This window comes from Apium graveolens, chromosome 2 (assembly GCF_009905375.1).
Source record: "Apium graveolens cultivar Ventura chromosome 2, ASM990537v1, whole genome shotgun sequence".
In the NCBI taxonomy this organism is placed as follows: domain Eukaryota; kingdom Viridiplantae; phylum Streptophyta; class Magnoliopsida; order Apiales; family Apiaceae; genus Apium; species Apium graveolens.
Genome location: NC_133648.1, coordinates 5,975,726 through 6,047,814, shown reverse-complemented (window position 1 = coordinate 6,047,814; position 72,089 = coordinate 5,975,726). Strand labels below are relative to the sequence as shown.

Genomic DNA, 72,089 nt, shown 5'->3' with positions numbered 1-72,089 from the left:
ATCGGTCGATACGAACAAACTAAGAAACACTCTCCCTTGATAGTGGCCTTATTTATCACTTTGCTCTAAATAATGATCCATTATCATTTTTGAAAATTAAGGCCCTATATATCATCTCATAACGGACAATCGTGTTACGTTTTTGTTTTTTTTAAAAAATCTAAAACGTGACTTCATGTCACGTTATCATTGTTTTTTTTTATTTTTAAAAGGTGCTAAAACGTTACTTAAAACTGTGTTTTGCTTCCTAACAGTACATCATGTAGTGTTTTGACTCCAAAACACCACTTTATCTAACGTTTTACCCATATAACTTTTTTAATAAAAATCATTTTAACCTAAAATAAAAAAATTTAATTTCCTAAAATACTAAAAAAAAAATTTAATTATTTTTAAAACCCAAAAGGAAATTGGTGAACCCTAAAATATTAAAAATTATTAAAATTAAGTTAAACTTTTAAATTTAAAATTTACATTTTTGGTTCCTAGGATTTAGGGCCCTAGATTAAATTAGGGTTTCCTAAATCCTAAATCGGTATAATCTTTATTAATTTTTTTAGTATTTCTAGAACCCAAAAGGAAATTGGTGAACCCTAAATGTTAAAAATTGTTAAATTATGGTATCATTTATAAATTCTAAAAATATTAAATGAGAATAAATATTAAAAAAAGTAACATTAAATGATATTTTTGGACCCCTGAATAATATACCAAAACAAGAAAACAAAATAAAAAAAATAGGAAACACATAAATGGGACTTGAAGTCACATTGCCCATTAAAAAATAAAAAAAATAAAAGACAAAACGTTACACGATGTGACGTTTTGTACTATTTTCTAAACCGTACACAATAGCCCGTTTTGAATGGGCATTTTGGACCTTAATTATACTCTCTCTCCTACCTATCTCTCTCTTGTCTCTTGCTCTCTTCCCTGTGCCCTGTTCTTTTTGCTTGGCACAACACCCCACCCAACCTCTCATTGCCAAACAAACTCGCTTAAACCATTGCTAGCCCAAACCTGCTTAAATCATCTATCCTATTACAATTACATACACACATGTATGTATACATGATCTTGAGAATTTTTTTTGTGAAACTTGTAGCCGGAAAGTTTTCCACTCGTCGGAAATATTATAAGTATGGTTATTTACCGATTTAGTGTGTATGTATGTATAGATCGGGTGATGGTGTACTTCATATATTTTTTGTAAATTTTTCTTGGCTAGTTTATGATTGCCGGAATTTGGTTTTTGCCGGATTTTATTTAATTTTTGACGGAATTGTTAGCTTGGTGATGTTAAGACCCGAGTTTTGTGGTAATTGTATATAAATGGTATGAGATGCATTCTAGAAGCTTTTGAACCATTGTTGAACAGCATGAGCTCGCCGGAAGCTTTCGAAGGAGGCCGGAGTTTTGGCCGGAATCTTCAACGTACTCCATTTTTTAACATCGTTTTTGATTAAAAAATTAAAATAAAATCGTAAATTCATAAAAATTAGGAAATTAAATAATTTTGAATCGAAATTTAAAATAACTTTGATTATATATTAAATTGCATAATTTAGGCGTAATCGAAATTCGTCACAGTAGTTGTGATAAGGAAAATCGGTGTGACCGGAAATGGTTAAAACTTATGACTGAATTTAGTCAATTTATATTATGACTCACTTTTGTTCCTTAGGTGGAAAAAAAATTTAAATGAAATTTCAAAGTGAAATTTTCACGCAAAATTAATTTTCAGGCAAAATTTCAAAATTTTTGGGAAATGAGTTGCGACGATTGTTGGTCATATTTAGACATATCAAATGCGACCATATCTAGTCATAAATATTTTGTTATTGCGACCGTAATTCTATTTTCGACGGTCTTAAAAGTGATCGGAGAGTTTCGGTCATTTTTATGTTAAAAACAACGGAAAATGGTCATTTTTAGTATAAAAGTGATCGGAATAGTGCGGTCGCTTTTAGCGGTTTTTGTTGTAGTGGTATTCAATCAAGTTTTTAGATGATTTATAATAATTCATTGATTTTGAATGATTGTTGCAAAATTGATTTTGCTGATTTTAATTGTACGCGAATTTTAGCGGAGTTGTTGAATAAATCTCGTAGAGTATTGCTAATTTGAGTAATGTTTTCTACAAATCCATCAAAATCTCTCGAATTTTGCTAAGATTTCTGGAAACATAAAATACACTAGTAAATCCATCAAAATCTGCAATTTTATAAAATACAAAAAAGTGCATGGAGTTTTAAATACCACCAGATTTTAATGGATTTTTTAAAATAAAAGTTCAATACTACATGATTTTAATAACTGAATACCCCAAATTTTTTTAAAAAAAATTCAATACCTATTGGATGCCATCAGATTTTAAAGGATTTTTTAAATCCAAATTGAATATCGTAGAATTTTTAAAATTAAAAAAAAAACTTTTAAAATCCCAATTAAATACAGTCTCGTAAATTCGACCCCGTTAACGCGGAAGGAGACCTGATGGAGGCTGCTACTCGCTTGCAATCGTGTGTGTTATATAAGCATATCTAACCGGTGCTCTAAAACACTTGGATCATTTAAACGAATGAGCTTAGTATTTGCTGAACCTGATTCTCATAGAAGGGGGCAAAAACCCTAGATAATTAGCGAGGACTCTACAGTGTTAACAATGGCTGGTGAAAAAAAGCACAAGAGAAAAATTAAAACCGTGAATGACGGACCAACAAAATCACGCCGTGTCGACACTGAACAAGGGTTTGAGTTTGAGTCTGCATGGAGTAATTTACAGCTTCTTCTATCTCTTCAGAACGAACAGATTGATGCTCCAACGTCAGTGAATTAACATTATCAAACTCATTTGTTTTTTTTTACTTACAATTTTCACTTTATTATTAGGTTACTAAATTTTAATTAGCAAAAATTAAAATATGAATGCAGAAAGATTGAACTTGCATATAATTATGTCAAGTTGAGAGTTACTCAAACGGAAAGTAAGGAAGAGGCTGTTGGAATTTCACGACTAGTAGTTTCCGTAAACAAATGGATTCAATCATTGTTGATTTTTTCCGCAAAGGCTGAGGAGGAGTTTTGTTTAGATTATAGATGCTGGGAAATCTTCAGGTTTTGCTTGGCCGAGTCTTTAAAGCACAAGGTTTTGCTGAGCTTCAAAAGGGACTTATTACAGGTTATTCAGTGCGTTGCAAGCGATGTTTTGTTCCGCCTCACGGGTGATATTCAAGTCGAACATTTGGAATTCTACAATGTTGTACTTTATTGTGTTTCTTGTATTTTCATGTCCCATGGAGGGATTTCAAATAAAGATATGAATTTATGGGTTTCTACAGTTAAGCTGGTCCTCACTCTGGTTTGGAGAATTCTCGAAGACAAAGTTGATGATTGTCAGATTGGTGTTTTTGTCTTGCACTTGTCATGCGTAGTGATTGAGCCATTTATCAATTATTTGAAGGTTCACCCTACCGGGAAGGAGGGTTTTAATAAAATCTTAGAGAATCTTCTCGAGATTTTATTGTACATGCTAGATGTCTTACATCCATATTCGAGTGATCATGGACGGAAAGGTAATTTATGGAAGTTAATTAAAGAAGTTTTGTCCCAAGGGTTGTTCCACCCCATTCACATTGATGGATTTATGAGTGTACAAAGCCTGAACAAGTATATGATGTCTTCCGATTATCAAAAAAATTGGAATTCAAATATTGTTGTTGAAAGTTATCACAAACGCTTCTTTAATAAAGTGGATAAGATTGTGACTGGGAAAAATGCATTGGCATTAAATGATAATATTGGGGAGCTTGGGGAGCTTTTTCGTTCGTATGTTGACTGTATAAAAAAGCAAAAGGAATCAAGTGTAGTTGGAGGTAGAGGTTCTGGGCAGTTGCAAGAGAGATCTAATGGTCAAATTGCCAAAGTCTCTTCTAGAAATGGCAGCGCAGGTATAGCGGGGAGTCATACTGCAAGTGGTTTAAATTCAGACACTAGGAAAGTACTGTGCAATTTCTTTGTACGGTTGATGGAACCTCTTCTTGAAGAGATTCATACTAATCTTCAAGATGAATGGGAAGTTGGTCCTATTCTATCATCTGCTCATTGCACCATTAGATCAATCAATAAATTACTTGTTAGCTTTATACATGAAGATGTATATCTACGCATAGAGGATACCTCCGATGGAGCCTTTCTTAATTTCCTTAAAGTGGTTTATGGCACTATCAAGGCCTTGTCTGCCAGAATTGAACACATATTTCCATCACTGATCGATTCAGATGAGAGGATATATAAAGAGGTTATAGTCCTAATTGTTAAGGAACTTATTTCTACCTTAAAGTGCTTATTAGAAATTGAATGGTAGGTTTTTGGAGATGATTTGGAAAGCTTGGGGCCTCTGGACTCGTGTTAATGGATACGCAAGGACTCTTGTTAGTGGATGAGCCAGAACAGTACTTGTTAATTCCAGAGATGATTCAACTTGGAATCCAGCTTGTTAGCCTATTTAGTGAACTTCGGCAGGTTAGTTGTTAACTTTATGTATTTTCTTTTAATTTATTACTTTTTTAAAATCTAAATGGATATTAGGCAAAAGAAATATATCAGTTTGGCCGAGTTTACTATTAGCACGTGTCAAGTGTTGAAGCCTAGAATATATGACTGAAACAAGTATCAAATTGCATCTTGTAGAATCCTTAATCCGACAATCTCTGCATGTGGACATGCAGAAATTGTTTAAGTTATGAAAATTTGTGTGTTTGTTGTACTGGTGACACTTTGTTGTATTACATCCAGCTAGTTCACCAATGTATTCATTTTTATGGACTCACTATCTTATGGTGTATGTTAGAACATGGAAATGAGTTAAATTATCTGGCGTAGATGAGAAAAATGTAACCTGGTATATAGAAAATTTAGTATTATAAGGTTTTTTTAGTTGTAAACTTTCTCTCTCTCTCTCTATGTATATTAATGTTCTTCCTCGCTGTTATTTTTCTTCAGTGTGGAAGAGGGTTGGGGGGTGGGGAGGGGTTCTGTAATGCCGATTGAATCCACTAGGAGACATCAAATAAAGAGGTTGAACAGTATTATGACCTTTAATTGAGTTTTAAAGGATATCTACAACATGGGAATCTACCAAGTTCTTGAAATTTAAACCTTGAATACCCAGAACAATGTAGTGAAGCAGATAAGGAATTTTTTAATAGATTTACCTGGAATTTACCCTTGAAAGACAGTAATAATTTGTGCAGTCAAACTATAGGTTCCATTTGTAAGTTGGCCCACCTCCCAACAATCTCACTTGCGATTGAATTCAGCAAGTGACATCAGATAAAGAGGTTGAACATATCTACGACCTTACAAATTAATTGAGGTTTTAAAGGGAATCTACCAATATTTTTTAAATTTAAACCCTGAATACCCAATGCTAATTAAGCAGATAAGGAATATTTAAATAGATTACCTGGAATTTAATTTAGAAAGACAGTAAAAAGTTGTGCAGTCTGTTGGAAACGTGATAAACTTTACACACAAAATATATAAATTGTACACTAAAGATAAATACTCAAACTTTTATTACTTATTTCACTCGATATATAAAGCTACAGCTTTTTGAACACAAGGTTGCTCCTTCCTTTCTTTCTAATGAGCTACAACTCCTTATAACAAATATATATTTTTCTCACTTCTGTGTGTCTTTAAAATCTTGCTGGGTGTCCTATTTATAGGCTATGTTGTACGTGTTATTGCTTATGTCAATTTTCTAGCTGCTATTAATACATACGCGTATAGCCACCTTATTTTTAGGGCTTCATTCATTTTCCACATGACCAGCTAGTTGTTGCCTTCTCTGTTTAGATGTGCAGCCTACCTTAACTTTAGAATACAAACATATAAGTCTTCACTTCTTTAATTTCCAGCCTATACACGTAAGTTGCATGTAGTCTTCTATTTAGCTTCCCAGACTGCCACGTTCCTATTTCATTTATCAGTACACGCTTTTGACCACCACCCTGTATGAAAGATAATAACATATATCAGCCTACCATATTTCCTGGGTTGACTGCTCTTATTTTCTTTCTCATGTTACTGCATTTATAAACCCAGCTGTAATTATTACTGCTTGAGAGTTTGAATTCTAACACTCCCCCTCAAACTCGACTTTGCATTCCGAGCTTCTCTTTCATTTTGAGAAATACATCCGGCTTCAATGGCTTCGTAAAAATATCAGCTAAATTATCTTCTGTCTTGCAGTGTACCAGCTCCACAATTCTCTCATTCACTTGTTCTCGAATAAAATGATATTTAATGTTGATGTGCTTGCTTCTACTGTGGGACACCGAATTTTTCGCGAGGGAAATAGCGGATTTATTATCCACGTAAATTTTAACTGGACCTTCCTCTACAAGATTTAACTCGCCCAATATGTAGCCTAGCCACATAGTCTGACATGCGCATACTGTTGCTGCCATGTATTCCGCCTCACATGTTGAGAGGGCAACTGTCTGCTGCTTTTTTGATGACCACAAAAATATTGCTGAACCGATATGAAAAACATATCCCGATGTGCTTTTCCCGTCATCCAAATTACCGCCATAATCACTGTCTGAGTAGCCAACTAATTTGGAATCTTGAGAATGCGTGTACAATAAACCATGATCAAGAGTACCTTTAATGTATCTCAAAATTCTTTTAGCTGCTATGAAGTGATCTTGCTTCGGCTTCTCCATGTACCTACTAACCAGTCCAACTGCATACATGATATCTAGACGAGTGAAAGTTAGGTACCTCAGACTTCCAACTAAACTTTTGAACAATGTCGGATTTACCGACTCCCTTGTTGAATTAATTCTCAGCTTTATGCTTCCTTCTGCTGGCGTGCTCACCGGCTTGCATTCCTCCATTCTGAATTTCTTTAAAATCTGCTCTGCATATTTTTTCTGTGACATAAAGATCCCATCTTTTCTTTGCTTTACTTCAACTCCAAGAAAGTACGACATTTGACCAATATTTGTCATCTCAAATTCATTAGTCATAACTTTCTTAAAATCATTGAACATACCAGGATTATTTTCGGTAAAGATCATGTCATCCACGTACAAGCACACGATCATAATATCTCCCCCTGAGTTTATTTTTGTGTAAAGTGCATGCTCGTACAGACTTTTCACAAAACCATTCTTCTGAAAATATTCATCAACCCTTCTGTTCCATGCTCGCAGAGCTTGCTTCAACTCATACAGTGCTTTCTTTAGCCGATAGACTTTACCTTCCTTGCCTTTCTGAACATATCCCGGTGGTTGCTCGATGTAGACTTCTTCTTCAAGATAACCATTCAAGAATGCTGACTTGACATCCATCTGATAAATCTTCCACTGATTCTGAGCTGCAATTGCTGTAAGAAGTCTAATGGTATCAACTCTTGCAACTGGAGCAAATACCTCATCATAGTCAATGCCATATCTTTGCTTGTAGCCTTTAGCCACTAGCCTTGCCTTGTGCTTTTCAACTTCACCATCCTGATTGGTCTTTGTCTTGTAGACCCATTTGACACCAATTGCTTTGTGTCCTTCTGGAAGATCTGTGAGATCCCAAGTATCATTTTTCTTGATAGCACCAATTTCTTCATCCATGCCTTTGTTCCATTTGCTTTCTTCAGAAGCTTCCTCAAATGTAACTGGATCACATTCAACCATTAAAAAGAACAATGAATAATCAAAGGTATTTTGTACCAGACTTGTTGCTTCATAAATGTCATCCAGACTTCGCATTTTTCTCGGTGCTCCCCCTGAACTGCTGCTTCCTCCCGTTGATGGTGTCGATGCAGGAGTTTGTTGATTCGGACTTTGTGGAGGAGTTGGATCATCATCTCCACCATCTTCAATGTTGGATTCATCAGCATCATCATCATCATCCTGAAAAAATAAATCAGCAACTTTTCTTTCTTCCTCGCTCCATTTCCAGTAATCTGATTCATCGAACTCAACATCTTGAGAAATGATTAATTTCTTCGTCAGGGGATTATAGAGTCTGTACGCTTTGCTCCTTTTATCATATCCGGTAAAAATGCACTTCTCGCCTTTATCATCCAGCTTCTTTCTTTTCTGATCGGGAACATGAGCATATGCAATACACCCAAAAATTCCGAGATGTCCAACTGTTGATTTGCTACCACTCCATGCTTCATTTGGAGTTTTATTTCTGACACTTTTTGTTGGACAGCGATTTAACAAATAAACTGTACATAGAACAGCTTCAGCCCAAAAAGTTCTTGGCAAGTGCTTTGCTTTCACCATACTCCTTGCCATGTCAAGAATTGTGCGATTCTTCCTTTCTGCAACACCATTCTGTTGAGGAGTATATGCCGTTGTCAATTGATGATTGATGTCATGTGCTCTACAGAAGCTTCTGAACAAGTTTGAAGTATACTCGCCGCCTCTGTCTGATCTGAGTGTCTTTAAATAATGACCACTTTGCTTTTCTGCCAGTGCTTTGAACTCCTTGAATTTATCAAGAGCCTCTGACTTTTCTTTGATGATATACACCCAACTTTTCCTGCTAAAATCATCGATAAATGTTAGGTAATATCTATTACCTCCAAGCGATGAGATATCAAATAGACCAGCAATATCTGTGTGAACAATCTCCAATGGCCTCCTGGCTCTCCATGATTTTCCAATGGGAAAACTTTGTCGATGTTGCTTCCCCTTTACACATGCTTCACACAAATTTTCTGGTTTATTGATTTTTGGCAAGCCGTCCACCATCTTTGTCTTTGACAATAATTTCAGGCCAGAAAATCCAAGATGACCATATCTCAAATGCCACAACCACGAGTCATTTTTAATGACCGACTTTAAGCACTTCTGCACATTCGTTTGCATATCAAGCGTAAACAAACGATTCTTTGACATCTCCACATTTGCAATCAATTCCCGAGCTTGATTTATGATAATGAGGGAATTGTCCTGCATCTGTATATTATATCCTTTCTCCACAAGTTGGCCAAGACTGATAATATTATTTTTCAATGCAGGAATATAATAAACATCATTTATATATTTCTTTTCACCTTTCCTTGACATGATCGTGACGGTACCTTTTCCTTTCACCGGAATCTTTGACGAGTCACCAAAAGTAACTTCTCCGCTGATGGTCTCGTCTATCTCCGTAAATAATCTTTATGACCAGTCATGTGATTGCTGGCCCCTGAGTCAAGTTACCAAACATTCTTCTTGCTCTCCTCGTCTCCTTTATAAGTGAGGAACATAGCAGTGCCAACGTCTTTATCTTCTTTTGCTGCAGCAAAGTGACTCCTTTCTTCCACCTTTGGTGTTCTACACTCATAACTGAAATGGCCATATTTATTACAGTTATAGCACTGATATTGAGACTTATCACCTCGTTGTTGATATCCGCCTCGTCCTCGGCCTCTGAAATTTTGACCACGACCAGATGGCTGATACCATTCAAAATTCTGGCCTCTATTGAAGGACTGCCTTCCTCGTCCTCGTCCACCTCGGTAGCCAACTTTAAAGCCACCTCTTCCACGTGCAGAACTGCTACTTCCAGAACTGTCACCAATAGACACCTTACTTTGCAACGCCTTTTCCAAATGGCTTGCATCATCATACTGGTTCATCCGCTGCTCATGAGCTTGAAGTGAACCTACGAGCTCATCAATAGAAATTGTGGACAAGTCCTTTGATTCCTCGATAGAAGTAACAACGTAATCAAATTTCCTCGTCAACGAACGGAGTAATTTTTCCATCACCCGAACATCATCGAGACTTTCACCATTTCTTTTCATCTCGTTTGTCACGGCTTTCAAGCGCGTAACAAATTCACCAATATTTTCTGAATTCTTCATCTTTAAATTTTCAAATTCCCCGCGTAACACCTGGAGCCGCACCTTTTTGACCTTTTCGACTCCTTGGAATGATTTTTGCAGAATCTCCCACGCTTCTTTTGCCGTTATTGCATTTGAAATTTTTTCAAAGGTTGATTCGTCAACTCCTTGAATAATTTATATATAACGCCTTTTTATCTTTTTTCCGGGTCTCTTTCAAAATCATCTTCTCCGCATTTGAAAGGGCCGCTTCAGTGGTAGCATCTACGGACTCGTCATAACCACTTTCAACAATATCCCAATTATCGTATGAACCGAGTAAAACCTTCATATGGATACTCCAGTTCCCGTAATTTATTGCCGTCAATTTCGGGATTTGTGGTTGCACCATCGTCGCCATTTTTCACGAACGGAACCTTAGCTCTGATGCCACTTGTTGGAAATGTGATAAGGTTTACACACAAAATATATAAATTGTACACTAAAGATAAATACTCAAACTTTTATTACTTATTTCACTCGATATATAAAGCTACAGCTTTTTGAACACAAGGCTGCTGCCTTCCTTTCTTTCTAATGAGCTACAACTCCTTATAACAAATATATATTTTTCTCACTTCTGTGTGTCTTTAAAATCTTGCTGGGTGTCCTATTTATAGGTTATGTTGTACGTGTCATTGCTTATGTCAATTTTCTAGCTGTTATTAATACATACGCGTATAGCCACCTTATTTTTAGGGCTTCATTCATTTTCCACATGACCAGCTAGTTGTTGCCTTCTCTGTTTAGATGTGCAGCCTACCTTAACTTTAGAATACAAACATATAAGTCTTCACTTCTTTAATTTCCAGCCTATACACGTAAGTTGCATGTAGTCTTCTATTTAGCTTCCCAGACTGCCACGTTCCTATTTCATTTATCAGTACACGCTTTTGACCACCACCCTGTATGAAAGATAATAACATATATCAGCCTACCATATTTCCTGGGTTGGCTGCTCTTATTTTCTTTTTCATGTTACTGCATTTATAAACCCAGTTGTAATTATTACTACTTGAGAGTTTGAATTCTAACACAGTCAAACTATAGATTTTATTTGGAAGTTGGTTCACCTCCCAACAATCTCCCTTCTTTTGAGTACCTTTTTAAAAAAAACGTTTATTAGAATGGTAATTAAATTCTTGATCTTATATCTTATCCTTTGGAACGGTGTAGGTCCATATCGCAGTATTTGCACTGTGTTAAGCCGCGAGACGATTGTTATCTGTTGGAGATGGTCAAATGTGCTTTTTAAATGTGTGGAAACCATCATTATATTGTGAAGAACGTGCCAAAATTTTTAGGATAGTATTATGCTCACATGAGTTTAGACTTTCGATTTATAATGCTATTAAGTTCATACCGGAAGGGCAAGTGAGTGGATTTATACAAATGCTTAAAGCAGATATTTCTGCGTCTCTTGTTTGGATGGAAGGTGATTGTTTAACAAATGATAGAACTGAAGATGTAGAGCTAGATTCAGATAGTTGTAGTTTGCTTTGCTTCAAACTAAAAGCAGAAGTCCTTGGTGTGGCAAGCTTGATTTCAAAGTATAGCTAGGTAGCTAGAAGGCTAAGGAATAGCAGTGGGCTAGGTAGCAAGGTAGCTTGGGAAAGGGTTTCTTTCAGGTGCTATATTTGTAATCAAGGAAAAGACTGTAAGTTCTTTTATTAAAGTTGATATAATACATTCTCTATGCTAGTTGGCATGGGGACTTGGATGTAGGCCATAGACTAGGTGTAGGGGCCGAACCAAGTGAAAACTCTTGGTGTTCAGCATTGTTTAATTTCTTTATTACTGCATTTATATTCCAGTAATTTACTTTCTGCAGTTAAAAGAGACTGTCCCATACCCTGTCTCATTTATAAAGGGACCGTCCCATTTGCCATAGACTGTCTCATTTATCGAGCCATCGAATTTCATTTGGTATCAGAGCAGGTGCATTTAATTCTCTTTTTAGTGTTTATTTTGCTAGCGATCCATGGCTCAACCAGATAGGTATTCAAACAATTATCCACCACTGCTTCATGGTGCTGAAAACTACAATGACTGGAAGTTTCGGATGAAAATCTTTCTCCAGCGTGATGCATTTGAATGGGATGCTGTAGAAAATGGTTTCACAATTCCTATGAAAGAAGGGAAGCCAAAATCTCTCAAGGATCTCTCTCCCGAAGAAGTGAACGCAATGAATTCGAATGCTAAAGCTATGAACTCACTTCTCAATGGCATGGTAGCTACATAATTAAGAAAAGTTTCAGCATGTACTACTGCCAAGCAGATTTGGGATACGATCAAAGTCAGCCACGAAGGCACGTCTAAGGTACGTGAAGTAAAATTAAGTATGCTAATGAGTGACTATGAAGGTTTCAGGTTGGAAAGAGATGAAAGCGTGCGAGATGCTCAAGGGAGGTTTCTGACATTGATGAACTCCATCTCACTTCTGGAAAGGATCATTCCTCAATCTGAGATTAATAGGAAAATCCTCAGAGCAATGCCAAAGAAGTTTACTCCAAAGGTTACCATTCTGCAGGATTCAACACTGCTTTCGAATATGGATACTCTAACACTGTTCAGTGAATTGGAAGAATTCGAAAATCAGCTACGTAGATATGATGAAGAAGATGAAGTTCCTCGTAAGAAAACTCTTGCACTTAATGCAAATGCAGATGAGTCTCCTGATGATTCTGATGAAGAGATTGCTCTTCTAACAAAGAAGTTTCATACATTTCTTGCCAAACGGAATGCTTCCAAACGACCTATGAAGTCACAGTTTCCGAAGAAGAACTTCAAATCTAATCCGAGCAAGGAGGTTAAAGTGAATCAAAGAAAGGATACTTGTTTTGAGTGTGGAAAGAAAGGGCACTTCAAAAAGGACTGCTACAAGCTGAAGAACAAAAAGAAGGCATTAATTACTTGGAGTGATGATGAATCTGACGTGGAGATCGATTCAGACGATGAAGTTGCTCAACTTTGTTTTGCAGGACTAGAGGACAACTCCAGTGATAATGATGAGGTACATAATATTAAGTATAATTCAAATATATCTCCATCTATTTTAAATTTGCAGGTCCAGGTTAAGAAGTTGAAAGAAAAGAATGCTTATTTAAAGCAAGCTTTAAGTGAAGTTCTTAGTGAAATGGATGACCCCATGAAGGAAGAAGCCCTAGTTGCTGAGAACAGATCATTGCTTGAAAGGGTTTCAAAACTCACTGAAGAAAATCAATATCTCAAAAATGAGATTGAGATGAAGGATGTATGCCTTGAAGCCTTGAAGAAAGAGTCAATATCTGTTGATCCAGAAACCGTTAAAGAAGACAGTGCTCCTGATCCCTTGGTTCCTGAATTAAAGCAGAAAGTCGAACAGCTTGAAAAGGATTTAGCTAAATGTTTTCATGGAGAAGGAACTTTGAATGCTCTTCTTGGTGAACAAAAATCTTCTCTTGATAAAGGAGGTTTAGGATGTGAGTCAATCAAGAAACGTGCATTTTAAGGCGGTTATAAGCGAGCTCCTATGAAATATAAGATGCCTTATGAGAAATGTCGAGATTGTGGCAAAGCTGGCCACCCTACAGCTGAATCTAGATTATGTGGTATCAAGGACCACTTCTCTAACTCATCTTATAAATCGTCTACTAGATATAAATCTACTAATACTTCTGTTAATATTGTTCAGATGTGGATTAATAAATCAGATAGACATTTATATAAGATTTGTGATACTAACCAACCAGGACCCAAGGTTAAGTGGGTACCTAAGGGATAAAACAATTCTTGCAGGTTTGTTTGAAGGTCCATGTTCCGCGAAATAAATGGATCATCGACAGTGGTTGTTCACGTCACATGACAGGTGATAAATCCAAGTTTCTATCTCTAGTTGCCAAGGAATGTGGCTTAGTTACTCTTGGAGATTCAAACACCGTCAGAATTATTGGAAAAGGTACCATTGGTAATGAAAGGTTTGCTATTTCTAATGTTCGTTTAGTTGATGGTTTGAAATATAATCTCATTAGTGTAAGTCAACTTACTGATGCTGGTCATAAGGTTAAGTTCGATAAAGATGTATGTTATATTGGCACTAAGTCTAACGAGTTTGCTTTAGTTGCCAAAAGAAAAGGAAATATTTTCGTGTTAGATTTTGATGAACAGCAGGAGGAAATTTGTCTTGCTACTGTTCAAGATCAGCAGAATCTTTGGCATCGACGTCTAGGCCATGTTCACATGGATCTTCTTCGGAAGATATCTTCTCATGATCTGGTTCGAGGTCTACCAAAGCTGAAGTACAAGAAAATAGAACCTTGCACAGCATGCCAACTTGGAAAACAGGTGAAAACTTCCTTTATTGCTAAGAATAAAATATCAACTTATGTTCCTTTGCAGCTCCTTCATCTAGAACTTTTCGGTCCAGAAAGGTACGTAAGCTTGGGAGGTAAGAATTATGCCTTTGTTATAGTTGATGATTATTCTCGTTTTACTTGGGTATTAGTTTTACGAACTAAGGATGAAACTTTTGTTGAGTTTAAGGATCTTATTACTAACCTTGAGACTAAGTATTCATTTAAGCTCAAGACTATTCGTAGTGATCATGGAGGTGAATTCGAGAAGGATTTCACAACCTTCTGCAAATCAAGAGGAATCACTCATGAATTTTCAGCTCCTCGAACTCCTCAGCAGAATGGAGTAGTAGAACGCAAGAACAGAACTTTACAGGAAACTGCCAGAACTCTACTGCATGAGAGTAAGCTTTCAAGAAAATTTTGGGCTGAAGCGGTACACACTTCCTGTTATGTGTTAAATAGAGTACTTATTCGTCCTATTTTGCTTAAAACTCCGTATGAATTGCTTAAGAAAAGGACTCCTAACATTAGTTATTTTCGAGTTTTTGGTTCCAAGTGTTTTATTTTAGATACTCAAAATAATCGAGGCAAGTTCAATGCGAAATCTACGGAAGGAATCTTCTTGGGATATTCTACAACAAGCAAAGCTTATCGTGTTTATAATTCTGTCAAGAACAAAGTAGAAGAATCCATCAATATTGCGTTCAATGAATCCTCAAGGAATATATCTCAAATTGATGAAGACACTGCGGATCTATCGTCTCATTCCCAAATGAGACAGTCTCATTCTGAAAAGAGTCAGTCTCATTCTGAAAAATCAAACAGTCAAGACTCTCCAGGTCCATCTCAGTCTTCTGATAATTCTTCAGGATCTACTCAAGCTTCAGATGAATCTTCTGGCTCTCCAAAGACTCCCGATAGTGTTTCAAATGTGAATTCTGTTACTCCTCTAGATAAATCTTCACAAGCGGAAATGAGGCAGTCTCTTTTGAATGAGACAACTCCTATTCATTTCCAGGCAGATAATTCTAATGAGGAAGAAATGAGTAATATTCAACTTCCTAAGTCTTCTAGGACTGTGAAGAATCATCCACCAGATAATCTTCTTACTGATTTAGATCAAGGGATTTCCACTCGAAGCAGACTTCATAATCTATGTGCATTATGTGCTTTTGTTGCTGAATTTGAACCAAAGAATGCTCAAGAAGCAGTTGCAGACGAACATTGGTCTGTTGCAATGCAGGAGGAATTGAACCAGTTCGAGCGTTGTGATGTTTGGGAACTCGTCCCACCTCCTCAGGATGCCAAGATCATCGGTACTTGTTGGGTTTTCAAGAATAAGAAGGATGAAGATGGCAACATTATTCGAAATAAAGCTCGTTTGGTTGCTCAGGGATACAACCAACAGGAAGGAATCGATTACGACGAGACATATGCTCGAGTAGCTCGTTTAGAAGCTATTCGAATCTTAATGGCCTTTGCAGCTCACAAGAAGTTCAAGCTCTATCAGATGGACGTCAAAAGCGCATTTCTAAATGGCTATCTCAAGGAAGAAGTCTACGTGAAACAGCCTCCAGGTTTCATTCACGAGAAGTACCCTAACTATGTTTACAAGCTCAAGAAATCTGTCTATGGATTGAGACAGTCTCCTCGCTGTTGGTATGAACGTCTCAGTCAATTTCTTGTGAACAATGGTTTCATTCGTGGTACACTCGATCCAACTCTTTATTTTTCATAAACGTGATAACTTTCTTTTAGTACAAGTTTATGTTGATGATATAGTATTTGGATCTTCTAATGAATCTTTGTGTAAGTGGTTTTCTGATTGCATGCATAAGGAATTCGATATGAGTTTGATGGGTGAATTGCAGTACTTCCTAGGTTTGCAAATTAATCAGTCTAATGCAGGAATTTTTATTCACCAAGGCAAGTACATAAAGGATCTACTCAAAAGATTTGCACTTGATCATGTCTCACCTAAATCAACTCCGATGAGTACTTCAGTTAAGCTTACAAAGGATGAACAAGGTACACCTGTAGATGTCACTAAATTTCGAGGTATGATTGGTTCATTGTTATATTTAACTGCCTCACGACCTGACATTATGTATAGTGTATGCTTGTGTGCTCGTTTTCAATCTCAACCTAAAGAATCTCATTTGAATGCCGTTAAACGTATTTTTAAATATTTGAAAGGTACGAGTGACTTGGGATTATTTTATCCAAGCTCCTCTTCCTTTGACTTAATCGGTTTTTCAGATGCTGACTATGCAGGGTCACAGGTTGATAGAAAAAGCACAAGTGGTGCTTGTGAATTTTTAGGAGATTGTTTAGTTGCATGGCATAGTAAAAAGCAAACTTCAGTAGCTCTTTCTACCGCTGAAGGAGAGTACATTACAGCTGGAAGTTGCTGTGCTCAAATTTTGTGGATGCAACAAACATTGCAGGATTTTGGTATTTCTTACTCAAATATTCCTATTTATTGTGATAATACCTCTGCAATTAATATCTCTAAAAATCCTGTTATGCATTCTCGTACCAAGCATATTGATGTTCGTCACCATTTTCTACGAGATAATGTTTCTAAAGGTAATATTGAGCTTATTTATATTTCTACTGAGAAACAGCGTGCAGATATCTTCACTAAACCTTTAGCTGAAGATAGATTTTGTTTGATGCGTCGAGAACTTGGTATGTGTTCTTTGTCTGATTAATTCTTTTGTCCCTTTTATGATGTTGAGGGGGAGAAAGAGTTATATTTCGATTTTGATTATGTACTAATTTCATTTGATTCTATACTTATTGTTATATCTGTTGCATAAAGATATAATCTGCATATGTTATTTTCTTGTTACTAACATCTTGAACATAGCTTAAAGTGTTTTTAATAGGGGGAGCAATTGTTCTCTTTGTCATCATCATAAAAGGGGGAGAATGTTGATTTGCAGATTTCTGATGATGACCTAATTCAAGATGTACGTGGAGAATGCAGATTATGGGTCTTAGTTGTTGTAAGTGATAGGGTTTGGTGTAATTCTATTTGACTGGGTAAACAAGTTTATCTCCAAAACAAACTCTATCTTGATAAACCTATTTGAACTATTCTAATCTTATCATTTCTAAGGTTTATCTTTTACAACCAACTAACGGGTTGTTTTACAAAGACTTATTCAAATATTTTCAAACAAATAGATTATCCAATCTTATCTCTTCTTTGTTTTGAAAATCAAACCCGTTAGATTTGAGTGTACTTGTTTTTCAGATTCAACAAGAGAGTGCTTATTCCACATTTTACCTTTATTCTCTGAAAAACTCTTATTATTCCATTCTTTTGAATATTCTATTTAAGAAGAAGACACATCTCATATTTTCAGATTACACCTAATGATTCCATGTTCTATCTTTATAATCTGAAACACCATTCTTGTTTTATATCTCTTGAATATCCAGTCAAACAAGAAGCCTAGTTTGAGTTGTAATCAATTTGTTTATTCTTGTACTCGTGTATTCATATCAACTTTGTGCCGGGTTGTGGCAAGCTTGATTTCAAAGTATAGCAAGGTAGCTAGAAGGCTAAGGAATATCAGTGGGCTAGGTAGCAAGGTAGCTTGGGAAAGAGTTTCTTTCAGGTGCTATATTTGTAATCAAGGAAAAGACTGTAAGTTCTTTTATTAAAGTTGATATAATATATTCTCTATGCTAGTTGGCATGCGGACTTGGATGTAGGCCATAGACTAGGTGTAGGGGCCGAACCAAGTGAAAACTCTTGGTGTTCTGCATTGTTTAATTTCTTTATTACTGCATTTATATTCCAGTAATTTACTTTCTACAGTTAAAAGAGACCGTCACATACCCTGTCTCATTTGTAAAGGGAATGTCCCATTTGCATAAGATACTGTCCCATTTGCCTTGACAGTTAGAATATTATTTTATCTATCGAGCCATCAAATTTCACTTGGAAGGAGTCTACCTGAATTGTATTCGCTAATTCTAGATTCAGTTACAGCTACCACGGGAAATAGTACACTAGTTGGAGTTGCTGTAAAAGATCTGATTGGAGAAATCCGCCCTAATATGCAGTGTCTGGTTAGTGTACAGTCAAACAGTGTTTATGCCTTGCTGTCAACGTTGACAGGGAGAACTATCACTATGGAAGATGAATGCAAGCATGTTTTTATGTCCACTCCCTGGGTTGTTCTGTTCTTCTTTCGTCGGTATATGTCTTCCAAAAGCTTATATCGGGAGGCAGTAAGCCTTGTGCCCCCGGATATATCAAGAAAGATGTTGAAAAGTATGGGCGACTCTTGGCTGGTGAGAACTGGTAAAAAAGATAAAGGCTATTTCTCTTGGATTGTCCAGCCTTCGGCTTCTCTTCCTTCCACAATAAAAGCCGTTTTACGCATTTGCAATCAAGATTCCGCCGCAGATTGCCCCTCCCTGATTTATGTATTGATTACCATGACTTTCCAGAGGCTTGTTGATTTGAAGAGGCTGATTAAAATTAATAACAAAGCAGAAAGCGGGAACAACAAGTTTCCGATGTGATGCATGAAGCAGAAGAGTTGACCAATTTTCTGATGGAATACATCCCGATATTAGACGAATATCAGCTTATAGCTAATGATGTCAATGACTGTGAATTGTCTGTCCAAAGTTTACCTAATAATAATGGATGGGATTTCAGTATAAGTTCTGTGAATAGAAAGTCGTTTCCTACGGCAACCTGGTGGATCGTTTGCCAGAATCTTGATGTTTGGTGTGCCTTTCCTGCTCAGGATAAGCTGAAGGGTTTTCTTTTGCTCTTAATTCAAAGTTCTCTTCCTAGTTTAAAGAACAATTTTAGCATCTCTGGAGAGCATCTTCCCGATCATCATGGCCATATGAAGACGATTAGGCCACATCAAATTTCAGCTGAACTTGTCAGCAATGCTGCTCTATATGAAGAAAGCGTAAGTTGATTTATAGATTTGAAGGTCATGCATATACTTTTGTGTTATTGCTTATTTATATATGCAAGTAGAGGTTAAGGTAAAAACGGTTGCTAGGGGCCAAGGCCCTTCTTAAATTACCCAACTTGTGTTTTTATATGGCTTTGAAGTTAACATTATGTGATGCATAGCTTATAATATTAACCATTGCTTGTAAATTTCGACATCTCTAAACTTCTGAATGTATAAGCTCTGAGCCACACATATGTGAAAGGTGTTGTAACCCCTAAGAATATGACTAGGAATTCAGCTAATATAAGAACAGTTTAATGCTATTATAATTGCAATTCTATAAAAGTTGTACGATTATTGCAATTTTCATTTTTAAATTATATGTAATTTTCATTAATTCAAATCTTATTATAACAACAAACTCAACGTTATTATCTATCTATTGTTCAAAAAAACATAACTAATATCTTACATCAAAACTTTAGTCGCGACACGATTGATGGATAATTTAACAAAAAATTAAATCAGCATCATTAAGTAATTGCATATTAAATTTCTTATTGTTAGCTGAATTTGTGTTTTTATATAGTTTGTGATTGCATAATTTTTTTTGATAAAATATTCATTATGTATGTATAAATTTGCAATTGGTGCTAAAATAACATTCTGTAGGTATGAATCTAGGAATTACAGATGCACAAAAAACACACCGGGCCGGGCTTTATCCGGGCTTTAAAAAACCCGGTTTTTTTTTAAAACGGATCGGGCCGGGTTTTTTAAAAATCGGGTCGGGCCGGGCCGGGCTTCCTAAAAAATATAAGGCCCGTTTTAGGCCCGCGGGCCGGGCCGGATCGGGCCGAACCGGGTTTTATCCGAGCTTTTTATTTATATATTAAAAAAATATTTTAATATTTTATAACTCGAATTATGAGTAGTTTAAATACCAGAGAAAATAATATCTAGATATATTAGATTGAGTAGTTTAGACACCGAAATAAATAATTATTTTTAATATAATATATAAATAATCATATATACTTTAATTGTTTCTAATATTATGATATATTATTTTAAAAATCATAAAAAGTATTGTATATTTTCAAATTCTAAATAAAAAATCGGTTTTTTAATCGGGCTTTTCAAAAAGCCCGGGCTTTTATCCGGGCCGAACCGGGCTTTTATCCGGGTTTTTCGGATTTCGGGCCGGGCCGGATTTTCGAGAAAAAAGGAGGCCCATTTAAGGCCCGCGGGCCGGGCCGGGCTTTTTTCCGGATCGGGCTTTTCGGGCTTTTTTCCGGATCGGGCTTTTCGGGCTTTTTTCCGGATCAGATCGAATCGGATTTCGGGTTTCGGATTTTTTGAACATCTCTACTAGGAATTACAATGTATATAAAAATAATATAAATATCTGGTATATAAGAATCAAAAAACGGGTAAAGTATTACCTATAAAATTATAAGTCATATATGAATAAAAATGGTATATTTAGCGCTATAGCAAGATTAAAAAAATGGTGAAACCAAAAGTTCATAAGATCGAAAAAAGGTGAAACCAAAGTATTCCTTAAAAGATGATTTCCTTATTAATTAATAATAACATTGTTTAAAGGATTCCATTTTATTATTTTAATAATAAAAAAAAATCTACGAAAATAGAAATATCGTAATTATAATATGATTCCAATCTATATTTTGTTAAAAACAACATAGAACTCTACATGAAAGAGAACTATATGGGTGAAACCAAAATACGTCGTAACCGTACTAAGATGAAACCAAGTACCCTATTAAGAAATAATTTGGAGTTCTACGAAAATAGAATTGTAATCATATTACGGTTTGAACAATTTTATTATTTTCTAGTGGTGAAACCAAAATACAATTTTTTATAATATTCATACCATTTTATTAAAATGGAATTCTACCAACAAATTAAAAAATTCTAAATTAAAAAATTTCAATTTAAACACATGAACTATTTACTTGGTCGTGGTTTATATTTCTCGGAACCTCTTTAGTTGAGCCAATTTATGAACTTATTTATTTAAAATATATTTAAAAATAGGATTCAAACCTATAAAAATAATTAAAAATTATGGCTTATAAAAAAATTAAAAATGAGTAAAAATAATACATATACAATTATAAGTCACATAGGAATAAAAAGGGATTTAAAAAAGGGTGAAACCAAAAGTTCGTAAAATTGAAAAGAGGTGAAACCAAAATATCCCTTAAAAGATGATTTCCTTATTAATTAATAATAACACTGTTTAAAGGATTCCATTTTATTATTTTAATAAAAAATAAAAAAGAATTCTACGAAAAATAGAAATATCGTAATTATAATATGATTCCAATCTATATTTTGTTAAAAACAACATAGAACTCTACATGAAAGAAAACTATAAGGGTGAAACCAAAATACGGCGTAACCGTACTAAGATAAAACCAAGTACCCTGTTAAGAAATAATTTGGAGTTCTACGAAAATAGAATTGTAATCATATTATGGTTTGAACAATTTTATTATTTTCTAGTGGTGAAACCAAAATACAATTTTTTATAATATTCATACCATTTTATTAAAATGGAATTCTACCAACAAAATAAAAAATTCTAAATTAAAAAATTTCAATTTAAATACATGGTCTATTTAGTTGGTCGTGGTTTATATTTCTCGGAACCTATTTAGTTGAACCAATTTATGAACTTATTTATTTTAAAATATATTTAAAAATAGGATTCAAACCTATAAAAATAATAAAAAATTATGGCTTATTAAAAATTTAAAAATGAGTAAAAATAATACATATACAATTATAAGTAATATAGGAATTAAAAGGGATAAAAATAATAAACTTGGAGTTATAAAAGGTGAAACAAAAGGTTGTGAAACTAAAAAATAAGTGAATATGTTTCGTTTATTAATAAAGAAAAATGGATAAAAATAATATATATAGAATTATAAGTCAGAATCAAACCATGAATCATAATAACAAAAAAACAAAATATGATAGAACCAAAAAATAAGTGAAAACAAAGTATCATTTAAAAAATTTATTAATAAAGAAAAACGGGTAAAAATAATATATATATATATATATATATAATTACAAGTCATATATGAATAAAAAAGAATAATAATAACATGAATCATCAAATGTTGCTTCAAGTTGCATTGATGCCGTGGACAACTATTTATTGGTGGCGGAGCCAATTTCTTATTCATCTGATAAGCTGCACCGGCAAGCTTGAAGATTGCCAAAGTCTGCTGAAGCTTATATGTTGGATGCCAAAAGGGTATATAAAGACGGAATCTTTATCTGATTATACAGATTGTGTTATCAACCTTGAAAGGTACTCCTCCTATACTGCATGTAAACACATATGCAGTTTACCTATCATAAGCAAGATTATATATTATGATGTTGATTTGTTCATTCGGAATTAAATTTAGGTATTTGTGAACAAACAACTTTGTATTTTTAGGAGCATCTCAAATGGAGAAGACCCCTTAGCAATAATATCCTACTCCTACGTGGCACAATTCTTAGCAATTTATGTACTCCAATGGTATTACGTAAAATAAAACCCTTAGCAAAAAATTTAAATAAGCTCCTATGGATTGCTATATTTGGCCAATCTCTTAAAAGCTGTTGACAAAAAATATACAGACAATATTTATAGCTAATATCATTGGAGTTGTATAGCATTTTCGTTATCTATCTATATTTCAATTAATCATTATATCCGACGAATTTTGCTAATCCTATTGGAGATACTCTAATCATCTTAATTGCGCGTATGGCTCTGTTGGATGACTGATAATGTTGTTACATTCCATTTTCGTGCTAAATCAAACTGTTACTAGAACTTTGGAACCGAGTGCTGTTGGTTTTCCAACTTCAGGCTTTTCATCCCCTTTTTAACATCGTACTATTTTCTCATTCTAAATCCATCATATAGAGTTGTAAATTATCATTGTCGAAAATTGTGCAAACATATGGTATTTTAGTCATATGGGAGCCCTCTATAGGGTGTGAAGTGGTCTACGTTGCTATCTGTGTTAGCAGAAATGGTTTTTTAAACAAGACAGATGCATACTGGAGGTCTAGTTGCTTCTTTACAGTCTGAATAATATGCTAGGCTTGCAAATTTCTTTTATTCTTTATCTCAATTTACATATGTTACAGTGGCACTTTTCATCTCATCTTCCAGGCTTCTTCTGGGCAGTCTGATAAAGTTTTCTTGTGCAATACAACGCCATGAATCTCATGAGCTCTTCAGATTGTTTGTGTTATGTCGGAAGGCCCTTAATAAGCTAACAATGGTATATGAAGAGAGGATGGAACCTATTCGTGATATGCTACTTGCATTTATCATGAGAGTTCATTTCCAACTTCATGGCTTTTAATGTCACTATCGGCAGTGATTGAGCTTCAGCACATGTTTTCGGATGATTGTTTTTCCCAATCAAAAACATTGATCTTGTCTTTGATAGATCACACATCATATATGTTTCTAAGATTCAGCAGAAATCAATTTATGCATGTTATTGGCGCTCTAACCAACCTTGTGGAGCCTTGTGAAGAAATACCTGATTTATGTCTCCACACTCTAGTCAGTCTCGCTGAATCTGTTGTGGAGCAGGCACGCAAGTCACTTAGTTTCCTAAAGGAAACGCTTTCTAGTAAAAATGTGGAAAGTTGTCCAGTACAAGAAATGGAAAAAATTTCTTCCACCATTTCTTGCATCCAGGGATTTCTGTGGGGGCTAGCATCTGCTTTAGATGAAATAGATGGGAAAAGATGTAAATTGAAATTAAAGTCATCACAATTGAAATGCGATCCTTTATTGAGAATCCGTACTCACATCGACGTATATGCTGACTTGATAAGTGACTTTTTAGACACTGTGTTTCTTGAAAATGACTTTTTAGCCATATTGAATGGTAATGGTTTGTTGTTGGTGAAGGTGTCTTCTAGCAAAGGGTGTGGTAATGATGCTGACTATAATGACAAGCAACAAATTTTTGAAAATACAATGGGTCATTTAGCAATCGAGACGAATGGGCCTAGTTTTTTTGACAAGATTGAGTCTCAGCAACAAAATCTGAAGAAATCTCTGTTATTAGGGTTTTTAAGAGGTGAAAATCTTGAAGTAGCATTTTTTCTCAGACAGCTATTTATTGCCTATTCAGCAATTTTAAGGATCAATCTACATGCTAACAAGAAGAAGTTTCTTTTAAAATGCTGGAATCCAACTTATATTGCCATAGCTGAGGTTTTGTTGCTGGAGTTTGCAGATATGGTTGAGTCGCCTCATGAACTTTGTTTTGTTTGGCTGGATAGTATTGCCAAATTTCTTGAAGAGTTTGGGAAGCAGATTTACTCAGCTGAAGCCAACCCAATTAACAGTAAACCCGCCTCGACCGAAGGTGGACCCGCCTCGACCAAAGGTGGAGACACCTCGACCAAAGCTAAAACTACCTTGACCAATGATGAAGCCAAACGTGTATATGATATGCTCAATAATATGCACGTGAGGGCCCTAGGAAAATGCATTGCCTTACAGGGAAAAGGAGCCACTCTAGCATCTCATGAGACCGAGTCAAGTATCAAGACTCTGGATGAGCAAACAAAATTAAGTGAATCCTTATATGGCCGACACTCCCTAATTGAATTTAAAGCTAGGCTGCGAATGTCATTCGGAGTTTTGGTTGAGAACATTTCATGTTTTACATTTGGAATCTACAATTGTGGCAATTGGGAGAGCTATAGTTGGTTTACAGGAAGGGTCCAAGTCAAATTATAATATATGCATTGGAAATTCAGAGGGAGGCAAGATTTCCTCAACTGTGGCGGGTGGTGTTCATTGCTTGGATTTGGTTCTGGAATATGTTAAAGGTAATATCGTACTAGCTCATTAACAATCACATCCTTTGTCACTTAATGACTTCCTTAGCTATCATCTTCGTAATTTTATGTGTTCATTCATGGTGACATCTTGTTCTTGTTCAATAAGAATGATTACCTGTACCATCTAGAAAAATAAGATTGACAGGCGTACCATATGGCAAGCAGATTAAACATTTCCAGAGGCATTTTCTATTTGTTTTTTAAAATTAGGAATTTTTAAGAGTCAATATTTTATCAAATGGCGTAGATATTTGCACATGGCATATATTTCATTATTCTTAATCTTCTCGAATTTTATTGTTAAGTTCGAGTTATGGTTTTCCTGAACTGAAAATGTATATTTTGTAAGTGGGAAGCCTTCATATAAGAATATGACACAAAGTGTCCTCGCAATATATTGCCATAAGTATGGCCATACAAGGAACTGATAGACTATAGTTATGAAGACTTATCTTCAGGTTTTTAATAATTCGCAGTTCATGACTGGTTGATAAATAATAATAATGGTTCGTTACTCGATTAATTTTAGTACTTGTAGAAATAATGATAATGCGTATCTTGTTACAAGTAGAAATAATTGAAGAAGGTTCCAAGGGCTGAATTAATTGATAAGATCTGATACAATGTGAACTGCAAAGGGATCTTATTTAGCTGAATCCTTGAGATAAAAGAATCACAATGAGCCCATGTATTGCTGTAGAAATGGGCATACGTGGAAGTCCATATGTAGTAGAGACATTAGATAACTGATAGCTCCTATTTTACAACGAGGAAATAACCGAGGATAGCTCTTACCATGCTTTGTACTTACCATGACATTAGTTAAAACTGGAAATCTAATATTTCAAGCCATTGCAGAAAAGAAAGTCAGGTACACTGTTACCAGCAAACACTACTTTTATGTTGTCATCAATACGAGTATCCTGTTTACTGTATGCCTGTATCAGTTGGGCTCATTTAATTTTTTAATAAGAGTGCAACTTTCTCACTACTCATTTGCTTTGTAGGAAGCAAGCGGCTGGACGTGGTAAAAAAACACATTCAGGGAATAGTTTCTTCTCTGTTCAACATAATTCTGCATTTGCAAGGGCCGAGTTTGTTCTTAGCCAATACTATTCCTTATAGTGCAGATGACTCCTGATTCAGGATCTGTTATTCTCATGATTATTGAAGGGCTGACCCGAGTTTTTCGGAAAAATACGCTGGTTGAAGTGAATGGCTTTGTTTCACAGTCCCTGCGCATATCTGGAGGCTGTTTCCAAAATATACTTCAGCATAAAGTTTCCAAAGCTAAACCTCAATTTATGCTAATTCCAGATTCTATTGGCAGTGAGATTATAAAAAGCATGGATATTTGTGCCGTGGATCGACAATTTATTATGGAACTTTATGCTGCATGTTGCCGACTCCTTTGTACTGTTCTTAAGCATTATAAAAGGTATGGTTTCTTTCTAATTACTGGTCTCTGATAGAGTTTCTTTATCTTTATTTTTAAGCCACATATCAAAATAATCTGCTAAACAGAAATCTGTAGCCTTGTATTTATCTCCTGTTACTTAAAAAAAATAATAGTTTTCAGTTTATCCCAAACAAGTAGTCACATTAATAGTTTTCGTGTGTTAATTTCTCATTGTAGAGAGAGCCAGCGTTGCAGTGCTTTACTTGAATGTGAAGTACATGTGTTACTTTGTTGCTTGGAAATGGTAGATGTTGATCCAGCTACTACAAAAGACTATTTTACTTGGAAGGTGGAAGAAGGAATCAAGTGTGCTTATTTCCTCAGAAGAATTTACTAAGAGGTGTGTGTCTATTATTTAACATGTATTAATGGGGTACGAAATTAATTCACATTCACAAGATGTTTTGTGATTGAGGTCGATTTATGAGAAGTTGCAAATAGTTTCAAGCACATATATTCACTTTTGGTGATACTGATACATTAATGCAGCATGGATGGAAAATACTTGCAATTTTAGTTACTCCCAGTTTTCTTATCCACTTTACGTCTTGCATGCATCTTAAGGTGCATATTAAATTTTGTTTCATAACTTACTTTTATTTTTCTAATAAAAAATTAAATATTAAAATTTAAAATATTTATTAATTTGAAGGTGCATAAAAAATATAGTTTCATAACTTATTTAAAAAAAAAACTTTTTATTGATATTTAAAAAAAAATAAAAAATAATTTGTGAAGCTATATTTCATATATATGCACCTTAAAATGCATGCAAAAAGGTAAGTGGACAAGAAATCCGGGACGGAGGGAGTATATAATCTCAACTTTCTTTGAAAAGAAAATTGTGTACACGCACTTAAATAAATAAATAAATGTATATATCTGTATTTGTGGGGGGGTAATTTCTGTCTATCATGTTTTCGTTACACTCTCGTGCCTTTTTTGTTATATTTATATCAGTGTATGCATTATTACGTAATTATTTATGTTTACTGCATAAACTTAGTCATGAGAGTCATGAAATACTCATCTTTCCATTTCGCTCTGGTCATGTATTGCTTGGTTAATTCAGTCTCTTTGCCATGCTTCTGAATTTATGCGGGCATGATTCATGATTGTAACTAAAACTAGAAACACTGCATATGTAATGGAGCTGATGAAAGCAGCTACCTTTGTAAAAAATAAAATTTGCTCCGAAGATTCTACTCAATTAAGTCATTGCTAATTCTTACTTATTCTACAGGTACGACAACAGAAGGATGTTCTAGGTTGCTGTGTTTTTCAGTTATTATCCGGTTACATATTGATTTATTCAGGAGGGGGTCCCTGTAAAATGGGCATTAGAAGGTACACACCTAGCATTTTGCTACAATCTTCTTAACTCGTTACTAAATGTTCATTGAAAACATTCTCCTGCAATCTTAGTAACAAAGTTGAAATTCAGGGAAATAGATGAAGTCCTGAGACCAGGTATCTACGCTTTAATAGATGCTTGTTAAGCAGATGATCTTAAGCGCATGCATACTGTATTCGGAGGCAAGAAACCTTTGATTTAAATAATTTTAAATTTGGTTTGCTTTCAAATGGTTAGATGAACTTCTTGTTTTGTCGAGTATAACACTTATCATTTCCTTTTAATATTGATGTTGCGCAGAAGGTCCTTGCAGAAGCACTCTGGCTACTTTGCAACGTAATTACATACTCAATTTCCAGTATGAAGGGAAAGTTTGATAACAGTGTGCATTCATATCCTCAGCAGGAGGTACAACAAAGCCAGATTTTTGGTTTTTTAAAATATATTTGGCTGTTACTGTTTTTTTCCTTGTTGTGTTCATTTACATGGTAGTTGGTACTCTTTTTTTCGTGTACCTTTTAAGGGTCGATGTAGGATATTTGAAGTATAATGATACAGATTTGTTTCTCTTCAAATGTGGTGTTTATTATGTTCGTAGGACATCTCCAATGCATTACACTATTTTGGTGTGATCTCTACATCAAAGTGGTGTAAAAACTACACTATTTTCTAATTCAACTCCAACCCACTTACACTAAATTTTACACTATTTTTGTACTATATATTTTATTGTTAAACTACAAAAGTAAAGTACAGAGTAATAAAGTTGATAGGAAACAAATGGAACAAACTTGTTTTATGTTAGTAGTAAAAGGCAACGTTGGAATAAACAAAAACTCCAAAAATTTGGCGTGACAACAAATTTGGTGTAATTTGTAGTTACACCAAAATGGTATAAGATTCAGAGTTGGGTTGGAGAGGAATTTTACACCAAAATGGTGTAAAAGACTATATCAAAGTTGGGTTGGAGATGGTCGTATGAGCAGTAAAATAGTGGTGATAGAACAGCGAAAAGAGGATTTCAAGAAGTACTTAGAACTGGTTTTATTCTTCAAGCATTGTATTGTTGAGGAATTTAATAGAGTGAGCAATATGAATTCATACTAAAATACAACTACTGTGCTGCTGTGCTAGTAGAACCATCAAGCTCTAGATATTGATATACAATCTGCTTCTGTTGCGATATGTTATAAATTAGAGACACTACAATTGCAGGCCTTTTGTCATGGAGTAGCACAATCGTCTTGTTTTTTGCACAGGAAGCTCCTTGTTATTCATGTGACACCTTCAGGGGCTTGTTATGTGAATGTTCCCTTGCTACAGTTTAACGTTACTGAATGGAATTCCTCTGGAAGCTGCCTTCTAGTCAGTGACAAGGAATCATTCTTTTGTGCTTCTGTTTCTTCGCTACCAGAATCAAGTGAATATAGCTTAAATGATGATTGAGATTACTTATCTTGTTTTTAGACTATTTAGAGCATTTCCAATGATGTTAGCTATAATTGGTTGGCTAAATTGGGCCTGCAGGATAATGTGTAAAATTTGTTGAACCGGTAAGGTATTGTTTTTCAATGGTATTGGCTATAATTGTTTCCAATTATTGGATAATATGTTTAACTTTAAAGTTAAGAAGTGTTGATGAATCGTATCAATTGCCAGTTTCCAATTATTGTATTCATAGCTCAAACATCAGATTTGTAATCTATAATTCCCAACTAGAGTTTATTTTAAATCAAATTTTTGGATAACTTCTACTCGGATGCAATTCCAATACAGTATTTCATGCATATATATAAGGATTAGCACGAGTCTGGATTATAATCCTTTAAAATATTTGATTATACTTTTGTTTCGTGAAATTTCCCAAGAGATTATACTTGAAAACAAAAAAATGGAGTATAGAAGGGGGCTCAATAATGAGATTTTTTATATGCTAAATTAAATATGAAAGATTTTTTTTTTTAATTTAGTAAAAAATAGCACCTATGGCGGACCTGAAGGTCACTGTCATGTTGGACCCTTATCCATCAATTTTAAATATAATCTGGCATTATATAATAAGTTTGATATATTAATTTAATAGACTTAATTATGAAATTCAATCCACTTTCATTATTTCCCCCTTTCCTTTTTAAAACATTTCGAATGAGTTGCCTAAAATAACCGACTAAATTGTTATAGGTCCCGTTTGATATTGCTGTTGCAGACAGTTATTTCAGTTTTCTTTCTCGATTTAGTTTCTCTACTGGGGATGTAAGCTTTAGGCCAAATAGAGCAAGCAGTTTAGGGTCTTCCACACCATTATCCCATGCCTTCGACAAGCTTAACTGTACGTAATAGGTCTGTACATGGTAATGCAGAAGAGCCTCATTTAGGCAGGGGATCCGGTAACAAATTGGTTAACAGAAATGGGACTGGTCAAGGTTTAAATTAATAGATCTTCTAGACCACATTATGAAGAATCGGGGTCAGGTAACTCATGTTTAGATTCTTTAACAGCAGAAGATGATCAATAATTTGCCTACTCAAGATATTGATAAAGTAGACTTCGAATTAGGTTCTAGTCCTCTAGAAAATCATAATGGCACAGAGGGTAGTAGCACACTACTTAATGATAGGTGTAGTGGACCTAGAGAATCCATGGAATGCAATATTCAGTTTAGCAGAACTCTTAGTGTTGGAAGACTTCATGACAGAGTTCTCAGTAGATCATGCCTTCCTAATCTAAGCTTTTGTCCTTTAGAACAAGAAAGGGAAGTGAGATATGCTATTCAAGGGTTGAAGTTGGGATAGCTGATGTAGAACCTGAAGGAAACACCTATGTGCTATCGACCCCTTCTGGCTCTGCACCGTCCAATTTGTCTAGCTCATCAATCGGTATTCAAGAATACGAGGTGGAAAACTCCCAAGGAAAAGATAAGACTTATATATATACGTACACACGCGCGCGCGCTCACACACACATATATATGTGAAGATAAGACTAACCATAATCTTCTTCATCGTCATCATCAGAGTCCACTTCACCCCTAGCTCTAGCTTCAGCTTCCTCTCTGGCCCTAGCCTCAGCCATTGCCTGACACTCAGCCTTGAAATCAGTGTAAAATTTATGGAATTTGGGGTCATAGGGAAGAGCCTGGCCATCTATGAATGGCTCACCTGTGTAAAAATAGAAACAGTACCATAAATACATAATAAAAAGGGAAGAATGCCCCTAAGTACGTACATAGCGGGCTTATACGAGTAAGCTTTTCATAAACTGCGTAGTTTGGTGTCCATCTTAAAACATGACATTTTAATTCATAAAAACAAATTTTAAGAAAAACAATATCAAAGCCCATTACTCAATAACCAAGGCTACACTCTAGGAGTGTCATCTGAACTAATGGTTCCAAGATCATACAAAATTTTCTCAATAAACCTTCTAAATCTGTTGCAAGCACAAACAAGATCATCATTAATCGCTCTGTAGGTACCCATAACATGAAAAGAAAATAGCAGTATATATCACTACAACTCACATTTACAGCTGCAGCTGCTAGCAACACAAAGTTAGACAAACCTACATGCACTTTTATATATCGAGTTTAGATCAAAATGACTTTTAATAAGAAACTATCTAGGATGATTGTATCAAATCTTGTTGAAATGAATGGAGAGCTAAAAATGTATGAGTATCCAGGTGAAAGTATATGACCACTGAGTCTAAATTATAATGAGAAGGTCACCAATTTTATCTGAACTACTCGCTCCGTCCCAATTTATCTTTCTTGTTTGATTTTTTACGATCAAATTAACCCAATTTTGACCGAAAATTTCACATAGCATAATATCTAAAATACTTATAAAATTTATATCATTAAAAAATATCTTTAATCTACTTTTATATGTATATTTTAATTTTTCAAAATGATGAAAGAATGGAGAGATGGACCAAAATGTCATTTTTGAGTGTTAAATGGTCCAAAATGTTACTTTTGAAAATAATGGCCCAAAATGTCACTTCATAACGGTACTTCGTCTTACGTTTTGACGGTACATGGTGTTACGTTTTGGTACTTTAATTTTTTTAAAAAAAAATTTTAAAATGTGCAAAACGGTGGTTGAAGTAGCGTTTTGGCTCAAAACGGTACATCATATAGCGTTTCGTACCAGAACGTTACTTTATCTACCGTTTTGCGCATAAAAAAAATTCAAAATGTCAAAACGTTACGCGAAGTTCCGTTTTAGGTGTTTTGCATAAACGGTACACGATGTACCATTTTGAAGTGACATTTAGGATCATTTTTAACCCCTAGGTGACATTTAGGGCCACCACCCGAAAGAATAAGCTTTTATTTATGGATCAATTTGACCATCAAAAATCACATAGACAGATAAATTGGGACTGAGGGAGTATAATGATTCATTTAATAATATCGGTCTCTAGTATAAAGAAAAAACCTCCATAATCTTTAGTCTCCCGATTGACATAAGCATCAGGTAAAACATTGAGCACATGAGGCATATTCTTCAATCTCTCAGCTTCTTCTTCTGAGATTAGAGCACCGAAAGCATAATAGTATCGTGTAGAAACATTATATATTTTCTTCCGAGCTGTCTCCTCACTTCCGGTAAAATCCGTCATAATCTTGACATAGTGATCGATAATTTGTTGTCTGCTGCTGCCTTTAGGCTCTTTCACACTTACAAACCAGTGTTTGTAATCGGTTCCGAAGTAGTCAAGACTGAACGGAATTCCTTCCCGCGGAGGAGGTAATGCAACTGTAGATCTCAGAGAACCCGATGAAAATCCACGAACGCTCCATTTCAACACACCCACCATTCTTTTCGCCATTGTCGATTTACCCCTAATTCAAAATGCACAATTGAAAGAAAAAAAATGATAAAAATACCTTTTTTTTTTAGAGTTTGTGATAAAAATAACTTTTTTTAAAATTTTGGCCAAAATTATCGGTCTAATAGGCATTTTTCAGTTAGGTATTATTAATACGTATTTTAAAAATGATTAATTTATATAAAAAAATATTAAAAAAGAGATACGCATTCACATAATGTGTATCACCAAAATCAAACTCATTTGATTATGGTGATACGCATTTGTGACATGGTATCACTTGTTCTTCACTTGTTCTACCTTTTTGCATGTAATACTCATTTTTTAGATGCGTAATAGATTTACCCATTTCTAAAATGTGTATTAGAAGGGTATTTTTGGCCATAAACTCTAAAAAGCGATATTCTTGTTACAACTTCTAAAAAAGAGATATTTTTGTCATCACCCCAATTGAAAATATCAAATTTGAGAAATACGGTCAAAAATATCGACGAAATACGCTTTCTCACTTTGGGTATCTGAATTACACTTTTTCAGATTGGGTATATGCCCAAATACCCATTCTTAGATTAGGTATTTCAACCAAATTTTTTTGAAAAAAAAAATGAATACGCTTTCTCAATTTGGGTATATGAAATACCCGTTCTGAGATTGGGTATATAATCGAATACCCATTTTCAGATTGGGTATTTCAACTAAATTTTTTTTTTGATTTTTTTTGAAAAATATATTTTTACACAAAAAAAAAATAAGAATTTTTTTTTTGAGATACCCAATATGAGAATGAGTATTTAATTGGTAAAAATGACCTAAAAAATTGAAAATAAGTATTCTTGTCACTTAGTCCAAAAAAGTGTTATTTTTATCATTATTTCACCAATAAACGAGTATTCAAAATAGGGCAGAACAGGGAAAAAAAAACCTTTGTTTGTCTCCCTTGTTATGGAAAAACAAATCTGATATATATTTTCCTATAGAACTTAAAACCAACTCTTCTTTTATATCCAGAAATTCTGGGACTACAGCATTACATTTTAATGCCAAGGCTAATTCATTAAATATCATACTGAAGATCATAATAGAATAATGGAGTTCAATAACACGGCTTCGCATTGCAGTATAGCACCATCTTCCTAAAATGCCTCTTCAAATAATTATATTACTTAATTTGTCCTGTACAACCAAAACTAATTTCATACAAGTATCAGAATATTACTTGCAAGTTGCAACTTTGATATCTTTAACCATCTTCGGCACATCAACTTCAATGTTTTAAACTTGAATGTTTTGCAAATAAACTTCAATATTTCAACTGTTAAGAAATAGAACAATAATTTTAAATGACAATTTTTATCGATGTAAAACTTGTAACAGTGTTCGTAATCAAATTTTTTATATTTTTCAGTTCTGTAATGAAACAATAACTTTTTAAAAAAATAATTGAAAATGAGAATATGATTTAGTACAATAGATAAACTACAAAATTTTCAAGTTACATCAACTGATTTCTTATCAACTTTACAATCATCTACAAAGCAGTTTCTCTCTACATGGATGCCAAGAGGTCTCTCATTTCTGATACAGATGGTATGTTCTCGCTGGGGTATATCTTCGCAACAAGCTGAGCAAAACTATCATATTTGTCCAGAAATTCCTTCTGCAATAAATTAAACTTAGGTTAAATAGTATAAAAAATACACCGTCACATGTAATTGTCAACTCAGTCCTCGGAGGTTCCGCGAGAATACTAGAAATAACTGGTTTATTGTACTCGGACACTAAAATTATACTACAATATTTAACATGCAATTTTTATTTTATTTTGCTAAATGATATGCAAACTTTAGCTCAGCTCCCACAAAGGTGGCCAGAGAATTAAGCAAACATTACGAATACAACTCCGGAGTGAGATCAGGTGATATGTGTCTAGCTAACTATTAATAGCATGATGTAGTTATGTTCTTTGTTCAAGGACATTGTCTCCAAATGATAATTTTTTTTTTATTTATGTGCCCCACACCTCTGACCTCCCTACCCTCTTTTTGTGAAGTTATCTATAATTTCCTAATAAGAGATTCTGCTATCTATGATTTCCTGATAAGAGATTATGCTATCTATGATTTCCTAATTTTAGTTTATGCTATCTATAATTTCCTAATACTTATATTATGCTATATCTGGAGATTCATGGGGTAACATGAAAGAACAGAACAAATTTAAGAACATGTTCGCATGTTCAGCTACAAAGGATCCAAAATAGTATCAATAGAAAGACAAGTCCATGTAATGAAATGTCAATACCACAAATAAGTAGCTTCGGTGACCAGTACATGCTTTATACATGTCTGTAAAAAGGTCAATTTCGGGTAAAGCTTAATTTACCTAAAATTAAATGAAAATCGTATATATAAGTTTAAAGGAAAGAAATTTATAATAACAGGTCACTTCGGTCACTTTTTGGGTTGACCAGGTCATGTTCGGGTCACTTTCGGGTATTTTCTTGGTAATTTCTTGATTATCTTTTGAACAAATAACAAGATATAAAGTTAACTTTATTTAATGTGCAATATTGTGCATATACGACCCACGATACCTTGCACTTGTCCCATAAAGAAGGAAGCAATTCCTCCGAGGTCAAGTTCTTCTGTAACTTTTTATACATTGCCATGATAGATTTGTCAACCTGAACGAACAAATTAAAAATTTAGCAAAACATATATCAAACTAGTGGCTAGACTTTAAAAAAAGTATCTTGGTGTTGGTAAACCATTTTCATTCACTTTAAATTCTTCAAGTCACTATGAAGATTCTAATGTCAAAGTTACTTACCCCAGTTAAACTGGACTTTACGACCTTCCGCAGATCCATTTTTGACAATCCAAGTTGGAATGGAATCTGTAATTCTTAAGTTAGCACCCAACAAGCTTGTATGTAAGACATGTATAAAGTTTTTTTATAAAAAAAGGAAAGAGAAAACCCTAACGGTTAGAGGCCGCAAGTATAAAAACATTTCATTAACAGCGGGTTATCTACAGCTTTCCTCATTTTTCCTGATTATACTTTTAGTCCAGAATGTGCTCTAATCATGATTCCCATGTGTTTGAGCAATGGAGCAGGGAATCAAATTTACTAAGCCGTATACTTCAAAACCACAGTGAAACTATATCTACAAAAGCAGGAAGTATATTCTAGGTATATCTACAGACTTGCGAGTGTTTGCAATTGTAAAAGCAGGAATTGCATAAGAGATAAAATGTATTTTACATTTGGAGATATAATGATGAGTGCACCAGTAATAAAATAATTCCAAATTATGACTATAAGTCACGTGCTCAACAAAAGGTCCACAAACTAACCTCTTCTGGTGTTATGGTGTACATCAAATCCTCAATCTTCCGAGCAAATTGGAACAGGCGTTCAAAATTCTGGAAATAGAGAAATAAAACTACGAATAACATCATATGCAACTTAAGTACATTTGTTAATGTGAGAATGACAAAGAATGGGGATTCTTACATAATATATGATAACGCTGATATGACGTGTGCAAGCTTGTTCATAAGATTCACTTGCTTGGTGATAAAATTTGGCCAAAGTTGGTACAACATTAGCCAGGTCATATAAACTGCATGCAACTATTTCTGATCAGTATGTTGAAGTGAATAAAATCGATTTCACTATAAAGAAGGTTATATTGCGGCAACTCTCCACAAAACAATGCAGCATAAAATATGATAAACATGGAGTTAACGCAGATTGTGTCACCTATTTTGAAATGCAGCATAGTTCTCTAGAAGTAATATATCAGCATACTTGGGATCTGCCTGAGCAATTTTGTCCAAAGTCGCAAACATTATGCTTACCTACAAGCAAATTTTATGACTGTTTAGCTCTAACATATTTTAAATATTCTGCAAGCAGAGAAATAGCTATTTTAAATATAATAAAATTGGGAAAAACACTAGAAAGGTTGACATGTACAAGGATATAACTTTTTTACATGAACATGTTGATATAGCACTACAAATCATATTGCCTGATTATATGACAAGTCACGATAGAAGAAGGATGCCAATGGATACCACAATTCAACGAAACTTTACTCTGACTTCATGAAATGAAGCTTTATATACTAATAAAGTTCAGAAAATGGCACTCACAAATTTAGTGTAAGCCTGATCAACCAGATCCCTGGATTGTCCCTGGATGTATTGCTCCATCCGGGTTGCAAGAGTTGCAAACCTATGCAGAAGGGCGACATAACCATTAAAAATCCGCAATTAGATACTAATCATTAGATATTGTTGTTAATAACAGACAACTATGGATGTATTGAAAAGTGAAAAACTGAACTTGAAAATTAAGGTTTAATTGTTAGTAAGACTCAATAGAATGAAAATGTGTACATATAACAAAAACGAAGCATCCATCATGGTACCATAAGGCAATCCTCTAGTTATGGTCCATTAAAGTTGGGAAACAATACACAATTAAGTTGATTATACACGATGAGTATAGTTTAGAAGGCTTTTTAAAATCAAGTTAAGGAGAGCACTGGTGTTCTCCGAGCACATCTTGACCTCCTGGCAGTTTTAACCTGCCTTACGCCTCTTCTTACAGCTGATCAGACTTGAAACTTGCTTGTTAAACAGAGAAATTCCCATATTCTTCTATTTATTTTGTTAAATATTTGAAAAAACATATCCCGGGTAAAATTAAGTCACCTTGGTATATATGACAATACACCCATTTGCCGAACATTTCTCTCATTTCTTTCTATCTGGTGACAAGCTTCATCTACAAACTGCAAGGCAAAAGTAAATTTGCGTTGATGGTGAAAGAAATTTCTAACAAATAGTTTAACAAAGAAAAATAACTCACACGGGCAAACTGTGTAGAAATTCTATCTTCAAGGGCATCAAGCAAGAGTCGCACAAATCCTGCAGCATCAGCTTTCTGACCAGATATATACCGCTCCGTAATTCCATGCATAGATATGCAGCGCAGAGGATCAATCTTGTATGCCCAATCTACCACAGCATGGAAGTCTTCCTAAGACATCAAGGGGATTGGAGGAGAAGGGGGTCAAAACAAAAACAAAGAGAGATAAAGATATATCCTTAAACTATCCAAGAACTAATTTGTAACCAGGTGATGGTATGCAGCGTTTCAAACTTATGTAATTTTGGAAAGAATATTGAAGTATATACACGTAAAACAAAGATTGAAATGGAACTATGGAACTGCAATAATACTTGCTAAACTGATTAGCCGTCTAATTGGTCTAATGAGCAACAATGTGGTACCAAGTTTAAATTCAGTCAGTTAAACAAGTAACTGACACGTATATAGGGCTTAATTGGTACAGAAGTTACATTCAAGAAAATCTCTACTTCAAAATGGCAGTACACTAAGGTTCCTAAATAGGCATAATTGATTTCAAACTTAAAAAAAACAATAAAGAGGTTAAAGCCAAGTCACAGAAGGGGTACCTAATTAAGTTACACGACTTCACAGGCAAGACTTTTTACTGTCATTCATCTCAAACATTGTCTATATACACGTATTCAGGACTTTCCAGACAGATATATAGACTTAAAAAGTAAAATAGATAGTATCATTTTAGTACTTGTATTCCGTCAAGCAAATCACGAAGCGACTCATTTAGTGCTGGCAGCTCCGAAATCTTTTTACCTACAAATACAGAATCAGGGCAGAAATTACCATTATGTTAAAGAAAAACTAAAGCATAACAGGAGAATACCATTTTTGCTGTCACTATCATCAATGTCCATTATTCCTAAATCATCTTCGTTGGCATCATCATCATTAGATCCATTTTTGTGATTAGGACCACCTGGTGGCGCAAGTGCAGGAACTTCAAAACACATAAAGTGTGCAAAAAAAGAACTCTGCAATTTTACAGTTAAAATGTTAATATGGCTAGGCAAAGATCATAACTGAGAGTCTGGACTCAAGGTAGGGAGATGGATTAGTTATAACCTCATCCACCAGGAGTGGGATAAATATCGTGAGCATTTTAGCATAAGCTTCTGAAACATTGGAAGTGTCAGTGTTATTCACACTTTGACTGGAACCTGTGGAACCTTCAAGCCACACAGTGGGATTTCTTGACGCTTTAGTACTAGCACGAAGTTCATTAGCAAATTCACGGGCCTGTAAAAGATCAAAAATACAGCCTGTCGGTTAATGCTTAATACCCAAATACCCCAAAACGTTCGCACTGAATTTTTTTTCAAGTTTCCGCTTAAAAATTTCAGTTACAGTAAATGTCAAAATATAAGCAGGTTCTCTAGCTACAAATTGTGCCACAAAAATTTTGCATTAAAAAATTATCACAAATGAAACATCATAGTTCTAACTGAACTGTAAATTATGATACTGTCAGGCAAATAAAAATTCAACTTTATATTTTTGGTTTTTCTTTGTTATGTACACACTAGCAATTGGCAATAGCCGCAGTAGTGACGAATAGATTTATCCTATCACAATTGATCAAAGAAGATAAAAATTAAGTGGCCTAATAATGCTAATGGTAACATTTCAAAAGACAGTAAAGTATGATTCCAAATATACCAAGTATACAAGATTTTAAATGATTTTCCAATTTTCTTAGACTCGTACAGCAAACTAAAAACAAAGATGAAATCTTCAAAATGTTTCATATACATCTTGCACCAGGTTTTTTAGCTACAGCTTAATTAAACTGAGCCCCCTACAGCATATACATGTGAAACCTATGCAACTAAGTTATCACATTGTCCTCTTTCAAAAAGATTTTGTGGTAGACAAGGAAGGTTCACAGATGATTCATAGAAATTAGCTCCACAAAGAAGTACTGAGCATGACGCAAAACAAATCAGAGATAAAATAGGAAGCATTTGCTCAAAAGAATAATGTGCCCTGACCTCACGACGTAGAAGCAAATTAAGGGAGCTACAATAAGCCTTTCTTAATGGGCCCAGGCAGTTCTTGTCAAGGCTCTGCAATTTTAGAGATATAATGACAGTTAAAACAGTAGTATATTTATTGTTACTATCATAGATGTTTATCGACCTGACCTTTAGGTGCTGCAGAAGGCGAGCATATGTTCTGCATTTATATCTCAGATCAGCATGATCAGGTCTCTTTAATTGTCCCCGCTATTGAACAAAGAGATCTAAGTGAAACTTGAGCTCCTATTGTCAAATTTAATCAACAGCCATTTACAAAGAAAACAACATAAATACCTGAGAGAAGTAACTCTTGTCACTTATCATGAAATCAACCAAACTAGCAAAGTAGTTTCTTAAAAATTCAGATGCTCTTCGTACAAAAGTGCTTTTCAATTTTTCAAGTTCTGCCTGCTTCTCTTTAATCTGTAAAACAACAGGATTTGTATTAAAAGTATATAATTCATTTGCCATGGACCCATCTGTATCCACAGTGAAATACAAGTTTACAGGAAAAACTGAACAAAATGAAAGTACACATTTGCAACAGCTACATGCTAATAAATTACATTTTTTTACAAAGACTATAGTCCAGGTGTCTTGCTCTTATTTAGTTCTCAAGTTTTGGCGGATTAAAATTTATCACTTCTCATTTATATGGGATCAATCCTGCCTAGGTAGCTGGTGTGATTAAGTACCCACCTCAAATGAATAAAAAAATATAAGGCTCAAGTCGACATGATTATTTAGTTAATTTGGTATGGAAGATAGATGCAAAGAATACAGTCTTTTAATGATAATTCTAGTAAGGACACAAGCCATAGGTTCTTAGATTAATTAAATAAATTCTATACATAGTCACAAATATTTGTCTCGAGTATGAGTATTAATATTCAGAACCAAATACCTCAAGGTAATTCCTCAGGCCCTTTGTCACTTCTCCTACCATTAAAACTTTATTCGATTAAGTATTTTAAAATTATAAAAATACATTGCTGTATTAAACACTTACTTTAACCATGTGGATGTGGTGAAAAAGAGCATATAAACATTACATACACATTGATTTTCAAATGATAGTATATGCCAAAGCACATTTAAGGTCAATTTTCACACTGCATTGATAGATTTAGATTATTTCGGATCTTATTACTTATGCATATGCTTCTGAGAGCAACAAAGACAAGCAGCATACTTACAGCTAGCATATTTCCGTAGCAGGGATCCAAGTTAGGTACTTCAAGACCACGTATGGCACTGGTTAACCACTCACATGCCTCGATATTTTGAAGCATCCGTGCCTCATCAAATGAACCTCCTGTTAGACAGGATGCATACTGAAAAATTGAAATATATGAAAAGTAAGCATTACTTGGCTTGAGAAAAATTAAAGTCTCATTATAACCTTTGAAGAGATTGCAAGAAACAAGACCTCGGGAGGGATGCGTAATCTTTCAAGAAGCTTATCAAGTTCATCAATTAAAGATTCATTATTTACAGATTGCATTTGAAGCTTGTTATTGCGAGTTTCTATCTGCAGTATCAAAATAAATATTTAATATCAGAAGATGTAGCCCAAGAATAGCAAATAAACAACACCAAATACAGTTGTCATTAAAACGACATTCATCTAGCTTAAAGTTTAAAAAAAAAGCTTCCAGTGATAAAGAACGAAGGTAAACATAAGAACAATACGTTTTAATTAATTTAAATACAGTAAGTATAGAGATATCACAAAAGTGTATTTATCAATGTAATGGGCTATAGTACATTAGGTTATTCTATTAGGTTTTCTATTCCCTGTAGCGTATCATATAAGACTTGATTATTGGAATAAACTTCAATTTTTAGGTGTGCCAATGGATATTTTGATTTTCTAATTAAACACTTAATATCTAAATAATTGTCAGCTCTGAAGAATTGAACATTAACAATCATTTCCACAAAGCTCTGCCGCAACAGGTAAACAGTGGAAGAAACCAACTGATTACAACCATGATGAACCCACAACAGATGCAGCGATTATTTTTCCATGGATATACATTGAAATTCGGGCCCAACTTGAGTGCTGTACAAGAATCCAAAAATAATTGTGCCTTCTAAAATCACAACAATGTGAGCAAAGAACTTACTGACTCAATGTCTTCTCTCATGTGTCTAAGTTTTACATTGAATATGCCTAGCCATTCATCCATATCCTCCACACAGTTTGACGCGGCCTCGAGACCCTGTAGTACCTGCAGGATAATAATCATGTGTTGAAGGATTATACAGATAACAATATAATCAGCATTATAAACTTCGCCTAAAAATAAACATAATTCATTAAGGAAATAACAATTTTGAAAAAGTAGAAGCACTTTTAATCAGTGTCATAATTGCAGCTCTATAGACATATATAGAATAGGGTTGTCTAAACTTCAACATCATGTGCTTGGGAAGAACCACTTCATATTATAGTAAACAGTGATCATGATCTGCAAACTCAGGTCAGGATAGAGGGTGACGGTCATGCTCTTACCACAACCATTCATATTCTAATTTGCTGCTATATGCATAACTCAATTTCGTAAGCTAATTTCATGGATCAGAACTCAGTAGCAAAACTTTCACTTTGTACCGAGCACACACTGAATCTAAACAAACTCAACAGAAAGATAGGAACTTTGAGAGATGACTATAGACGAATAAACAGTTGATCATTCACAAACTTAAGTCCCACGCAGAGAACATCTTAAGGGCCAATAAAATTACCTACCTTTAACAATGTTGTTCGGGATAATGTAAAAGCTAGTCAGACCGATATCAATAAGGAGAACCATAAACTCCGTTAAATCTAGGCAGTGAAAACATGTATATGTGTATATTTTAAATGGACCAGGACAGTTAGTGGTTACCTCGCCTATCAAAGGTTCACTCTCCAAAATGGCATGCACATTTGCAGCTTCTAAAGCTTGAAGTTCTCGCTTTAACCGCTCTGAGAAAGCCTCTGCTTCACCAATACCCATGACATAGCTGCAAGCAATGACATGTACAAGATCTTCATCATTATTTAAAGTAATTCTATGACTTAAAAGCTAAGTAAATTTCCATAGAAAGAAAACTAATCTTTATATATATACACTTCCCATTACTAATCCACTACCACTATTGAATAAAGGTGACAACTCATTTTCTAGAAACTCTACTTATCTCATATAATTGAACTTCGTAATAAATTGCATTGCACATAATTCCTAAATGAAAACAAAAAAGTTAATCTTTTAATTTCTTATTCCACGTCAGAAGAAACGTGGAAGATGTGGAGAAATCAATACCCTCACAGCATTTTACCCTGGTAATCTACTTCCTAGCTATAGAAGTACAGCAATTTTATAGTATGGTCCAATTCATGTTCATGATGATACTCCGCATACATTTCACAAACTTAATACGAAGAAAGAAAATACATACGTGCCTAAAAGAGCCTCCATGTCATCTTCCTCTGCTTGAGACACGAGCTCTCTTTCAACAGTCACTTTCGTGTCACTGTCTTCCACCCCCACAACTTTCTCTACCTGGGATCCATTTTGAGCATTCTGTTGACTGGCGACAGCAGGCGTGTTATCCTGTATTAGATTTAAAATGGTAATTTCAGGATAAGTTATCATATCACCAGCAATAATGATTACTTAAAAAAAAATCATTTGAAAATATCTATAAAAAAATTCATCAAAATATATCTCCAAGAGCTTAAACTTTATGTTTGAAAGTAACTTCTATATAAAAAAAATAGTTAGATAGTCCCCAATTCAGCTGTAAAAAAGGGTGAACAGAGTCACTTGGTATAAGATTTGTCCTATAAACTATCTGCTCATATTTTTATCAAATTGTGTGATAAGCACATATCTAGGATGGCGCAAAATTTTACATAAGAGATCATACATAATGGTAATAAAAACATTAATAATAATAAACGGGGATAAGGATTATACTGATAATACTAAAAATCAAAAACCTATATGTAAAACCATAGAAAAACATCATACATATGTATTCAGACTAAAGCCCAAAAAAAGCTACACGACTTACAGCATAAAACGTCAAACTTCCTTACCTTCGCCCAAAGAGCCATCTCCACGACATCTATGCCAACAACTTTAGGGAGACGGCCTAATACATCTTTGCAGATGTTAAAGATGCACATTACAAGACGGTTTCTGCACCACGAAAAGTTTATGTAGACTTCATATGTAATTAGGAATTTATAAAGAAAGAAATTATGTATTGACAATCCAACACTTAAGTTTATAACTTAATGTAAAATCACCTGTCATCAATATTACGCATGGTCCAGTGAGGCGGAGCAACACTTTGACTTCTAAGGTTATCAAATCCCTACAGAACTTGGTCGATCAGTTTCTTCACATTTTTAAGGTATAGCTACTTCACTACTTATATTTCTAAACCCTGCAGAAAAAAAGAACAATAAAAATCTTAAATGAACAGGTAAAGTAAAAGAAATACCAGGGTAAATGTACATCCACTTGGGTCATTGCTAACGACCTCCACCTTCGTGAGATGTTTCAACTTGTATATTTTTGCAGGCTGCAAACGGACATAGCACAAGATTAATAAAAATAGATATAGCCCATCAACTCTAGTAATCTAAAATATGAGAATAATCAATCAGAGGCTGATGTAGTGAAGGAGAAGTTTATACGGCCCCAACTCAGTTTTTATAAAGTGGATTACTACTTTATGTGTATTAGTATTAGACATTTGAACTAGCTGTAATGATATTTAGGTTCCAAGAAAGGTTATCTGGCACAAATTTATTCAAAACTTTCCAATTTCTCTGTTATATTTATATAATTTCTATTTTAATATTTTTCCACTAATATCAGCTTGTTTCTAATTACAATTTCAAAGTCAATTATACTACATAAATTAAAGTAACTCGCGGTTATTTCATTAAATTTTATATTACTAAGACTCTTCATTTTACCTTCAAGTACCCGTGTTGGACACTCGACAGTAGACACTTGGACATGGACCCTCGGACTTGGACACTTATTTTAGGCCAAAAACATGTATATTTTTCAAAATGTTGCCGAGTCCGATACTTGGACACGTATCCATATCGGACACTTCTAGTTGAGTCCGAGTAACATAATTTAAATTTATACATTTAATAAGATTAAAAATTCTAACCCCCAATCACCAAATTCCTGGGCCGCCCCTATATACAAAACTTGTCATCGACAAGTAAAATCTTTTCAGGTGAACTCAACTGTTTCTTCTATTCATATGACACTACGAACATACCTGGTTTCTAACTACTGCACCAATGAATAAGTCATTACTTCAAACTAGTGTTATGGTGTTCAATGTGGCTATGTATCAACAAAGATGTGATTATAGCAAGCCTAAAAGCTCCCATTTTCCATGGTTCTCAAAGGCATAATAGAAAGCGAACCTAGTGTAAAATGGGATATTACCTCAAGAACTCCACCTGTAGAATACTTGAGGACTCGAAGAAAAGCTTGAACTCGCTGCCCTTTTGACTTCGCTGTAAAAGACATCATAATGGCGACTGTAAACTGAGCGACCACAATCATGCATATTTAAATATGTGTCTATAAATTATAGCAATTTTATTAAACAAAATACAGTCATTTGCAGTATTTCAAACCACATGTTACGAAGCTTTATTCTAGTGAGATTGACCTTAATCCTTGAGGTAAAAAGATGTTTATCTACTTACAGCTCTCGCCCCCCCCCCCCTCCCCCCTCCCTCCCTCCCTGTGCCCTGGCATATTTCTACTAACTTCTGTGATGCTGGGGCTTAAGCTCTACATAATTTGGCATTGCTAGCGAAGGCAATTCCTCCTCCTATGCTCCATTCCTTAAGATTTCTGATGTAATAATAATCACCATTCCTTTTAATGTCAAGCGTAGCTTACTAACTTTATTTTAAAAAAAACCTTAAATACAGGCGGTGCAGGGCTGAGTTTCTTTAAGGATTAACGAACTCGTAACCTTTGGTCATGCAAAATTTTTAAAACAAGAATTTGGCTTGGAAATTAAGTAAAAGATTAAATTTGTGTCTTAAGCATAACCGTTACTTGGTTGTACTGCACTGAAAACTCTTTGAGATTTCCGGAGTGTGAGTTCGTGTTGAAGTCATAAATATGAATTCTACTCTCACTTCCAACATCTTCAAACCGTTAAACAAATCAATACTACATTTAAATAGTTCTACTATTGTCTATTAATCAGCACAATTTCAACTCTCAAAACATTCAACATTTTCCCAATTTGCTCTTTATCCTTCGCAAACCACTCCTCCAAAACTCCAGTAGGTAGCTAAATCACCAGCCACTCATACTAAATATGATAATCATAATACAAACCTCAAACCAAATCACAGTCAACATACACATCTTCTTACAATCTACAAAGCCTTAGGTTAAACTTTCCCAGCTTTAGGTTAAACATACACCGTAACAAAGAAAAACATAACATGAATAAAAATAAACCAAGAACAACAAAGAAAAGAGCAGTCAAAACAGTCAAGCTTGTTAAACTTCAATCCAAGTCTTTGGCCAAACCCAAACCTACTGTCAACGAGGGAGGTCAACTCTTCATATGTGACATCAAATAATTTTCAGACATAAATCTCTATCTGGATGAGCTATAAGAAGTTAGAGCTATTGATGCTTACAAGCACCTTCCAGAGAGATTAGTCTTCAGGTATAAGGGTGGAAAAGAGATAACATGACCCCTTCATAGAATTCTCAATGAAGGCTATTCAACTTTGATGACTATCTTCTCCTCAATCAAGAAAAACTTTGGATTCAACATTGTTGTCAAGAAAATGGTACTAAACAAAATTGAGGAAATGAGAAATAGTTTGAGAGGACCAAATGCACTCCCAATAGTATTGACAATCCGTTTTACTGGAGATAGGGTGCATTTGAGGGCATACTGGATTATGGAGTTCAAGGATGAAAAATACATTAGAAGATTCTTCAGATTGGAAGATCAGCTAAAGATTGCAAGCAATGAAACTCTCAAAGAGATGCAAGAAAAGTTGGATCAGACAAATGAGGATGAATCAGAATTTTACACTCCAATATCAGATTGAAGAGAATAATGTGAAGCTGGGAAAGAAGTCAAGGCAATCAAGGAAATACACCACATACACCGTAACTAATAACAAAGCCTTAGGTTAAACTTTGGAACAAGAGACTGGTAGTATAGCCAAGTGCAGGCAAGTATGTGAATTGAGTTCAGTTAAAAAAAGTTTTTAAGTTACATTTAATTAAATTTAGTGTAGGCCTCTAATATACCAGTAGATTTACTTAAACTAGTGAAATTTTTTAATTACGGTCCACCTAGGCCTGATTCAACAACAGAAGAAAACACTGCAATTCCGCAAGTTACTTAGCTGGAATTCAAACTGAAATTCGGTAGATCAACTATCCAAATCACAATTATTTCATACAGATATGGATATAAGTACATAGGCAATTTTGATCTGAATGTAGAGAGAGGGGGGAGAGAGAGAGAGGGAGGGAGGGGGCGAGAGAGGGAGAGAAAGAGGGGGGAGAGAGAGAGGGGGAGGAGAGAGAAAGAGAGGGAGGAGAGAGAGAGAGTTACTTGAGATAGCGAGAACTCTAGGTTTAGCCATGGCGCCACCGCGACCAATCTTAGCAGATTTGCCCCAAACACCGTGACTCTTTGCGACGCGGATCGACATAACGATCTTCTGTTTAGTGCCTTCAATTGCAGCCTCGCAAGCTCGCCGTAACTCTCCGTCATCGGCGCTTGATTTCGCCATTTTCTCTTCTATTATTTTCTCTGTCAAGTCCAACTGTATACGATTATGTATGTGTACAGTATCTGTATGTATTATTTACCGCCAGAGGAGTGTTTTATTACCAACTGTCATTTCTTTTCACCCTCATCCTCTTTGACTGCTGTAATTTTTTTCTAAGTATTTTCTTGCACTTTTCTTGTGCGGGTCAATTTTTCGGTAACGATGTTTCGTTTAGTAAAGTTTTGAATATTCAAAGACGCAACGCTTTGTACAGTTTTTTCTTTTTAAATTTACAAATTAAAGACTATTTAATTTGTTTATATTTTTTCAAATTGAATTTGTTAATAAAACAATTCAGAAACCATGACAAAAAAACCATTTCAGAATCATTATTATTTTTCTAAATTTATTCTCCATTTTGCCTGAAATGTTTTCAGAATCTTCCTCGATATGTTTTATAGGTAATTCAACATGTACTCCTCTAAAAGTTAACAAAAAAACATACAAATTATATCATTGATAGTTTATTAGTAACGATGCCTGCAAATTTTTTCTGTTGGGGGAACGATACTTGGAATTAGTGAAAAATGTCAGAAATTTCATTTTGAACTACTCGATTACATTTTAACTAATGAGTATAATGACAATAAATTTTTTTCAAAAATATCTAATGCCAGTACAAACACGATCTTGTTTCAGCTTACTCTTCCAGTATTACATACACTGATACACCTGTTGCTACCTGAATATGGCCTTTACAAGCAAAAGTTCTTCCGGTCCATGCACAAAAACAAACCTGAACATCAGCCAAGATAAGGATAGATTAGTAAACAAAAAATGTAAAAACACCAAGTCATAGCAGTATTAAAAAATTGCCAAAAAAAAATATTTCCAATATTCCAATATATTATCGATTTTCAAGTTTGTGTTTGGGACCTTGCTCTACTCCTAGACCTTATCTCTACAGAGTAGAGAGGCAAATAACGGAAGGAAATATAACTAAAAAACATGATTCAATTGAAAATCATGCAGGCTTTGCATTTAGTAATATGATACATAAAGTCCCAAACACAATTGGATGCTGCTTGATGCATAATCTTAATGTTACTTTCAATTGTTAATGTCTGCTCTTCGAGATTCATCTCACAATTACTTGGAAAATACTACAAAATTAACATGCAAAGCAGAGTACAAAATTCAAGTCGATTCTCTATGGGTACTATTCATAGCATTATAATTACAAACCAGAGTACAAAATTCTGAAGACTAAATTGACGTACTCATTTCTGAACTATAGGTCCGTCTGTTTATAAAATACTTAGCAAAAAAAAAGCTACTGGTATGCAACTAGTTACAGCAAATAATTTATAAGCAAAGAGAGACAGCTCAATAGGTGTAGACAATCAAGTTCAAAAGTCGAACCTCAACGCTTGGAGAATTGTGGGGCTTTTCTGGCTTTCTTGAGACCCACTTTCTTCCTTTCAACTACTCTTGAGTCCCTTGTGAGAAGTCCTTCCTTCCTCAGGGGTGTTCTGTGGTCCTCGCTTACTTTCAGTAAAGCACGTGCAATACCAAGAGAAATTGCTTGAGCCTGACCAGAGAGACCACCACCGTGCGCCTTAACAAATACATCATAACTACTCTCATATCCCAACGTCAGCAAAGGAACTTTAACATATTGAATCCACAGTGGATTTCCTTGAAGGTATTCCTGCATTGCATTAACAACATTAAAGATAAATGATACTGCAGATTCTAAATTACTTGACAATCAACGCTCACATTCTTAGCAAATCATTTTATAATAATCCTACAACAATGGTAGTCTATGGTACTTTCATATTATCGAATATCGAGTGCTCCCAATAGCTAAATGCCAAACTTCCAACATATTCCTTTCACCAGGAGTACCCATAACAAACACTTGATACATGGATACGGGTACAGACCTTTGACAGGCATCCATATTGGACACTTCCAGTAGAGGGTGATATAGGATAATATATATCTATCTATTAGCCTGAGATGATGACAGCACATTGGACAGCTCTTCTAGCACCAATGCAAAGAGAAACTTTGTCAGCTAGAAAATACCACTAATCCGATTATGACTTAATGTTGTAACATCTTACTTATGAGGTCACATATTGAAACTAGCTTCTTCAATAGTATTAACATACTACCATGTAAGGAGAACAAATCTACAATTAGCTAAACATTTATTGTTCTTAAAAATCACATGTATGTCGTAGAAGTGCTGCCTTGTAAATTGTAACCAGTTGATTGTAGACACATCTTTACATTTACACTTGTAGAACTGTATACAAGTTATATCCAAAATACTCAATTTCTTATAAATGTATTACAAAAAACTGATCATGTCCATGCATTATCAATGACTGATCTCCGCCATTTCTTTCTAAAGGTAAGAAACTAATTTATACTACTATAAATGCACAAACAGATGAGCACATAAATATCTGTTGCAAGTTTTTGCAAAATAAAACAGATATACACACTCCTGCATCTCTATAATGTTGGGTTACTCCAAATGCACACAAAAGACAATTATATTATGAGGTGAAAAATGATAATAGTTTCTCTAATGTACATAATATTGGAGGAATTGTTGTTATGATAGTAAGTCACATTGAGATAGTACAACCTATCCTCTAATTACCGTCTTATTGAAATAGTTTCGGTTTCACCAATCTGTTAAGAGAGTGTTTTCAACAATACAAATACTAGAAGACTCCTTTCAACAATAGAATGGTAAATGAATGATTAATTCAACGTCATTAATATATCATTACTGTCTGAGCCCGGGATTTAAACCATGGTTCCGCCACTGATCATCTAGGCTTATTTAAACTATAATTAGAACGCTCGGTAATAGAGGCTTATACATACTCTATAAACTATAATTAGAATACACTGGTAAAATTAAGCAAGAAAAACACCAATACAAACTCCAAATATCTGCAATGTTGTTTCACTTCAAACGCACAGAAATTTAAGCATATAAACACTCTGTTTGAGATTTTACACTACAACTTACACGCAATTCTAGTGTATTGGGAAGTGATGTACTTGTTCAAGCTCCTACTTCTCTATTGGCAATAAATTTCACACCACATAGTAACATTTACATAATCCACTCTTCCGCATATATTAACATTTCTACTATTCATACAAAATTTCAACGGCAAGCATACATTTCTTAACACTACTAATAACAAACTGATTCTCCACAATACTACATTAACACTTAATTCGAAACTGATCCTTTAGCATTTATCGCGGAAATTTAAACAAAATTGGAACACAATTAAAAATGCAAAATAAACAATACCTTCGCATCGCGATAATTGATGATAACTTTGCCAGTCCCTTCCTTGAGCACAACCCTAGCAATCGCCGATTTCCGGCGTCCTGTTCCCCACAGCGTCTGCGCGGCGAATCCACCAGGAAGCGTGGCCTTAACGAACTTCTTCAGATCCTCCGTCTCTCCGACGGCGACGGTTGCATTTGCGGCGACGACGAGCGGCGAGTATTTTTTGGTGAGAGTGAAGGAAGTAGGTTTGGGGAAAGAGAGGGAGAGAGAGTTAGGTTTGGGAGAGATTTGAGAAGTGAAGGAGAGAGACGAGAATGAGGAGGAGAGAGATGACATTGTAATCGCCATTTTAGTTGCAGAGCTTTTTTGTGATGTTTTGAAAGATGAGATGAGGGATGTGGATAATGTAGAGGGGCTGTTTGGCTGTCTGTTAAAAATGAGATTTTTATGTTAAAAAGTAAAAACTAAAGAAATCAAAATTTTAAATACAAAATTGAGTAATTAGGGAAGCTAGGCAAGTAATAATGTATTTTAATGCTAAAATTGAACATTTATAATTAAGTTATGCAATTACATATGTATATCTCGTGTATTCATATTAAAAACGGTAAAATTGTTTAACATGATTAAATCTTTTAAGCTTCATATAAAAGCTTAGCAAAACGAAAAAAATATGAAAACACATCTTGAAGTGATGTTTTTTTAAAGCGATCAGTAAACTCTGTTTCTTTTTTTAAAAAAATAAAATAAAAACGCAATTTCAGTTTACGTTTATATTTAAAAATGTGGTTCCAAACTGTATTTTTTATGAAAACGCAATTTCAAAAATTGTTTTGGTAAAAAACGCAGTCTCATCTTTAGTTTATGGATATAAAAACGGGTTTCAAACTTAGTTTTTCGTAAAAACACAATTTCTAACTGAGTTTTTCTCAGGCAGAAAAACAAAATCAAAACACAAATCCAAAATCGGTTAATATGAAAAACTAATTTTGAGCTTGCGTTTTGCCCCCCAAATAATAATTGAAGTTGCGTTTTCAATTTTAAAAATAAAAAAATGAAAACAGAACACGCAACTCCGTTTTTCATTAAAAAGAAAAACATAACACGAAACTCCGTTTTAATGTGACATTTAGGGCCATATTTTTCTAAAATAAATTGAAAGTCATTTTTGCTCAAATTATGACATGGCCCAGCCAACATCCAAATTGGTACAGTAAAATTGACGAAATTTATTAATATTTTATAATTTAACCGAAAAAGATATAACAGCTAAAAAGGACCAAGACTAGTAAAATGTGTTTAAACCAAGTCTCGTAAAATGTGTTTAAAAGTACTGAGGTTCTACACGACAGTCCTACTAAAATATGTATGTCCGCCAATTTTATTAATACTAGTCTTGTACCGGTGCAATGCACGGAATTGATTATAATTTCTTTATATAATTTGTTTGAATATTTATTTTTTATTTAAGGAAATTTTATGTTTTTCATGAAAAATGTTTTTTTTAAAAAATTGCATTTTTTATACTTATATATTTAATTATTATTATATTATTATTATATTTGACATTAATAACCTAAATATAATATACGTGTTATAATTTATTTTATTTCTTTCATTATTTAATTTTTTTCACATTATAAATTTTTAAATAGAATATTTTAATCATATCATATATTATGTTTACGTAATTATTTTTTTATTTATATGTTTTTTTAAACTTGTGGAGTTTGATAAAAAAAATTAAAAAGTTATTTAGAATTTGCATTTGCGGCGTTTGTAATAATATTTTATAATTTTTTGGTCTAGTAATGATTTTGAACCAACAATCCTTACACTTAATTGTCATCGTACTTTAATAATTTATATTTTTTCCTAATTTTTAGGGAAATTATGAATAATACCCTATTTGTTTGCTTTTCTGAGTGGTATATGATTCATCTATCTAAGAAAGAATGCCCAAAATACACCAATTTCCACCTTCAACTGCCCAAAATGTCCAGATGCGCGCGGACCGCCCAAAATACCCACGAAATACGCAATTTAGGGATTCGTAGTAAAAATTTGAAATGATGGGTACGCATCTATCACATGCTTATTTTATATCATTTAAGAATATATATTTATAGCTCAATTTCTTAATTACTTATTTATTGTGTTTGTTATACAATTTATTAACTATTATAATAATATAATAAAAAATATATATTATACTTTGAAATTAACAAATATTAAAATTTTAATATTTTTACTTAATATTATGTTATGCTACACATGACAATTCTTTATTTTTTTCTAAATAAACTATTTTTAAACTTATTTAGAACTTAGCTATTTCATTTTTGACTTTACGAAAATAATAATTTCAATATATCTAAATATATACTTTTATATGATTTTGTTAGATATGTTGATTTGTGATTAATATATTAATATAAATATCAAGAACATACGTGTTCTAAAATTTATAATATAAAAATTTCAAGTCAACCTTTAATATGATATATTTTTCATAACACGTCTTTCTTTTTATAAAGTAAAACTTAATTTCATATTAATACAAACACCGTGCAAAATATATTTCAACATGTCATGTAATATGTTTTATATATTAATTTTTTATATTTATTTTTAATTTCAATTACGTATGTATTTGTTCATTTGGTTGTAAAACTTTTTGATACTTGTGTAAGGTTTTTATCTAAAATAATTTCATATTATAAATTATTAGATTGAGTTTTATTTAACAAAATATATTTGTATTATATGAGTTTATTAGGAAAACTACTTTTAAAAAAATTGAATGGTTTTTCTCTATTTTGAACTTAGTTCCTGACGACCAAACCATAACCATACTTACCATTCTAAAGTGCCTTACACTAATTATATACTCCTTCCATCCTATTTTAGTTGTCGGATTTGTGCTGGTCAAATTGACTTGACCAAAGTTTATTAATATTTTATAACTGAACAAATTAAAAAAAAATTATCACCAGAAAGTAGATTTAATCTACTTTACTATATAATTTTCAGTTTTTTGAAACAATATAAGAGTAATGTTTAATCTTTATTCAAAAATTGGTCGATTTAACATTATAAAAGAAAATGTGACAACTAAAATGAGATGTACAAAGAATAAGATATAAGCCCCGTTTGGGGTTTCTTAAAAAATTTAATTTAGGACTTTAAAGTTGAAATGTGTCATTGATATGATGAGCGTAACTTATAAGTTATTTAATAATTTTATGTATAAATTACTTATAATTTGATAATGTGTTTGACAAGTGATAACTTATAAGTTAAAAGATAAAATTTTAAAAAATTAAAAAAATACATAATGATTTTAATACTTGAATATAAAAATAAAAATATTAATATTAAAATACCAACTCTTAAAAGCAAAAAAAATTAAAAAAATTATAACATTTACATAATATGAGTAACAATCTCATCACATTTTTAGTTTATAGTATTATTTTTTACCTCAGTTATATTCGCACATAATTAATTTATAATTAATTTATTTCATTAGAAAGTAAATCTAAACTACTTTAATATGTAATTTTTTTACTTTTAAAAAGAATAATTTATAATTTACGGTTAAATTTGAGTCAGTTGGACAGTAACAATCAAACAAAACACATAAAGTGGAACAAACGAAATATTATAATTAAAATATGAATAATATAATTAATATTAAATAATAATATTTTAACTAAATATAAATAAATAGTAGGAATTGAGTTTAATAAGAATAAAAATATATGGCAAATAGCAGTACCTGCGGCGTGTACAAGAAACGTGAGAACGTGAGTCTGAAAGTTAGGCTCCCTCACTTTCATATTTCATCATATAAGCACTTGAAAATGATTAATTTGGCAATCACCCAAACACCCAATAATAAATAAAACGGGTTTTCTAATGTATGTCCAAGAACACACAATAAGCACTAACTCTCATGAATTTGGTGTATTTTGATTGGTCCTCTAATCATAAATATTGATGGACCCCCTGTATTTATAACAACTTCACCAATAAAAATACATCAAACTCATAAAATTTAGTACTTATTGTGTGCCCGATCTTGAATGCCATATAAGTTAACAGATTGGTATCCCGAGAAATTAAGGCCTTCTCCTCGCGTTACAGCTACTGTGTTGACTGTAACTACACTATCCCAAACAGCCACATAATCATTTGCCGTTTATAATGCGAAATGTTTACTGAGGAGCATTTTTTACGAAATTCAATGGAGGAGCGTTTCTTTTATCGATTTATAATTGATAGGCTTCACTGTAAATAAAATTTAATTTGTGTCATCAGGCATTTCAATTTATTTGTGTTGTCTGGTATCTAGAATTCCTTTAAAATTCTAATTACTGAATGAATTAGCAAATGTTTATCCTTCATTCCGTACGGACACAAAAATACTCTCGAGACTTCACTACTGGATTTGGTTACAATACAAACTTCACAAGGTTCCAGGACAAGTGACAAAAGAGCAGTTGCTATGTCTTTATAGCTCCCAAAACATAAAAGAGGAACATAATATACTAAAGATTTAATGTATTTTTACTCTCACTACAAATAAACAACTTACTGAATGCTTTTATGGGTCAAGATAAATGATTTCAGCAAGTACTGAAGCTCTTCTGAAACGCAGCAATTCTTTTAGCAGCTCGCATCCACCATTCGCTGAAACAGGTTTGATGGTCATCTTCTCCAGCACAGGTGAATTTGTGAGCAGAAAATTGACAAAATTCAGCTCCTGCCTAGCACAAGAAATTCCAACTATTTTCACAAGTTGCAGTTGGTTAAATGGGCAGTTACGAAGGTACTCTTCCGAAAGGCGTGCATCTATTCCCTCTGCGGCCTGTTCATCTGGCCGTGCCTGCATCAAGTAAATTGAAGTATATACTCAACCCCCACTAAACCTTCCAGAGACAACTGTTAGCTAAACCTAAACTGAATATAAACTTGATAATCATAAATTTACGGATACACATGAGAAGGAACTCACTAAAATCTCAAGTTCTTGCAAGTTAGGTGAACTTTGAAGTATACAAAGAGCCGCCAGACTCTCTGCTCGGTCACAGAAATTGATGCGTAATGATAGGTAATTAAGTTCAATACACGGCGTTGGCAGTCTTTCTGGAACTTTACCAGCAGCCAAATACTGCAGCCAGAGAATAAAAAGAATTACATGTTTTACTTTAGCAATAGAGATAAAGAGAGTTGTATGGTACTTAAAGTATATAATGTGCAGAACCTAGAGAATCCAAATATAAAGTCTTCACCAAGAAACCACTTAATCATAATGTATAGTAGAATCTTTGTGTTCAATCTTGTTTAAACAGAAATTACTCTTGTATGCAACCATACAACATCATTCAAAATAAAATGTCCAAAATCTATCCTAATAAAAATTTGAATTTATTACCTTCAAAAAGAAACTCTGCACCTCAAGCCTTTGGATACGCGGCAGTGGAGCAAAAAACTTGATCATATTTCCAGGAGTGCCAAGAGGCAGATTTTGGTCATACCCAGCAGTTGCATACAAGCCAATTGAAACAATAGCCAGATTATTAGTAGTATTAAAATAGACGTCTTCAAAAACACCTCCAATATCGAAGAACAGGAGATACGGGGCATGAATGTTAAGTTTTGAAAAACCATCAAAATTCATCAAAGTAAGCCGCTCAAGTAGAGTACAACTAGATATCATCTTATCAAATACATCTTGGTCCATAGTAATATGTTGAAGATCAAGGCTCTTCAAGTTCTTAAACCCAGAAAATGTTGATGGAGGCTTTAGCAGACAATTAAAAATTTCAAGATGAATTAACTTTTGGCAGAAGTATAAAGAAGCTGGTAGCTTGTACCGATGACCCTTCCATATTTCTAGGATAAATTCCTTCATGGATCCTCTTGATAGAAAAAGAATCCATCTATCGATGTCATATACGCCTTGAAGATCTCGGTGAGACAGCTTGAACTTTTGTATGGGACCGGAATGAAGTAATAGCACATGATCAACGATGTTAATAAGCTTATTTCTAATGAGTTGTTGATCTTGAGAAGAGATCAAGAGAGACTGATTATCGAATACAAGATTGGGAAGACTAAACCACTTGTATCTCCATTTCTTTGACAGTATACTTGTCCTCACGGCATCCCTCAGTGATAAACAAGACAAAATTTTGTCTGTAATGTGCTCTGGTAAATTGCTAATATAGTCTATATCCATTTCGATTTTACAGGGGACCTTCGGCGGATCTCTTCGCTTCTGAAAAAATTATAAACTGAGAATTATTCTCAGCAACCAGAGGATGCATGTACATGATTTGCAGATTATACAATATTCGGGAGCAGTGAAGTTTAAAGAGACTCGTATTTACTTATGCAATATCACAATATGCCCCCATTAATGCCCCATTAAGATATTTCGATGAACAAGATATAGTTTTGAATGTTGCAACAGTTATAGTTACCTGAGTTGGAGTGCTTATGAAAAAAATTGAGTCTAATAAGAGAGTTTCTATAACATAGTGTTGCTAGCAACCTAATTAAACATGTATACATGTGTTTCTGAGTTGAGTTTAGACAAAACCTTCCTAAAAGAAAGTTGATCTGAAAACTTAAAATTTTAAACTTTCTTTTTAGAGTTTTTATATTCAATGATAAAGCTCCCCTAAGCATACATGTTCAACTTCAACCTTATTTTGTTTGAAGAACTTGGTTTGGCATCAATATGCTCTTCAGATACCACTACCAATATATATAGACTACATTGATTATCCGTACATGTACAAGCTTTCAAACACGAATCGAGGGCAGCATATTTCAAGAGATTGGAAGTTGAAATGATTTTTTTAGTAGCATAACTGCATGAGAATTCAGAGTCGAGTTCTAGAGTTAGGCTCCAGGTGGTTGCTACTTCATGTAAGAGGTTTAAAGCTAACACTATAGGAACATGTATATAATACTAATAGAACTGCTGAAGATAGTGGTACTGATTAATAATGAACTGCGCAATTCATGTTTCGCTTATGATTTTAACTCAAATGTATAGGCTTTATTCTTATATGTAGAAGACAATAAGCTTTAAAGAGAAGGCATCAACAATAGAAATCTTATATATAATGAAACTTTGGTGTCTTAATATAAATCTACCATGCCGCAAAAAAAAGTGAGGTATGTCTTATAAGGTGAGCTTCTATTGTGTCCCTAGTAATAGATGTTACATAACTTGCTAAGAGTGCTTTAATAATATACTGTTGTAAGTACAGTACTGAATCATTCCCGGCTTGGTGCGGGCATTGCGGCACAACCCTGCCTCGTTAATAACAGCCTTTAAGTGTCATGTACACCCAACATATCAATGTTATAACTTATATTGTTGACTAAAATGGTTTAATTTGGAGCGTTTTACATTAAAACTGTTCTCTGGCACTCGGACTCTTCAATAACACGCATGATATGGGTTTTAGCATTGGCTTAAGTCATATTACTACTCTAGCAGCCCAATGTAAATGAAATGCAAATCCTCAGGTCAACTTATTTGTTTAGGAGTAAAACCTTTAATCCTTTATAGAACTTGCTTTATATCATCATGTCGGTTTCATATTATTAGTTTTCATAAACAAAATATAATTAAGATTTAAGTACAATGGATTTATATGTAATAGAAACCAATTTCACACATTCACATTATCACCTCCTCTTCTGAAAAATAAAATCTTACCATAATATTTAATCAGATCAATGATGATACTAGGACGGCCACTTGATAGTTGCAAGCCGATTAAAAACCATACGATGCTTATAACAAGTTCTACTAGGCAAATCTGATTCAGGGAAAATGAAGAAACATTACTCGCAGAACATGATATGTCAAGCATCATATAATCAATGGAACATAAAAAACTTGACTAGTATAAAACAAAGTCATTAAAAACATAGCATTCTTCGTAAGTCTAAACATTGATAGTCCTGATTACCATCATTACCACGTGAACAGAACAGACAAATATCCACACTAACGGAACCTTTTAACAGTTACATTCCTAATAAAATATTTACACTATTGCAATAATTTGACACTCTAAACAGGTTCCATAGTTTGATTTTAAACTAAAGCAAACAAAATTCAACCTCGTAAAACCGTGATCATCCAACACTAAATAGATTCCGTAAATTTAATTCAAAACTAACGTAAACAAACAGTTAACCTCATAACTAACAATCACTTGCTCTAAACTAAAACCGCAATCATCCAACTAATAAAAAGATATAACAACACTACCAATGCTTCACCGTGTAAATTAAACAACACCGAATCGTAAAATCAACAAATTCACCAATAATTAAACAACATAACAATTAAAACACACCTACTGAAGCATTAAACAGGTAAATGACGCAATTTAACCGAACCAGATCAATAATGTAATAATTTTCCTAAATAATAAGCAATTGAGACGATCAATTATTCAATTAGAGAAATTCGAATTGAAGAAACAATTGAAATAAATGAAGTGTGTAGAAGCGAATACGTACAGTAAAAGGGGGAGAGTGAATTTTGATTTTTTGATTTAGATTTTGATTGTAAAACCCTAAAAAGATGAGGATTGAGAGAGAGGGATTGAAGGTGTTTTAGATGGCCGGCTTATTTATATCCACACTGTTTGTCCGGATGAACTGGGGATGAGACTGTACCCGACCCGGTTTGTCAATGCTAAGGATGGATATTCTGAACCGAAACAGGGTTTATCCGTGTTGCACGGTTTTAACAAACAATATTAAACTCATTAGAGCATCTTCAAGGCTAAGCACATGTTAATATTAATGTTTACGTATCAACCCTAATTTTAAAAGGTTAAATGAGTGGCCATCATCTATATCAAGCCACGTCATTTCCCTCCAAATTAATTCTCCAGCTTATTTTTTAGCTATTGTACACCTTTTTCTTTCATCAAATATATATATAATTAAGGTTAAGATTTTTAGAATTGAATGGAGTTTTACAAAAATGGAGGGAACCTTTGTAACTTCAAGTAATATTAACTTTAAGTAATATTAATTTATAAAAATTTGAATATATATAATTGCTAATTTAATTTTATATTTTAACGTTAAGTAATATTAATGTAAAAAATTATTATGAAAAAGTTATAAAAGAAACACACTGTTAACCAAATTTATTAATTACTTATATAATAATTTTACTGTACATTTTTATATAAAAAACTATTAACAAATTACTTCGAAAAAAAATTAGTTAAATGTTTTATAATATATAAAAGTAATGTTTTTTAATTAATTTTTATCATGATTTAAAATATTTTAACAACATCATTAAATATGATATATATATATTATTTCCACTTATATCAAGTAAAAAATAATTATTTTTATTAATAATTTATTACCAACCCTTTTTGATAAAAGATTACTTTATAATTGTTGAAATTTGAAAATAACAATAAAAACTGCTTTTAAATATAACTAATCATTATAGCTAATATCACTGTAACACAATTCTTATAGTTAACGGATATAACTACTCCCCTTGGAGATGCTCTTATAACACCCAATTTAACTAAATAATTTATTAAATTTGACTACTTGAACTTTAAATTTGGATATCCTCAACACTAGGGCTGTCAAAAAAATTCGAAAAATACGATATTCGTCCGAAAAATCCGCATTCGTATCCGAAATAAAGCGGATATTATCTGTATCCGAAACAAAGCGGATATTATCCGTATTCGAATCTGACGATTGCGGATACGGATACGGATATATGCATATTCGTATCCGATAAATATATTTTATATTTAAATATTTAAATAATTTAAAAATATATTATATTAAATTTATAGTATATTTATGTGTATATAAATACATACATATATATATACACGGATATATTATGTTTGTAAAATTTTATAGACATGGAGAAAAAAATTATTTGAGTTCAACAATTTAAAGATAACGATTATATTGAAAAGATAAATAAAAAAATTAAAATATGATTAAATCACTTTATCTCTTATTTTAATTTTTAAAAATGAATTTTTAATTTTTACTATATTTTTTCTAATTTTTTCATTTTTTAAAAAATTTTAATTAGAAAATAAAAAATCTGATTTAAAATCGAATTCAGATCCGGATATTATCCGTATCCGGATAGTATCCGTCGGATCCGGATCCGGATATAATTCTTTAAATATTTTCGGATTCAGATACGGATACGGAAATGGATTTTCGGATTCGGATCCGGATACAGATATAGGCAGATCCGTATCCGAATTATCCGTTTGACAGCCCTACTCAACACCTTCGAAATTACTTTGATGTGCATGAACATCAAGAATCCTAATTTTCTGATTCTAACGCTATTAGAATCTTTTTGACCAAAGGACTTTGATCAAAAATTTCAAAAGTTAAGTGACCCGAAACACGAAATCTTTAGTTTAAGGACCTAAATAATAAAACGTCAATAGTTCAAGAACCTAAAATTTAATTTTCCTTTAAGATATATAATTTGTGTGCATTAAATTTTATATAGTTCTTTACATAATCACCATATAAGATATTGTTTTTTAATATAAAAAATATTATGTATTCCACGTTCATATTTCAAAAGTTTACATTGAACAATTTATTAATTTTATCGTTAAAAAACTTGGAAGATGTAATTAAATATAAATAATTGCACATGTAAACTTTCAGTTCCATAAAACTTATTTTATTCGACGTACACATAATTTTTACGGAGCGATACTGTAAATATTCCACCATTGATATGATTTGCAAGAAATGAGCATATCTTATTGAAATGTCTGATATTAGTTTGCTGCACTACCACTTAGAGATGCACAAAAAGCCCACCGGGCTGGGCTTTATCCGGACTTTAAAAAGCCCGGTTTTTTTCAAAACGGATCGGGCCGGGCTTTTTTAAAAATCGGGTCAGGCCGGGTCGGGCTTCCTAAGAAATATAAGGTCCGTTTTAGGCCCGCGGGCCGGGCCGGATCGGGCCGAACCGGGCTTTATCCGGGCTCTTTATTTATATATTAAAAAAACATTTTAATATTTTATAACTCGAATTATGAGTAGTTTAAATACCAGAGAAAATAATATCTTGATATATTAGATATAGTAGTTTAGACACCGAAATAAATAATTATTTTTAATATAATATATAAATAATCATATATACTTTAATTGTTTCTAATATTATGATATATTATTTTAAAAATCATAAAAAGTATTGTATATTTTCAAATTCTATATAAAAAATCAGTTTTTTAATCGGGCTTTTCAAAAAGCCCGGGTTTTATCCGGGCCGAACTGGGCTTTTTTCAATCCGGGCTTTTTTAAATCCGGGCTTTTCGGGCTTCGGGTCGGGCCGGATTTTCGAGAAAAAAGGAGGCCCATTTAAGGCCCGCGGGCCGGGCCGAACCGGCCCGGGCTTTTTTCCGGATCGGGCTTTTCGGGCTTTTTTCCGGATCGGATCGGATTTCGGGCTTCGGATTTTTTGAACATCTCTACTACCACTACACCATATATGGCCTATAACAACATTTTTTTTATGTTACAAGCAAAAATGTTGCCTTAAATCACTAAAATTTGATCTGAGATAACATTTTTTTTGTGTTACAGTAGAGGATACTAGGTGTTACCATATATATGATGAAATTGCTATTGCAACACAAAAAATAGTGTTAGCATTGATATTATAATAAGTTTTACCATATAACTAAATATTTAGGCGGGATTGTAGTAGCGGGCCGATTGAAACCAAATTTTCACCAAATTTTGGGCGGCCCAAGTGATAAAATTCGACCCGCTCTTTTTAGTAAAGTAAAGTAAAATACACACTCTCTTGAAATTGCTAAACACTGTCGATATACACACTCAAATACTCTCAAGCACTCAATCATCTTCAAGGCCTCTCGATGGAGATTAGGGTTCAAAATTTGGGTTCTCGGTCGAGTCAGAGCTTGGAGATTAGGGTTTATTAATTAGGGTTCTTAGTCGGGTCAGAGCTTGGAGCTTGAAAATTAGGGTTCGAGTTTGTAGAAATTGGGGCTTTCTTCTTGGAGTAATTTGGGTATGCTATTAGTTTCTTCTTATGTTTTTTATTTTTTAGAATGGTGTCCGGGGACTAATGCTTGATATGTATGACTTTAAAAATGACATCTGGTTGTGTCACTCATTTGCTGGAAGATGTTTAAATGTCACCGCTTTTGTAAGTCTCATATTTTAGTATTTAATTGCTTTTGTATGTTGCTTGTTGACTATTTGAGGGTATCTTTTTTATGCTTTAATTTGGGGTGATTGTTCTTTACAAAGAACTGAGTTGTATCATTTCAAGTACAGTTCTGTTGTTATTAGTTTAGACTTGGCATCAGAAAACTGCAAATAACATAGTTTACAATATACGTTATTAGTTTAGGTTCAATTGGCGGTGGTACAACATAGATGAAATTCATTTTAGTCATAAACAGATTATTAGTAGGACTTTCATTATAAACTCAGTTTTCAGAGGATTGAAACATTAAACTTTCATGTTGTGTATCTAAGGCCTTATAAAGACATCATAAAAGATATTTCAATAGGGACAACGAAGAAATTAAGTGTTAAACTATGTTCTTACACTTGTTATTTTCTTTTTTATTAGGCTCCTGCATCTGTTGATGCTAGCTAGGCTCTCTTTATCTTCTATATGAGATAACATCAAAATAACCCGACTTGCGTAGATTACTTAGGTTCCTAAGCAGTCTGCTCAGCTTCAAATAGCTGCACATACCACAAATACCAAGTGCAAGAATCAACTTCATAGGCCTAATGCTTAAGGGTATCCATGATCTTAAACACAATTATACATAAGCATGCAAGATGCATAAATGCTAACAAATACAATATAGCAAACTGAAGAGGCAACAAAGAAAACCCGCAGACCCCTCAATCCTTCTATCAACATCCAACATATGATCAATTCTAAATATAATTTTTCATATCTAATAGATAAAAAAAATTGAGCTCGCAAGTGTTAGATATATAAAGTTCTTTAAGCAACACACATGGCAGCATTCAACAGTCAACAAACGACCTTAAATAAAGAAGGGGATAGGTAATTTAGTTAAATTTTGGCTATTAGAATTATCACTACTTTCGACAATTTCTTTCAAACTAGTCCACGTTTTTCTCTTTCGCTTATTAGATGTTGTGATAGTTTCTCCAGCCTCCGTAGAACTGATTTGAGATTCAGTTGCTTTCTTATATTTTGATCTATTCCTCTTTTTGCTCCTAGCCTCCAACAAAGTCATGTATGTTTTTGCTAGCGGCGTGACAGGATTGTTCAAGTCATCTTTGGGTACATTTGGTATAGCAACCTCAGGAACTTCCGTAATATCCCTTCCTTAAGCAGCCTCAGGTTTCTTGTCACCCATGGAAGTCTCCACTCTGTCCCCGGGATTTTATATTGTACTGATAGCTTCTAACTTTCCATCCTCTTCTTTTTTTACAGTAACCTGCAATTAACACGCTTAGAGAGATTCAAGTGTTTCTAGAGGCAAACCCATCAGAGATAGTCATTATATTCATAGAGGATTATATTACTTCTCCACAAGGATTGACAAAGGCCTTTTGTCATGGATGTCAAAAGCGTTGATTCTGACGGACCATATCATCCATTGTAGATTGGCCTACAAAGGTATTTTTGATCTTGTTTTTTTTGTTTTCATTTTTATTTAAATTACAGGAGGACTTTGAGAATTTCTGGTCTGAATGTCCTTGGGAAGATGATCTTAAGTAAGCTAAGGATGTTTGGAATCAGGTTTTTTTTCTATTATTAGCTAATTGTGAATAAAATGAACACTTTGATTAGGGTATGGGGCAACACTTATTTTTTCCCAAATAATTCTGATTGAAATTTTTATATTGTAGCACTATATTGTACAAATGGGAAGTTATAGATTCGACTGCATATGGAAACGATTTTAATTTCTTTTTAAGTAGTCCATGTTTATTGTTTTATCATTTGTGCAAGGCAGGGGAGCGAACATTTTTACTAATTGTGAATTAATATTCTTTTCAGGTTGACGTGCCCTTGGAAGTAGTGCATTTGACTGATGAGTATCGGAGTAATATGGTAAGAATCGCATGGTTATATATTATGTTAAAAGGTTCTGTTGCCTAGTCATTTCTTTGACTGTAAAGACTCTACTCTGTATCATGGCACGAGCTTTGCTTCATGCCAACATCTTTCTCTTGATAAATTGTTTATTCTTATTATCAGGGCTAAAGCGGGTAGGCGCTAAGTAGTTGTTTGGCTCAATAGTGAATATAATTTAGAAGTTAAATTTGTAATAGGAACATATATATTTTAAAGGGTCAGTTCTAGTTTTGAATTATAATCTGCACAAGCTTTATGTCAAGTGCAACTGTTTTGTTCGGACTGATGATAATGGTTAGCCAGCTACAGGTAAGTATATGAGCTGTGTACAAGGTAGGGGAGTCGGCAGGTTGGACCATTGTTGGTAGTGTTGATTTCAGAAAATGGTCTGCTGCTAAGACCTTCCATGTTGGTTATATTATTTGTATGTCTTCTTTCTGACCTCCACATTCATGGTTTTATTGCTCTACCAGTGTTTACATGCATTTTGGTTTTAAATGGTGTATAAACTTTGGTGCTTTTGTTGTGTGTTTTTGTTGGAGTCTTGATTTATACAGAGCAATTATGCTGATCTCTCTAAATAATTAAAAAACATTTGTTGATTTAGATTTTACACTTAATCTTCATCACTTATAAATACAAGAAGTGTTAGAAAATTGGATCTTAGATCATAATTTTATTATGTTCTTGATGATAATTCTAAAATCTATTGATTGGAAGTTGTTCCATGATATGTGAACTTAAACTTTTATATATGGATCTAATTATTTTCTTAGTGAAATCCATAGAGAAATAGAGTTGAAACTAGTAGCTTGTAAAAACTTGAAATTGAGAATGTGTCATTTGTCCCACATTGAAAATAAATAAAGTGAGGATTTTATTTATTTGTGATTTAATTTTTTAATTAGAATTAATTTATCAGTCGGGCTGGGTTATTGTTTCCGTTGGGCTTGGTCACTTTGTAAGTGGGTTGAGTCATATTCAATGAATCTGAACATGTAACTGATAATATATATTCATAATTGAAAACATTAAAACTGATTTAATGTGTGGATTAAATACAAAAGCTGTTACATTTTATTTAAATTCAAAATCAGGAGTTTTGATTTATGTATTAAATGAACAGTTTTGATTTCTGATATTAAAGTCTATTAAAGTCAGGGTGGTCAGTTACACTTAGCCTCTACTATAAATAGAGGCCTAAGTTGTTGATGAAAAGATACCACACCTACATTCTCTTCTTCTCCTCTCTACTTTATTTTCTTTCCCAAAACACAAGTTCTGAGCTGCTGATTTTTCCAACGATTGAGGTGTTAGTCGAAGTTGGATTTGTTGTTGCTGTGAACATCAAGTCCGGAGGTGTTTTATCCTGGAGGACGTATTGCAAGCATCCCAACGCAACAGGTGGGGAAAATTATCTCTTCAAGAGCAGTCAGGACTTCGAGCAAGGCCTGACGACTCAGCTGGTTTTATTTTGGTTTCTTGTTGCATTGTACATGTTGGCTACCACTGCTTTTCTGTTTGTTTATCACTGTGTTAAAGCTCTGGTTACTGGTACGCTTTCGTTTCTTTCTTTGTTCTTCCAGTTACTGATATGCATGTTGTTTACCTACATGTTTTGTTTCGTTATTTGTTATCTTGGCCTTGGCTTGCTAAATATGTTATATAACTGCCTCTATGTTGCTGTAATAGTTAGTATTATTTCCAACAAGAAGTGCATCAAACATTTCCAAATAGTTTAACTCTTCACTAGGGAAAATAGCCACCAAACGCTTGTGCATATTATAATTCAGCTCTGTTACTTAGTATGATGGACGCTTGCCAAAAAACAACTGGAAAATAATTTCCAAACTTCATTGTTATGGATATTTATATCAGGTTTGGATGTCTTCACTTGCTACAATATTTAAGTTAATTGTTTTATGTTTATGGTACTTTATTAATGATCAATTTATTTGCGTTCAGAACGAAAAAGGTTTTTGTAATGCAAGTGCTATGTCATTGAAGAGAAGTGATGGAGGAGGAGCTCCAGAAGTTGTCGACCAAACAAATGGTCAGCTTACCTGTGGTTGTGCCAGCATAGCGTATTGCAAGGTTACTTAGTACCAGTAGCTTTCAACTCAAGGATAAGATTGCAGAAACAATCATATTATTGTATAATATGGAAGAGGTTCGTATATGCCATCTAGGCCTTATAATCTTGTAATATTGCATGGATCCTTGTTGGAGGTCATTTCATTAATACATTTACTTTATCAAATTTATCCAGATTATTATGTAATATGTGTTTTTAAGAAGAAATCGGCTGACCAACAGTGATTTTGATCATATTCTCATTATATGTTGTAATACTATTTACAGAGCTGCATTATATTGTAAGAATACTATTACAAGTATTCATTAACAAATATTCATAGAGCTGCACTTTTCTGTAAGAATACTGGTATCTTAAAGGTTAGTATCCATTTATTGTCCAATAAGGATTTTAGTTGTAGATTTATCATAGCCAGTACATTTGATGGAACTCTGATTTTAAGCTCTGTATCTTGTAATTATAATAAATTTTAGATAGTGATAATTTTGTTATTTGCGACTTTATGTTATCATTATGTTCTCATTACTGATGCTCATATTTTCCTTTTTTTCTCCATCATAGACCTTTAACAGCGCTACAGTTCCTCCTTCAGCCCAGGAAATTACAGAATGTATCATTCTATCTTAGGTAACTTCAGTTAATCTTTGAAGATAATACAGGTTTAAAAATTTGGAAAAAGTTAAATGATCATTATAAAGCGGTGACTTGGTTAAATACTTCTCATTTTTCGTCAACATTTATCACTTATTACATACACCAGTCAGTAAACATGACAAAACTTACAATTATTTCATGTTTTGAGCTTACACTCAAAACAAATTATTTAGTCTAAGATTGTGCACCTATGTTGATTTGTCTAAGATTGTGTCAAGCAAGTCTTTTGGTTTCTTACTGGTCTTAATGAATGTGGATCTACCACCAAAGAAATTTCAGTTAGAGACAAAATAACAGAAGAATCTGGAACTTGAAGTTAACTTTGAGGAGGGCAACTACAGTGGAGATGACATGTAGTTGACATGTTTGATTGACAAGTTTCTGAAGCAGAACTAGTTTTTATTGTTGCATGGTAACTTGAGATACTAAAACTTTGTATATTTAGTTTAGTTAGAACTAGTTGCGACTTTTGGAAACTTGGTTTATTTTTGTTTGCTTGGAACTTTGTATTAGTCTGATGAACTTATAATTTGGTTAACAATTCTCAATTCAAGTCATAATGTTACAAGTAGATTTAGATTTTATTACTTTTCAAAAATTAAAGTGTAACCAATAGATATTTTTACGTTGTCAAAACTGTTTAAAATGTTACAATAAACAAAAGAGTGTTACAATATATATAAAAGTGTTTATAAGGAAGTGTTACAATAAGCTATAAAAATGTTACCAAAAGGATTGAACTATTTTACAATTGTGTTACAATAGAATAAATGATGTTGCAAAAGAGAATATTGTAACATATTTTTCGGTGTTACTAAAGGTTTAGAAGTGTTACAATAGATACCATGAAACCGACTGATGCTAATTATTTCAGAAGCTTAGTTGGTCGGTCAATTTATTTAACCCGTACAAGGCCATATATTGCCTTCTCTATTGGAGTTATTTCAATATTTATGCAGTCTCTCTCTAAACATCATTTAGGAACTGCAAAATGAGTATTGAGGTATGTTGAAGGGACTAAAAATTTTGGGGTATGGTTCGATCGGACTGCAAACTTTAGACTTGAATGATTCACATACAGTGATTGGGCTGGTTGCTTGGACGATATAAAGAGTACATCTAGATACATGTTTAATTTTGGAACTGTTGTTGTGTGTTACAGCTCAAAAAAACAATCAACTATTGCATTATCATCTTCAGAGGCGGAATATGTAGTAGCTAGCTCAGGGGAATGTCACTCTGAATGAGGTACATATTAGAATATTTTATAATATTCACAATATATGGGCTTACAAATTAAATACAATTATATTTAATATTGTTAGGTATTAAATGCACACAGAAGGGGGTGAATGTGTTTTCTTGATTTTTCCTACTTAAAAACTATGTTGAGTGTTTTCAAGATGATCAAGACAATAGTGTTTGGCTACCTGAACTTAACAAAAAGAGTAAATGTAGTGATAATAAAATAATTGTAAAGATAAAAACACAATTATCAAAACTCACATGATTTATATTAAAATCAAATCATTTGTGCTATGAATCTGTATTCTTGGATAATAAGAACTCGACTACTTCTCTTTAGCGAATACAAGATTTCTAGATCTGTTTGGTCACGTCTAAACTAAGGACCTGTGACATACTTTATAGATTAACATGCATAATTTACAGAATTTGACCTAAAATAGATTAACACATTTTTAAAGTCCTTTTGTCTATATCCATTTTAAGTACAACAAATCTGCATATAATATTCCCTTCGGGGACATCCGATAAAATTGGAACGATACAGAGAAAAACTTAGCAAAAAAAAATCTGCATATAATCTTCTAGGTCTGTGACCTTCCTTTGTCCAGTTCATCTTGTCCTTGATCTTGCACTCCTCAAGTTGCAATTGTAGACTTTCCATTTTTAGTGATAAAACGGTTTATTGACTGAAAATCTTGATTCTTCAAGTTGGTTGCATTCTGTAATTTGAGCTGTTATCAAGATCTTCATTTCTGTATAGAGATGTCTCATATCGACATGTAAAATGACTTATCAAAATCTCGACTTCTTTACAAGAGTTATGACTTGTCGATATCTCCAGTTCTCTATATGCAGTTTGACTTGTCGTCATCTTCGGTTCTTTATATGTTGTTTGACTTGTCAACATCTTCAATTCTCTATATGCAGTTTGACTTGTCGATATCTCCACTTCTCTACATATACTTTTGACTTATCGATATCTCCACTTCTCTACATATATTCTTAATTTGTCGATATCTCCACTTCTCTGCATATATTTTTAACTTCTCCACAAGTAGAGTGACATCTTTACACTCTGTAAGTAGATTGACATCTCTAAAAGTGTAATGACTTCTCTACAAGTAGACTGACATCTCTAAAAGTGTAATGACTTCTCTACAAGCTTATATGACTGCTTGATAGACTTCTTGATATAACTTGATATGTGACTTCTTGACATTTGACTTGGAGCATTTTTCAATACACATCATTATTCTTCACCAAACAGTTTATCTTCATTCTGAGACATGATCATGGTTGATCTTCTTCCATAAAAAGTATTCCTAGCTTGTTGATTTTTTACTGAAAAATACTCTAGTCTAGTCTACTTAATAATTTTACAGACTCGGGAAACATCATCACATAATACATAAAATTACAAGTCAACTAAATATTGGGATTGTCAAAGTGACTTGGTTTTGTTATGTAAAGTCATGTCTTGCACAGCAATATCCCCCAATTTGTGAGAAAATTACTTGTCACAATATCATGTTTGATAACAAGACTAATCCTAAGCTAAAATTTGAAAGACATACAGAAATACAAATATACAGACATTTATACATGAATGTCACTTTAACAGTTACAAGAGGTTTTTAGTTTACATAATTAGTTAAAGTCTTCATAACCAGGCTGAGATCTAATTAAATCCTTGAGTTTAACAAGACACTCTAATTCTTCAATGAACTCAGTACCTCTGAGTGCTTCCACAAGATTTAACCATTCATTTACTGAGTAAATGTCAAAATACTTGACTTGTACCTGTGAAAGTGGCTTCATCTAAAGGTTTAGTGAAAATATCAACTAATTATTTTTCTGTTACAGCAAAAATAAGCTCGATGGTACCATTTGCGACATGTTCTCTAATAAAATGACACTTTATATCAATGTGCTTAGTTCTAGAATGGTTAACAAGATTAGCAACGATGGATATTGCACTAGTATTGTCACACATGATAGGAATCTTTTATAACAATAGACCATAATCCATCAGTTGATTTCTAATCCAAAGTAATTGAGCACAAAAACTTCCAGCAACTATGTATTCAGTCTCAACTGTAGAAGTTGACACAGATTGATGTTTCTTACTATACCATGAAACAAGTCTTTGACCAAGGAACTGACATCTTCCATTAGTACTCATTATGTCTACCCTGCATCCAGCAAAATCTGCATCTGTGTATCCAACAGCTCCAAAACCAATTCCCTTAGGATACCATAATCCTAAATTTGGAGTTCCCTTCAAATATTTGAAACCTCTTGACAACCATTAGATGTGATTCTTTAGGTGTAATAACCCGAATTTTCGGGACTTTGTAAAACGATGAATGAATAGTAATCTTGACGATCGAGGAAAACTTTTTAGCTCACACTATATTAGGGTATGTAAATTAAGTTTCCGAGTTGATATTCTGATTATACGTACCAAATGAGTGTATGTGGAAGTAGTCAATTCTCGAAAAAAAACCAAAAATTTCAAAACGACCTTATTTTATGAACTATCGAGGAATACGAGAATCACATTACGATCAAGGATTTAAAATCCTACAAATAAAACCCAAGTACACGATTACAAAATATAAGGATTTATAAGAAAGGATTACCCCGCGAATCACTTACGAGAATTTACCACGATTACGAGAAAGCGACCAAGTAAATACGTAAGTGAATGAATAAACAAAATAAACCCATGAAACTTCCCATGCAAGCCATGCAAACTATGAAAATTAATTAGTATAAAATGCAATCAAGGATTGGTAATCAAATTGTAATCTTACTAAGAAGCATAGCAAGTTGATGGGATGAATAGTAGAAGGGACGGGAATGTACTAGCCTAGCTTGTAGGTGTGGAAAATGAAGCCATGCTTCTTGAGTATTACAAGCAATATACATATCTAGGTGTCACAAAATCAACCAACACTCAAGCTAGTAAAGCAAGCAACCAAGAACCTCCCCCCCATTTCAAGCTTCATTCGGCCTTATACAAAAAAGAAGGAAATCAAATTCCAAAACCTAGAATCAAGCCATGGAAAAAATCTACAATTA

The 72,089-nt window shown here is 33.6% G+C and overlaps 4 protein-coding genes and 1 pseudogene across 5 annotated transcripts; 1 reads left to right on the top strand and 4 right to left on the bottom strand.

Moving 5' to 3' along the window:
- The first annotated feature begins 2,665 nt into the window (after nt 1–2,665).
- On the top strand, nt 2,666–29,524 carry LOC141684814 (uncharacterized; annotated as a pseudogene).
- A 2,776-nt stretch (nt 29,525–32,300) lies between these two features.
- LOC141684806 (multiple organellar RNA editing factor 6, mitochondrial-like) lies at nt 32,301–32,732 on the bottom strand. Its single transcript, XM_074489937.1, has one exon. It carries the CDS (start codon nt 32,730–32,732, stop codon nt 32,301–32,303), a length of 432 nt encoding a protein of 143 aa, XP_074346038.1.
- A 1,365-nt stretch (nt 32,733–34,097) lies between these two features.
- Nucleotides 34,098–47,574, bottom strand: LOC141706809 (exocyst complex component SEC3A). The gene is made up of 25 exons (XM_074509649.1): nt 47,330–47,574; nt 45,166–45,236; nt 44,192–44,272; nt 43,995–44,062; nt 43,782–43,884; nt 43,139–43,293; nt 42,583–42,700; nt 41,818–41,922; nt 41,118–41,219; nt 40,885–41,022; nt 39,983–40,111; nt 39,815–39,895; nt 39,662–39,736; nt 38,736–38,909; nt 38,497–38,644; nt 38,362–38,426; nt 37,614–37,784; nt 37,457–37,536; nt 36,893–36,974; nt 36,498–36,595; nt 36,249–36,357; nt 36,089–36,157; nt 35,562–35,627; nt 35,326–35,415; nt 34,098–34,389 (listed from the first exon to the last, which is right to left on the bottom strand). The coding sequence occupies exons 1-25, from the start codon at nt 47,508–47,510 to the stop codon at nt 34,279–34,281; spliced, it is 2,670 nt and encodes an 889-aa protein (XP_074365750.1). The 5' UTR covers nt 47,511–47,574; the 3' UTR covers nt 34,098–34,278.
- A 492-nt stretch (nt 47,575–48,066) lies between these two features.
- On the bottom strand, nt 48,067–51,232 carry LOC141706808 (small ribosomal subunit protein uS9c). Its single transcript, XM_074509647.1, has 3 exons — nt 50,842–51,232; nt 48,912–49,200; nt 48,067–48,285 (listed from the first exon to the last, which is right to left on the bottom strand). The coding sequence occupies exons 1-2, from the start codon at nt 51,169–51,171 to the stop codon at nt 48,913–48,915; spliced, it is 618 nt and encodes a 205-aa protein (XP_074365748.1). The 5' UTR covers nt 51,172–51,232; the 3' UTR covers nt 48,067–48,285; nt 48,912.
- A 3,979-nt stretch (nt 51,233–55,211) lies between these two features.
- On the bottom strand, nt 55,212–59,634 carry LOC141706807 (F-box/FBD/LRR-repeat protein At1g13570-like). Of its 2 annotated transcripts, none has more exons than XM_074509646.1 (5): nt 59,383–59,634; nt 58,568–58,670; nt 56,264–57,125; nt 55,844–55,999; nt 55,212–55,714 (listed from the first exon to the last, which is right to left on the bottom strand). In XM_074509646.1, exons 3-5 carry the CDS (start codon nt 57,068–57,070, stop codon nt 55,433–55,435), a joined length of 1,245 nt encoding a protein of 414 aa, XP_074365747.1. In that variant the 5' UTR covers nt 57,071–57,125; nt 58,568–58,670; nt 59,383–59,634; the 3' UTR covers nt 55,212–55,432. The 2 variants fall into 2 exon arrangements, with proteins under 2 accessions (XP_074365747.1, XP_074365746.1); XM_074509645.1 differs by having other exon boundaries at nt 56,264–57,109.
- Between the last annotated feature and the right edge of the window lie 12,455 nt (nt 59,635–72,089).

Bases quoted from the DNA above. Each gene is read 5' to 3' on its own strand.
- LOC141684806 (XM_074489937.1), bottom strand. From the start codon at position 32,732: ATGGCGAAAAGAATGGTGGGTGTGTTGAAATGGAGCGTTCGTGGATTT.
- LOC141706809 (XM_074509649.1), bottom strand. From the start codon at position 47,510: ATGGCGAAATCAAGCGCCGATGACGGAGAGTTACGGCGAGCTTGCGAG. The intron at 41,220-41,817 runs GTAAGTTCTTTG...TTGATACTGCAG, and splicing joins TGAGAGAAGACATTGAGTCA to ATAGAAACTCGCAATAACAA. The intron at 35,416-35,561 runs GTAAGTAACTTT...TTGTTCGTTCAG, and splicing joins TAAAGTCCAGTTTAACTGGG to GTTGACAAATCTATCATGGC.
- LOC141706808 (XM_074509647.1), bottom strand. From the start codon at position 51,171: ATGGCGATTACAATGTCATCTCTCTCCTCCTCATTCTCGTCTCTCTCC. The intron at 49,201-50,841 runs GTATTGTTTATT...AATGCAATGCAG, and splicing joins TCAATTATCGCGATGCGAAG to GAATACCTTCAAGGAAATCC.
- LOC141706807 (XM_074509645.1), bottom strand. The intron at 56,000-56,263 runs GTAATAAATTCA...CTCTGGCTGCAG, and splicing joins TGCAGAGTTTCTTTTTGAAG to TATTTGGCTGCTGGTAAAGT. The intron at 55,715-55,843 runs GTGAGTTCCTTC...TACTTGATGCAG, and splicing joins TGCAAGAACTTGAGATTTTA to GCACGGCCAGATGAACAGGC.